The sequence below is a fragment of the Amaranthus tricolor genome, chromosome 17, assembly GCF_026212465.1.
Source record: "Amaranthus tricolor cultivar Red isolate AtriRed21 chromosome 17, ASM2621246v1, whole genome shotgun sequence".
NCBI classification, from domain to species: Eukaryota; Viridiplantae; Streptophyta; class Magnoliopsida; order Caryophyllales; family Amaranthaceae; genus Amaranthus; species Amaranthus tricolor.
The window spans coordinates 13,376,556-13,448,644 of NC_080063.1; the positions used below are offsets into that span (position 1 = coordinate 13,376,556).

Genomic DNA, 72,089 nt, shown 5'->3' on the forward strand with positions numbered 1-72,089 from the left:
AGTTAAGGCATCATATTTTCCAAAAAATGTTGTCACTAAAAGTTAGTGACTCACTTCCTCATGGTACATTCAAATGGATTGCTCAAAAATACGGTTATCATCATAGAACCATAAGAAATTTATGGAAACGAGCAGTTCAAACCAAAGAAGCAAACAAGCCATACGTTGTAGAATCGAAGTACAAAAACTGTGCAAGAAAAAGAGTGATGGTACCACCAAACATACTTGAGTCTAAACCAATGGGCGAACATACTTGCATTAGAGATGTGGCAACATGTTTAGACTTGGCACCGTCAATCGTTTGGAGGTTGATAAAAAGAGGCGAGATAAATGCACATTCAAATCCGTTACACCCCGCTTTAACCGATGCCAACAAAATAAGAAGGGTGGAGTGGATTTTGAGCCTTATCCAAGAAGACACCATTCAAAGACACCTAATATACAAAATCATGTACGATTGTATTCACGTCGACGAAAAGTGGTTTTATTTAACCAAGAAACTCAAAGGGTTTATTTAGCACACAAAGAAAAGGTTCTGTATAGGGTAGCGAAGTCATCAAAATTCATACCTTAGGCCATGTTCTTAAGGGCGGTAGCAAGGCCTAGATGGAATCGATATAGCCAATGTACGTTTGATGGGAAAACTAGAATTTTCCCTTTCATCAATATGGTGGCAGCACAAAGAGACTCAAAAAATCGACCAAGGGGGTCAATAGAGATTAAACCGACCGAGTCAGTTACTCAAAGGTTCTTCAATTATTTTTATTCAACAAGATTATGCAAGGGTTTATATCACAAATGATGATCCAATTTGGCAACAATACAATGGGCAAGGGGGTTTAACATTCATTCTCACACAACAACCTCCAAACAGTTCGGATTGTAACATTCTTGATTTGGGTTTTTTTAGAAGTATACAATCACTAATGCATAAAAAGATGCCCAAAAACATGACAGAATTAATAACAGTAGTTGAAGATGCATTCGGAGAGTTACATCCAAAGACCTTAACTAATGTGTGGATCTCATTACAACACCATTTAAATGAGATTCTAAAGGTTTAGGGGTGTAATGACTACATACAACCACACTTTGGGAAGAAATTACAAGAAAACAATGAAAGGTTAAGGATTCAAGTAAGAATTCCAATACAATTGGTTAGAGAAGCTTTTTCTTTTTTCAACCCAAACACAGATCAACAACAAACTCAAACAGAGAATGAGGATGCTGCCCAAAATTCACAAATCATTCATCAAGCATATGATGAAGCAATTGAAGAAACTCAAGGATGATAAAAACCACAGCCCCTCAGTTTAATTTTTGTTTTGACCATCATTAAAAATGTGACTTTAAAAACTTAGGAGCAACATAGTGTCAACCACAATCCATATCAATGATTAAAGTTCATGTTTTTGCTAAGTAACTTCATTATTTTACATTATTTCAGAAAAAAAGTCTCATGATTCATCATAGAGGTTATGAATCCTCTTAGATTGTAATTGTTCATCAACAAATAAAGCTACTAAATATGAATAGAAAATCAATTGATGTGTTTAGGTTTAACAAAATTGACATCACAAGGGCATATACGAACATAAACATTAAGAAATTTCAGAAAACATAAACTAGAAGAACAAAACATCAACGCATTTTAGAAAACATAAATAAAAGATCAACATAAACCAACAACAAACATGAACACAAAAACCAGCACCAAAATGTCAAGTGTAATTCTTAAAAAAAAACGAAAATCAAAACAACCTTACAAACATCAGATACGTTTTTTAGGGTTTGTTTTAGCCCTAGAAGCAATAACATCTTCAGGAGTGTCAGAGACAACCAAGTCGAGTTGATCTTCTTTAACATTTGGTGAACTTGAAGGATTTAATTTAGATGGAGAGTCAAACAACCATTCATCAATTGTTGGTGGTGGTTCCTTTTCAACATAAGGAGAAGAAGATAGAGATTCATAATAAGTTGATGTAGCATCATCTTCAAGGGACATGTGATATGCCTCAAGATCCTTTTTGGACCACCTTAAATTTCATTTGAGTATGAATGTGAAAGACCATGAAAGGAACAAGAACAAAATTTGCCATACTCACAAAGACCATCATAAAGAAATGAAGGAATTGAAGAATCACTCTTAGATTTGTTGTTTTCCATCTCAAAAAATTAAAGCTTCAAGAATAATACACCAAATTAACAATCTTCAAAGGAGGAGAAGAACTAGTCTCACAATACTGTGAACATGCGTCATCTTCAATGGACTTTTGATAGGCCTCAAGTTCTTTCTTAGACCACCTTAAACCCGAAAAAACAAGGAAGAAAGATCAAATAAACACAAAGCTTTGAAGAAACGTCAATGGCGATTGAAGAACAGGGGGCTGATTTTGGAGATTAGGGCCAAAAATTATGAAACTTACCTCAAAATGTAGAGAAAAAGCCGATTTTATTTTAGTTCAAGGGATGAACAAGGCGAAATGGTTTTAAGAAGCCATGAAAATGGCGAGTTTCAAGAGAGTGAGGAAAAGAGAGATCAGAGAGACACGACAATTGAGGAGGTAATAATGAAGGGGGCGGTTAATATGAGAGAAATAAGGGAGAAAGAGTGAATAGCGGATGTAATGAGAAAAATGGGAGGGGTTATGAGGTATAAATAGAAAGTATTCTAAAGAGGACAAACTTTTGAAACTAACTGTTATAGTAAGGTGGATAAACATAAAATAACGGGAGTAATTTTTTTAAAAATATGTTTTTTTTTCTTTTTTCTATTTTCCTTTTTGTTATTGTATTTTGATTTTCTATTTTTGTTTTGATTATTTTTTATGTTTTTTCCTTAATTTTATGCTATTAATAGTTATTATCTGTCTTAATTATTTGTGTTATGTTATTTTATGAAATTATCTTTACTTGTGTTATTTTATTTTTATGTTATTAACGGTTATTTCTCTTATTGATCCTCCCTGCTCAATTATTGATGATCGCATTATTCATGAACGCATAAGAGAAAGAATTACGCGTCAAGAAGAGCAAATAGAAGAGGTGATGTGTCATATTTATGTCGCGCCTGGCTAAGCACCCAACATCAACATTTAGAATTTTTAATGTTGTATTTTTATTAATTTATTCTTTGTAATTATATGTAACATTTAATATAATTTATAAATATATGTTTTTGGAATTTTTAATATCTTATTTTTATTGATACTTTTAATTGTTTCTATGATTTTAATATATATTATATCAAATTATATAATTATTATTTTATAATTATAAAAAATAAAATCTTATATTACTTTTAATATAAAAATTATATTAAAGATAATATACGATTTTATTTTTAATTATTTTTGGATGAACTAGCGACCACGCCTTGGTGGGGACGTAGTCGCCATTGGCGACACAACGGGGACTCAATATTCTAGTCGCCAATGGCTACCAAAATGTTCTAGTCGCTACAGGCGACCTATTAGTGACAAACAACCGGTTGGCGACCAATTTTAACACTACTTGAAGAGTTAGTCATTACTGGGTCGCCAACGTCAATTTACCTACTATTAGGCGATTCAAATATTGGTTGCCAACTTATTTGTTTTTTGTAGTGAGTTTTTTTGTGTACGAACGTCTATGTTCATTTTTTAAATGACAATATAAACTAATATGATATTTTTTTTAATAAAGTATTTATTTATTCAATTAATTTGATTAAAGAAAAAATACAACAAAATTGTAATAACACTACTTTTGATAGGAATAATAAAACTACTTAGTTACCTAAATTGAATAATTATCAATAAAAAATAAATCAAACCATACCTACTAGTTAGAAAAAATACATTATACTATTTTTTTTGTCCTTTAAAATAATGGAGCCCTGAGCCATCGTTCATGCCGCTCATGCAGTAGAGCCGACTCTGGTCGTAATAAGACGATCTCAAGGTTTATGTCCAACCCTACTCTTGCGTCAATGTTAAATGTGAACTAAAACTTTAAGAACAAAATAAATGCACTCTTAAGTTCCACGGTTCCTCCATTCTCATGGGATCACTAACTAAAAAAATCATAAACTTCGGTTCTCGTATCGATCATTATGAATCGTCTAAACCAACACAAATGAGGTTATATCTATATCAAAGGCCAGCTCTCGAACGATTCTTTAAAATCGAACATACTAACTCGAAAAGTAAGATCTAACATATTAACTCGAAAAATGTTAAATGAGACATGACAAATCTCTTAGTTTCAACGGACACATAACACAAAACTTTCTCTAAGAGTAAACCTCTATCATATCATATTAATAGGAATTGCTATGCCCCAACTCTAAACAACAAAAATTATTTATAGATAATATGGGAGATATTTTGTCTAGAAAAAGATGGTGTGACAAAGCATAAACTCTCATTAAAATGAGGTTATTCACCTCAAAATATTAAAAATCCGTTAAAATTTAAAGTTCGGCACAAAAACACTAATGCCGTAGTGACATGGGCAACATCTTGAAAGAACGTGTCTTCATGGAAAAAAAAATCAATAATCCAATGCTCGCCTATGTAGAATGGGCAGCATACTGGAGTGACAATACGATTTCTTTTTGATTTTTCCTTGATGGAATCTTAAAATCCTTTGTTGTACTTCGGGATTTGCCCACCCATTTTATATTTCATATTTTTACTTGGTTTTTTGTTGCTATGACATACTTAAAATATGTTCCAAGGTGATCTTTCATAAAAATAATTAATTAATTATTTTTCTGTTGACGTCAACTCAACAATAGAAGTATAAGAAATACAAAAAGTTGCTCATTAATTCTAGTAAAAGTATGTCAATTTCATTTTAATGTCTACATTACCCGATGAGCAATAACCATGTTAGTTATCAAACTTTCGCCGACATCAATGGCAAACTATGACCAATACTCCACCCCCCCCTTCTTTTTTATAAATCCCTCATATCATATTTATCTTCTTTTTTTTATTGACCTAGACATGTTAAAATGGTCGATCAGACGTTCTTTGATTCGAGTTATTTTTATGAGATTATTTTTGAGTCAATTAATTTCAAATCAGATTAATTTTAGATGAGTAATGTCTGATTCGTGGCAAGTATGCATCACCCAACAGGTCATTGCCTTTTAATTTTATTCCTTATCATTTAGAAGTAAATTATATATATGCTGACGTGGAATTAGAACGGGTCATCGATTTGGTTTGGATTTTGGTCGAGTTTAACCCTCTTTTTTTTGTGTTTTCAGGTTGGGTTATTTTCGATTACGGTTTGAAATTTTCGGGTAGTAACCCACTAAATTCCGGTTGAAATTCGAGTCATTTTGGGACGAATAAAAAATTGACAAATCTAATAATAACTTTTCTTCAACTCTAACACACTCATTTAATGTACCATTTTTAATCTCATTCACATATTTCTCCTGTATGTCTCCGTCATAGTTTGATGGGATGGAAATAATACAAATAAATCTGAAGCACATGACCACGTGCCAGCCCTGACATCATAATTCATCTAGTCACCTAACTTAATAAAGTCATGAAAATATTTGGGGTTTGGCGAATGGCCGATAGCCGATTACAGTAGCTGATTTGATCAGTTGATTTTATTAACTGGTTTGATCAATTGATTTTGAACCCACTGCTATAAGTAGCTTGTTCAAAAACAGCTTATTCGTATTAATAAGCTGTTTCAACTAGTTGATTTACAAAACACTAGTATTAGCTGGTTTGAGCACCCAACTCTCTGTTTATATCAAAATAAGCTAAAATTAATCGATAAGTTAACTTGACAAAGACAAAATAAGCTAATTTGCCAGAGGAATTAATTAATGGTTTACTTTAGTATGATACAACAACTTACATCCACCAAGTTGTCGATTTCTTCTGACAATAGTGTTGAAAAAGCAGTTATTCAAGTTAAGATGGGGCAAATTCTCAAATACTCGCCTGTTTCTCATTTATATGTGAATTTGACGTACAAAGCGTTTTTAGTAGAAGTAGTAAACGAAAGATATTTGTTTTATGCTGAGTAGAAAATTAATCTAAAACCTTTTCAATCTCATATGAAATGGCGAAAATTATAAACTAGAAAATAAATTAATTAGTAATACAAGCAAAATTCAATACAAAAATAACTTTTATATAAAATGTTATTATAGAAACATGAAATAAAAAATTCAAACAGAGTGGTGAAAATGTTTTTATAAAAGCAAATATAATAATATCATTGACATTCCAAAGTGAAACATGTAACAAATAGGAGTCTAGAAATGGCTTTTATATTGGCAACATTTCATTGTGTAGTATTATTTTTGGTTGTTTTTTAATGAGAAAACATGACAAAATCAATACACTTGAATGAAAAAAATGCATACATCATAAAACGAAAGTTTAATGAATTTGTAAATGAAATAAAGACAGAAATTGAAAATCCATGTCCACAAATACAAATACAACAAAAAATAACAATAATATATCTCACTGATTTTGCTCTATTTTTATTTTAAAATATGATCACATCACTTTCACTTTTTATTTTTCTCTTTTTAATTCTAAAAGAACCACCACTAAAATCTATTATATTCAACTCAGTAATCTCCATACTATTTGCAAATAAGGCAAAATGACTAGGACAGTCAAAATGATTCATCCCACATCGATAAATTAAAAATTAAAAGCACACTTTAAAAGTCATTGGAGTATTCCTCCTATGAGATGATATTTATATTATCATCTTAATTTATAAAATTTAAGCACCATCTTTAATTCATCGGTATGAAATAAATCATCCCAACATGGACAAAGAGAGTATGGTATTTCCCTTATTCTTGGCTCACTAACATGGGAGAACAACACCTTCATCAACACTATTTCATTTACAACTTTACAAGTTGCAATTAATTCACAATTATATGCAATGTAAAATATATTTATTTTTTATTTAAACTTAAACTTTTTCAACCATAAAAACACACTATATAAACAAACCCTCCACTTTGCATCAAAACCACATTAAAAATAACAAACTCATCAACTTCTCCTCTCAATTATCCTAATTCCAATGAAGATCCAAAAACCAATAATTGCATTTTTATTCTTAGGAACATTCATTTTACTTTCATTCCCAAAGCCATGTTTGACTTCACATAATAGAAGAATTCTTAACAAAACTCCTAACAACATAATTAACCAATACTTAATATCACATAACAAAGTTAGGGCCAAATTAGGCCTACCCTTACTCCAATGGAGCGAGCAACTAGCTAGCTATGCCCGGTGGTGGGCACACCAACGGCAGGGTGATTGTGAGATGATACATTCGGGCTCCGACTACGGCGAGAACCTTTTTTGGGGAAGCACCGGCCGGCAATGGGGGCCGGAAGACGCGGTGGCATTTTGGGCTAGTGAAAATAAATACTACAATTACTACACTAATTCTTGTGATCAAGGAAGGGAATGCTTGCATTACACCCAAATTATTTGGAAACATAGTTTGAGGGTTGGATGTGCAAAAGTTATTTGTACAAATGGGTTTACTTTCATTGGATGTAATTATGATCCCCATGGTAATATTCTAGGACAAAAGCCTTTCTAATATCTCTTATAGTCAAAAGTATAACAGGTATAACAGGTTTTGAATATGTACAAGATGTCTTATTGCACAAAATTTTCTATATCAAATGGTATTAGATTATAATTTGACTTTAATTTAAGTTACTAGTTTTTGGGCCTTAAAATTTCAAAATATTGAAATATGTAGGCCTAAAATATCATAGTTGATCATGGGTTAGCCTAAAAAATTGTAGTTGATCATAAAATTTCCTTTTTCTCTTAGCTGTAAGGGTTGTTTCATTAGTCCGGATCAAAAAAATATCTATAAAATTATACGTACTAATATAAGTCTGATAGGCTTGATAAATTTGTTTGAGACCTGAGTCATGATGAGCTTAGCCTTGTCAAAATATGGGCAAAAGCATATCATCAAAGTTGTTTGTCTAAGAAAACTAATTATTATTTTACATAAATTATATATGTAACATAATGGTTATAGTTAAATAATAAAATTGGTAATTATAGACCTTGTTGTTATTATTTATTTGATATGATAATGAGAAAAGAAATTACCAACTTTGAAGCAAATAAACTTTAATTCCACAATTTAGAAAGGTAAAAGGTGAATAAAGTTATTAATCATTACTTGATAATGAAAACAACTCATTAATTTCATTTCCTTTCTAAAAAATAATCTTACCAAAGTAACCCTCTTCTCTATAATACTCATGAGAAAGCAAAAGCTTACTCCACATGTTTTTATGTCTGTTGAAAATTCAAAGCTTGAAGTACTTTATGGCCCTTGATTATACAAAACCTAACGTGTTTGGTCTAGGCGTCTAGTGAATGATTATCCTACTGTTCCCTCTTTAGTATTCCATATGTTTTCATGAAATTATCATGTTTTTATGTTGCATAAAAATTAAAACAAAGAAGGATTAAATAAATTGTGTGAATGTATTAAAAACAAATTGTTTGGATAAAATTTAAGTAAGGCGGTAGAAAAGAAATTTTAGCAAAGTAAAACAGATTGACCAAGTAGAGTAACAATCACTTAGAAAAGGGAACATTTAAACTTAATAAGCAAAATATTATAAAAAAAGTCAAATAATAAGTAATGTTTTAAAATATTTTTCAAAGTGAGCGCTTTTTTTCCTAGACCTGAGGTTTGGGTTTAAAAAAGCCAGGTTCTTTATTCGCTGTTAGTAACAGCGAACAAAGACTGACCTTGATTGACCAGGTCTCCTTTGTTCGCAGTTACTACAAAGACCTAGTAAAAAAACATCAAAGTTATTATTTGCTGTTAGTAACAACAAACAAACCAATCCAACTTTCGAAAAATGTACTTACTGTGGGAAATATTTTAAAACATTGCTTATTTTTTGATTTTTTTTTTATAATTTTTCTTCTTAATTCATTCAAATTTTCTACAAAAGGAGCAGTTAACATGCAGATTAAATATTCCTCATGCTTGCACAATCTGAGGAAAAAAAAAATCTTAATAGGTGTTTTACTTATTGCTCTCTAGGTCCCAGTCTCCTGGTCATTTTACCTCGCTTACAAATTGCACGAAGATTAAGAAAATTAATTTAAATGCTTAAACTGGTAAAATTATTAAAAATAAGAATGATTATATTGAGAGTAATAGTAATAGTCATTCTAAAATAAAAATGAACAGACTATAATAGAAAATAAAATAAATTGAAATGAATAGGCTAGGCAAAAATTAAACACATAAACAATTACCTAAAAGTATTACTTTTTCTTCTCAATCGAGACAAAATCCAAATCTAGTTGTGATTTTAGAATTGCAGTTACAACGTTGTCAATATTTATTAGGGTAATGATACACATCACTTCTTATCTTCCTCATTGCCAATAAGAAATGGAAAAATTGATCCAAAACTTTATACGTGAAAAAACATCACACCCTTTTCCTAAATACACCGTGTCAATAATATCCATGTCTTTAACGAAAAGGCATGATAAACATTTGTAAAATAAAAGGTAAAAAAAAAAAAAGAAAAAATGTATCTGTTCAATTTATTATTATTTAGTGATGAAGTTATCACTCTCGTTGTGTTATTGTGTATACGAGCGTGACGCTTCATGATTTACCAAATGATATACACAATTCCTCGAATCTCGAAGTAGAAGTAAATACAAATTAAGGTCATAATCCTAGTTCAGCTAAATGGTATCATCACTGCAATACCTACATATGTACAAACAAATCAGACAAGTAAATTACTTAAATCTGGTGTATGAGCATAGGTACATCGAAAATGTAGTGGCTATCCATGAATTAAAATAAAAACAATGGTAACCATGAGCTTCAACAAAATGCAGCACTGATTACAACGTCACGGTAATGGTAGTTCCAACCACATTCACATTTATCAACGACGGTAACCTTTCTCCTCGTCCCTCGTAGAATTTTGCGTTGAAAGACCATGAAAGGGAGGCGTCGCAATAACTTACCATTAGTCTATGATGGTTAAACCTGAATCTATGTATTTCATGTACAAACTCGTCCGAAAAACAAGTGAGAAATCTGCTTTGATTAGATTATATTCCGAAAGTACTCTGTTGACTATGAAGCAGCTGGAGATAGCAACGCAACTGCATTATCTTCGAGCAAGAATTTAGCAGCAGGAACATTTGATAAGGATACTGGGAGTTTGACATCCATGGGATCTATAACAGGGATGGCTTTTGATATATCATCAGTAGAAAACGGTATGCTGCAGAGGAGATAAGATATAGACAGCTCATATCAGCAATCAGCGATGGAGTTAAATTAAAGTCTAGCATCGTGTCTGAACAACCCTTAGGTTCATATCAGATAAAACTGAATACCAGAATGGTATCTAATGGCAAATAATATTATATTGCCTTGTCTTTATATTTTAAAGTATTACATTGATGGGTCTACAAATGTAGCAAGCAAAGAAAGTTACGCTAAATGGAGAAAGCAACGAAAGCTATGACTATGAATATGCTCCGTCTTTCCATTTGAAGGTTAAACTATCATCTACAGAAAACAAGGTTATGCTAGGTCATCTCATCTGCTTTGTTTTGCAATTTTATCAGTTGTAGACTGTTATTCATAATTAAAAAATAAAAAAAAAAGGATTTGGAAGCAAATTCAAATCAGGACATGAAAGAATTTTAGAAAAAGAGAAGTTGATATGGAATCAAATTCAAATTCAAACCCCCCACTCTAACCCCTTAAAGCACAAATGCCTTTGGAAAGTTAAAACATGACGATGACGCAATAGACATAATTTGTCAGGCATTGACCATGACTTCATACAGCTAAATTTTTATTGCTGGCACATTTTCAGGGTTAAAATACAGCTAATCTGCTGTAAATTATTGTACAAGCCAAAACAAATGAAAACCTTTCCTTATTTCCTTGGGGGAGAAAACAGGGGGAGAGGGAAGGGGGCCAATTGGTCAAGAGGCTGAACATAAATCAATAATATAGACAGCACGAGATTTAAAAGGGAAATAACGTACCCAATGCTTCGATTCTGATAAAGTCAAGAGTGAAGTAAATTGCATCATACCTGAGATCATCATCCAACAAGAATGAGTTGGTCGCTAGATTTTGGTTATCTTTATTCAACATCTCCCTCATTTGAGCCACCACCTGACAACAAAAGACAATTTTGCAAATTGATTTAGTTCTTAATTATGATTATAGAAACCCAAAACTATTGTAAGATCTCAACTTTCAAAGCAGAAGGAATGGCAAAAGTACAAACTACAAAGCAACAACTAGATATGATTTACCATCATCATCAATTAGCATCTATCATTGGTAAATGAAGGTAAGGCCCATTTTAGCAAATAGAAAGAATTATAAACGCAACTAACCTCATTGGAGACACTTTGGGTGCCATATTTATCATCCCAGTACATAGTGCTTATTCTGTAGATTTGTCTTACAGTTAATGCCTGACAAAAAAAAAGATGAATATTATGTCAAAGCTCACTTATGAAAATGGCAAGCAAAGCTGCACAATCAAAATAAGAAAAAGAACATGATATTAAGAACAAAAATTTACAGAAGAAAAAAGGATCATACTGGGCATAAATCCTGCTTTATCTCTTCCAGAGACTTCTTTCTCTTCTGATGAATTACCTGAAAATTACAAAGGCCCGCAAGTGAAATAATACCGCATATGATATTCATAGAAACAATCACAACCCAACACACTAATACTACAAATAAACATACCAGAAAACCAACAGCTTGTCTGATATAGTTCAGCTCATGCCAGGCAGTCCCTGCAAACTACAATTTGGACAAAAATGATGCTACAATATAGCTAAGTCCCTTTATCTTGTACAAGTTCATAAATGAAAGAACCAGAATTGGGTCTTTACCTCTTCTGTCACACTTGCAAGCCATTTCTCAAGTTCTGCTAAACCAGATTTTACATATTCACCATTTGAAAAAGTGCAGCATTCACGTCGTAGCAGAAGGCTGTAAATTTATTTTTTTAGCATGGAGAGCAGAAGTTAAATCTACCATAATCAAAGATAAAACTATTGAATTACTTACCTATTAAACAGAGAGATGTTGATAAACGAGAAAACCTGGGTGATGAGCTTGCGGATAAAAAAAGACGGTACCTATTAAAATGAAATAATAATTACTTTCATCAAACAGATAAAGACATTCAAACAAAATTCAAGAAAAAAAGCTTTTCAACAGCTAAAAGCAACATATGTCATCAATTTTTTTAAATACAATATTCAAGTAATTCGATAAATATGGTTAAGACCTTTAAATTTAAGCAGCTTAGCATATCAAAATCTGCAATGCATACATCTATCACACAGTAATGTTGCACACACATTATATTCCTGATTACCGTAAAAACTCAAAAACATACCTTCATCCATTTAAGATTTTCAGATGTTACTGTGTCTTTTTTTCCTTTATTTTTGTGTTTTAGAGTGACAGCTGTTTAATTTCTATTGTTTGGGGATGAGGTGAAAGGAACCAAAACACGGAAAAAAATTTCTTTTAAATAGCAAATTTCCAATTTAGACAACCAAAGAACCTGAACTATATAGCAGACCTGATCAAGAAACTACACCAAATATATTAGCAAGGACGGTAAACAACATACATGATTATCACGTAAACGATTCATGAGAGAATCCAAGAACTTTACAATACTATCCCATTGATTAATTAATAGCTGCTGTGGCACACCACCAGGTGACCTGGATGACTTTCCACCGCGTGTAGCTTTTGGAGCCTACAAAAAAATTGATCCAGTCCATTAAACTTATCAGTTCAAAGAGTCTTGAAATAGTTGACTAACACTGGAGAAAGAAAAACCTAAAAACTAATCAGCTCCAAGCTTTACATATCAGATACACATACCTGTATGCAATGTGCTAAAATTGGAGATATTTCTTTCTTCAAATTATCACGAATCAACCCAAATATCTTTTCAACGGAAGCAGTTAACTGTTGCTTAAACAGAATAGCTGGATATCTTGCTTCAACATGTGATACACCATCGTCAAAGCCGATAAACTTCAAGGGAGTCTTTATACCCTAATACAAAAAATGATAATGATAGGTCGTGTGAGCTTACTGAACTATTCCGGTCTTCAAAAGCAATTCCTCAGCTCATATCCACTTATCTCAAACAACAAAGTGGCAATTAATACACAAAAGTTGAGACAAACAATATGAGAACAAGGAACCTTGATCAAATTTGATACAAAAAGATGACATTAGACAGTATGAAGGTGTGCGTTAAATAAGTTGACTGCAACGGTTTGTTAAATTATCATCTTCATGTGTTAGTGCACCTTAGCATAAGCTCCAATCATTTAAAATATAGATTTCGCCAGTTACAAGCAGGGCCCTATCACCAACAAATCCCTCTTCCAAATAAAATTGCAGGTTCACAACAATGTCAAATCCTTGATTACAAAACATGGGGACAGCTACATGAAACAAAACAAATGAGCGATTGAAGATAACAATACGCATTTTCGATTCAATCCTATCAACACTCGTTTATGTAGAAATGGCCTCATTTGAAATTCCCCGTCTATCAGATCAAAGTCATCACTAACCAAGACATGCCTACTCAGCATTAGCAGTAAAACACGACGATAATAAGCCCCCGCAACTAGTTCTATTGAGTTTCACAGAATTACTTCTTCATATCTCAGAATTTAATTACAATCAGTCAATAATGCAAGGGCTGTAAGTAGTGCAAGATTGTAAAGGCGGGAACTTGCAATACAAGGAAGTATTCCTCACTCAGACATATCTTGGGCCCAATTTGAATATATAAAAATCTAACTTATAAGAAATACATAAACTCAAACTGCAATTCAATCAACAATTAAATAACTAGCTTACATGATTCAGTTAAAAGAAAGTACAATAAAGCAACTTCAACTGAAAGCCATCTCTTGCCTTTTTTGAGGATTAAAAAGACAAGAATGCTAAAGTTTTAATCTCAACATATGGGACCAGCTACATAACGAGAGATTGACTGTAACAAAGAATATGCTTTTATTCGGCCCCATTTATTATCTAATACTTTTGTGTTTCATGTATTGACACTATCTAATGCAATCTTTTCACCTTTATTAAGTTTAATTGTGCACAATCTATCTATCTGTACATAATACTAAAGCAAAACACGCTTACATCAACAAAATTAAGAGTTGATGATGTGTCAGTTTCTAACTAAATATTTTCCTTCCAATTACTTATGATAATGTCACAGAATTTTAAACTACCAATTCACTTATGATTAAATTAAATGTTAGCTTTAAGTGTGAATTTCAAAAACCAAACTTTTTGAAAAATGTAGAAGACATTATCTATAATTGAAATTATTATGAAATGCATGCTTGGTAAAAGTAATAAAGAAATTGAAGCTTTAATGTGCAACATTTTTTTTTTAAATTTATGAAAAATTGGACATCCATGTCTTTATAAATAACTTTGACCTTTTTCAAAGTAGTTAATTAATAAGTACTTTTACCAAAATAGGATAATGAATATTCCTATAACCTTGTCCTACATTTATTTATAACCGTTTCCCAACTACTAATTGAACTTGACCTTTCAATAATGTACCTCATTACATTGTCTCTATATATAGAAGGTTTAGTTGAGAACAATTCAACTATTTTACCGTAGTCATATTTATATTAGTATAATTTAGATATTTGTTAAAATGTACCTTAATATATATTTATATTTTATTACAAACCTATGTCATTTCCTCTTATTTTTATAAAAATAACATATTGTATTATTATGGTATTAACCATTTGCTTATTTTTTATAATTTTTTTAAAATAATCCTTATATTTAATATTTTGTCAAAGTTAAAATAATTTGTAATTATCTATATCAAATGATGTACATTTTCACAATTTTATGCAATATGAATAAAATATTTTATAATGCATTCAAATTAAAAAGTGATATACAATATAATGATAATGTACAAATTTATTTTTTAAACTTCATATTAAATTAAATTTGCAAAAAAATTATTAGAAAGCCGTGCATCGCAGGGTGTTACCTAGTTAAATATTATAAAAATTTTATATTAAAAAATATGCATTAAGACAAACCAAACAAATTTCCACTTGATTATGTTCTTCCTTATACATAAACAAGATGTAAGACAACATGGTTTGCTATAGTAAACAAAGCCACTAAGAAAATCAATTCCGATTATTATCCACATATATTATCTACAATTATTGTCATATGCTCCTAAAAATTCCATTTTCTTTATACCATTTCCTTCTCAAAGTTCCTCACAAATCCAAGCTTCCACTTTTCTAGCTGATGCATATTTATGTTTTTTTTGCACATGACAAATAAACTTGACAAACTTTGACAATTTTTTCTTTTGTTGTCTTTAATATCTAGGACTTTAATACCCTTTCTACATTTTCATTTCGAAATATATCCTTTAGAGTATGTTTAATCATCCAACTTAACGTACACATCTTTTTACGCCTATTATTCTACCCAACATTCATTCAAACTCATAGTCGTATTGATCCATTAGAGTTGAATTTCCCATAAACCTAATAAAAGACAACTAATGAGCACCAAAGAGTTGTTAAAAATGATAATTATGTATTGTTAGTTGAATGACTTAAATAAAATATGCTTAGTCTTCTAGTTAAAAAGATCGTAATTTTTGGTCAGCTCTTTCACGAGAAGGGCAAACAAAGCCCTATATTCACAATGAACACATAAAGAAAACAGATAGCAAACAACCTGAACATATACGATGAAAACATGATTTGACAATATGCAAACACTAGGCACAATAAAAACAAATTAATTACTGTCGAAATATAAAGGGCAAAAGAGAGCAACTACAAATCCAATTTCCATATCACCTGCCAAAACCAAATCCTTGATTACAAACAAAGGAACTACTATCCAAAAATCCTCACATGCAAGGATGGGCTTATAGACTGAAGTCTTTAGTGTTCTTTTTCTAGAGACTATTATGTTCACCTCAAATTTGAGAAGTAATATTATTTCCTCTAGATACCTGTGATTTCCTTAACCTTGGTTATATCCCCATGTTCCAATTCGGAATAGCATTTGATGATAGAAACATTAACATAAAACCAAAAAAGAATAGCAGGTTAAGCAATATGCACTTACTTGAGCAAGCCTCCCACTTAGACCAGCAGATCCAGCAGCACGATTTGAAGCTGCATTCAAGAAACTATTTGACCTTAAACATCTCTGGAGGATGCATAAAAGTGCTGAAGCATTTGATAACCAATACGGTAATGTCTCATTCTCATCTCCAACCTGGAAGCATTGGGAGAAAGAATGATTAGGCACATCAACTGAACTCCAGAACAAGATTTAGAATATTATAAATTATATAATCTTACCTTCAAGGCATTGTTGATGCCCTCAATAATGTGGTCAAAGATGGTTGTCCTCTCTGACTCAAACGCACGCCAGTGAAGAAGACATTTATAAATAACACAAGCAGCCACAGGCTTATCATCTTGGAATCCCATATTATCCTTGATACATTTGGAGAGGAACTCGTAATTTTCCTACATGAATAAGAAAAAACATCAAGCACTAACAACAGAATGCCAGAAGAGTTATACCTGTATTGCAAAGATTGTATAATGATCCCACTTATGAAAAACAAAAACGATTCACTACTGACAAACCTGATGCTTTTCAACAGTCAACTTTGACCAACGTGAATCTGATAGTCCATGAGAAGCTGGGGTTTGTTTTGTTGGCGTGGGTGTCTCCTGTATAAATCAATCCTTTAGCTCAAAAAAGGGTATTTGTATCAGATAGCTTCAAATTGAATTAATCAGCTACAACTTACATAGATAGACTTCTTATCAAGGTATGTAAGACCCAGTGCATTCGAGTAAATCTGAGGAAATAATAAAATAATAAGCACCATGTAAGTTCGCAGTATGATGAAATGGCGATGGGAAAACCATTCAATAAGAGAGAATACCATACTTAAAGGTGAAGTGGTCAGAAGAAAACATTTGTACAAAATAATTGTTTAAGTTATAACTATCAAATATAGTTAAGCAAGCTTCTTAGATAGCCATTGCTGGAAAATTTGAAACAGTGGTTCTATCATTATGTCTGACTATATTTAATTTTACACATCAAGGCACAACAGTTTCCTGAAAGTTAGTTGCAAAGAAATTAGACAGGAACAGAAAGAGATACTTGGATGAAGTAGAGCATCCAAATAAATTTAGGTAATTAACATGGACCTCATAGGCCTTTTTTAGACCAGACGCCAACACTAGTTTTTGTTACTCGGACTCTTCATTTTATATCAAGTCCCAATGTCGGATCCTTGACGTTCGGATACAGTACAGCACTTGGGCACTTGCTTAAACAAAAATTTGAATTTTTCCGTAATTTAGTCGAGTTGTACACTCGGACACGTACGAATATGAGTTTCCGAGTCCAGCTAACAAAGGCCCTCGTAACACTACGTCGCCCCGGACTAGGGAGGGATTAGAGGGAGATGAATGCCTATGCAATTAGCACATGAGGATAACAACGAAATACTTACATCAGATAAGGGTTTTACAAAACCAGGACGGTTTCTCTTTGGTGACATGTTCAGTGCCTTTTGCCGTAATACAAGATTTTCATTCTCCAAATTTGACAGTTTATCCTCCATACTACAAAATAGAAACTTCATCAAAATCTATTACAAGTATATAGTATCAACGAGTAAGATTAGTTTTGGTGGGCGATTCAATGATATAACCACGTCACGTAAATCTTCAATTGAATAAATTGAGGAAATGACAGGAGGAATGACATAAATACAAAGAGAAGTATCTATCTTCTGAAGGCAAGTTTAGTAACAAAGCAAAAAATAGTGAGCAAAATAAGCTTTCTTAATAAAATTAAGATTTTCCAAAATGCTGTCAAATGTAAATACATCATATAACATTTTTCAAAATGCTCTCAACACAAAACTCATGAACATGGAAACAAACATCCAGACTCTCTAAAGCAATATATATTAAACACAAATTCGCTTTGTCAAGATAATTCATGCATTTTCCTCTCAACGGTTTCCCTTATTACCACAGCTATGAGATTGCAAAGAAAAATATAGTCAAGTGGGATCTTGTTTAATTCATTTTAATGCATAATTTCATTTATTTCAATGTTTAATAATCTTTTATTACGCATATTTAAAGATATTTAATGTTATTATATCAACGTTTAAGCAATGATATTTGATTATCCTCAGCATGTATACTCATTCGAAAAAACATATATCAAGAAGAGATCGCAACTGCTATTATATAAATACATCTCAATTGTAAGTTAAAAAAGGCAACACAAAAGCATAGTTATGCATTCACCTTCGCATGTTCTGCTGCAACTGTTCAAACTTTTGTTCGACACCACGCAACTTTTGCATAGTATGATTATTCTCTTTCAAGCTACTTGCCAACTGAGCCTCCAGAGAAACATTCTTATGCTCCAACTCTTCCAAAGAATTCTGAAATTTTACCATAAAAACATTAAACACACGAACCAACTTTGTTGAAGCCAAATAAAAATTTGATTTCTTTAGTTCTAAATACCATACAGTTTGTAACGCCCCCATAATTAGGTCCAATATTAGAAACACTTTTATATGATTTAAGTCTTAATCATGGAAGAGTTACCGCCACCTCTATTTCTAAGAAATAAATGTAAGGCTAAACATACCATAAAAGAACTTAGAAAAATTCAAACCCAAATTCAATTCTTATGAAACTTTGACACAACTAAATCTAAAATGTTTATTCTAAGAACTACTTTACAACTATAAATGATCCTTGGGTGAACCCAACTCCACGTTCCCAAATAATCATTAACCCGCAAAATAAGAATACACGAACAAAAGAAAACCTCTAAAAAATCATAAAATTGAGTAATTCCAACTCCATCCCATGAAATAATTAAATTTGAAATAATTTAAGAAAATAATATAATTGAGTAATGCACGAAACACATAAACACCAGTAAGTTGGGGCTTTATTTTTATACCTACTTTAACAAAGAGGTCGTCACCTCAAATTATCAAGGTCAACAGAGTAGTCACACGTAAACCTAATGTGAACACCCTTCCTATTTGGATCAAAACACATCCAAACCTAACACCGGTTAATCAGCCTTTCGAGTAATAATGGAGTAATAACGCGAATCGCAGCTGATACGGTGTGAATATTTGAAAAACAAATCACACAAGGGGTCTTTTAAACTCATAATAGCATTTTGTTGTTGAACAATAATTTTATGCAATAATATGACCATTGCTATTATAATTGCAATATATGAGGACTTTTTGTGTATAATTAACTTAATATTTTTTTTCAAAATTAATTAACTTATTAATTAATCATTTTGTTTAGCAGCTAAAATTATGAGTAAGAATATGTTAAGTGATCAGTAATAATTAAAGTTAAAGGGTATTAATAAAATTTTAAGACAAATAATGTTACGGTGAAAAATTGTTTTAAAGGTAATATAACGAGCAATACACGTTACATAATGATCAACGCAGCATTCTGATTGTGAAAACTCATGTACAGTTATATATAACGGGATTTAACGCCGCAACAACTCTCAAACAAGTTACAGAATAGACGTTACGTAACAAAATGGGGGAGATTTCAATCCATTCTATGAACATCTAATCATGTAATTAAGCATATGTTAGTCATTTCAATCACAAGTTTATATCTCAAAATATTCAATTGTACTCTTATTTGCCAAATTATCATAATTACGGTCACTATAGTAATTAATATCATAATCATTTCTCTCTCAATTTCAACCACATTTTATTTCATTAAATAAACTAGTATGAATCATAATCACTAGTAAAATAAAAATATTGAATATATTATTACTTAAATAAGTGCATACATTATATTATATGACTAAAATCATAATTTACACTCATACACTTTACTACTTGGCATGTAATACTAACAGGGTAACACTAATTAGATGGACATTGAAAATTACATCGCCTAAATTATCACACATGCTCTTATAACCGATCATTTACAAGAAATAATGGTTCTTAAAAGAAACATGTTCATGAGAACCAAAATGAAAACAAAGAAGGGAAGAAGAATAGAGTGGAGAATGAAAATGGTGCAAATAAAAGACAACAGTTCCAATTTATTATAAGAAAATAAAATGAGAAGTTGGGAATGGTTAAGAGGAGTTAAGAAGGATCTTTGGAGTAAAGATAGAAAATGGTTGAGGGAAGTTAAAAAGGATGTAGTGGGTGGTTTTTATTAAATAAAGTATTTTTACAATCAGATTTTCTAACATTTAATAATTAATTAGTAAATTAACTTTATTTCAGAAATTTTGAAAGATTACACATTTGCTCATCAATCACAAGCGTGCACAAATACTACATGAACTTGTACTGTCCTGATCTTCCTAAGAGGAAATGGCAAAGAACCCAGCACAATGTCTACATATCTAGCAAAAGTGAAATCATGTCTGCTCATAGTCTTTTTCTACCATTATTTAGCGTTCAAAAGACATTGCCCAACCGCCAACACACACAAAAGGAAAAAATGGACAGCAAAGAAAATGTAAGCAAAAAAGTTCCTAAGAGTGAGTGACAAAAATCGATACGACAATCTACAACAGGTAACACACGTCTGAGTTTTTGTTGGTGTCGTTGTGGGATGTTGGCTGTCTTAAATTGAGAAATGCTTTAATAATTCCATACAGTTTTTAGAAACAATTTTCAAAGTACAGTTAGGAATTGTTTTGGGGGTTAGGGGGAAAAATTTTGAGGAGCTATAAGAGTTGCAAATAGAAAAAAGTATCCTGCCATGCAACATCGCCAAGTCTTTCTGCTTAGCATTCTCTGGCCTAAATATAATAAAAGGAGCATGGCACTGTGCCCAGTCATAAAGACAGTTATCAGGGATCCTTTAAAGATCACTAAAATTGTGAAGTTTTAAATACCCGTTGTACACCTTTTCCCAGAAAGATAATGTCTTCTTAGCAGAAAGGGAAAAACCCCTACAGACTAAGTCGGTGACTCTGTGTCCCTGCTAAAATTACGCACCAAGGAACAAGCTTAGGTTTTTAGGGGAAGGGGGGAGGGGGGAATCTGCTTGGATAAGCAATGAAATCAAGGTCTAGACACTACACCTAGAAAAAGCAAAGCATGTTCTAGAAGCTGATCCCAGGTGTACTTCAAAAAATATAATGTTGTCATTGTTTAATCAAACCAATCCTTTATCAGTCCTCACTCTTAAGACATAAGCAAAAATGATACTGACCCTCAAGATTGCATTTTCCTTCTTGAAATCTTCCATGTTCTCAAGTTGCTTTTGGAGCTCATATTTTTCTTTCATGGACAATTCTAATTCACTTTGATGCTGTGTATTTTTAGTGCCCTGTTTAATAGTCTGCAACTTGGCTTCTTCTAACTCAAAATTGAGAGCTTCTATAATCCTCTGTTGTTTCGTTATTTCAGCTACTTTTGCCTCTTCAACTGAGACCTGCAATTTAGAAAATTTCTGGTAAAGAGGTATTAAACACAAAAAAAGTTTTCTCCCAACAAATTACTTTACATATGTGCCTAACTACACAAACATGAATATAGAGTGAAGGGGAGACTTTCTGCAAACCTTATGCCAGAGCAGATGGCAAAAAAAAGTTAACAAATTACACTGATTTTCATGTTAAGTTGATGCTAAAACAGACTGCATCCATTGTCTTAAGTGAAGAGAGACAGTATAAGTTGATACCCGTAATCTCTTCTCCAAGTGCAACCTTAGTGTGAGATCTTCAAGCTGCTTTTCGAGTTTAGTCTTTGCCATGCGTAAGGCGCCAGCTTCATTAGCCTCCTGAAAAATGAACAGGTAAATATGAAATATATAAGTAAGAACCAACTAATAACATCTATGATTTGTCGAATACTCTTATGATACAAGTACAACCAGAGGTTTTTGCAGACCTATTAAATTTTTCTCCTATACTAAAAACCAATTACAGGAAACTTTTTAAAAATAAAGGAGAGAAGCCATAGGTCCAAACAAAAAAAAAAACAGATAGTCAAGTCTCCAAACATACACTACATTAGAAAACCAGGAAGCCACTCAAAATACAGACATAATTCCACAGCAACAAAATTTGAATACCAGTAAATTACCCTCGCCACAAAAAAGTGTGTACCCATTAGCCGTCAACCCTGCAATACTGAACCTCATGCTTAAATTTTTCAAAGGAGTGAGGCGCACCGAGGTGCCAAAGGGTCCTAGAGTCCAAGTGCAATGCACAAGGTAAGACGAAAGCACAAAATTTTCGTAGGTGAGGTGTATTTTTTCCTCAAAAGTTTATAGAACAATTTTATAGCGAATTTGATGACTAGTTCAAGATGATATTCCTTGTACTGATGCATAAAAGATCTAAAAGATTTGATACTAACATTTCTGCCACATCTCAATGTCAGTACCGAATTTACAAGGATGGAGACAGTAAAGGATTCAGATGAGTCATAAGAGCATCAAGGAGCTCCTAGGAAATTCCATAGTTAAAAAATTTACAACCTTTTTTGATGGATAAGAAAACATGATTCCCAAAGATACAAATAATCCCTATGTGCTCAATATAACAGCAAAGTTACAGCCCTCAAAAGAAAACATGTATTACAATTTACGACTTTACTTCTACTCGCTTTTTAAAAAGAAACTTTTCTTTCCATCAAATAAGATTAAGATTACTTTAAGGTTCAAAATAATTCAGCATATTTCGCACCTCGAGTTCATGCACAAGCACAAACAAGCTAAGTATATATGATCTATGAAAATATAAATATCTAACAAACATCATCAAAAGTTGATGAGCATGAGGTTAACTTCACAGGGAAACCACAACTATTGGCGGGCTTGAGGGAAAAACAGTTAAACATACTTTCTTGAGCCTTCTAAGCAATTGTCTTGCCATCTTACACCTCCAAAGACTTTGTACAGCAATAATTGCTTTTTTATGTTGACAAAAAGCTGAACGGACCTTGAACATCCACCAATGAGACTGCAAGACATGTAGAAAGAGTACAAGTGTTAGTAGTATACAAATTTTATAAGAGTAAAATTGCTAAAACCCGATACATCTATATCAATTTCAAGGCATTAATAAGCTTTCTGATGCCTCAATCCACTACTAATATCACCCATGTTTTAATGCTCAATGCAACACTATGAAATTCTACAGTATTACCAAAAACTAAGCGAGTAATGCCATCTCTATCTTTACTAGACGCCTTCAAAAGTCTTATAATGTTGAAGGTTTGTGAAATAAAGCAAAAAATGTAGTCCTTTTTGGTTTAATGTTTCATTGGTGTATTAGACAACATCTCACAATCCTCAAGCATTAGTATCTAATCTCAAGCATCCTCAAAATCACTTGATCCTCTTTGCTCCTAACCCTATCATTTACCATACACCCTACAGCCAATTAATTGTTTGGAAGTACAAATTCTACATGTGAGCTTCTCACCTTTGTAAAGTAGGGATCAAATGTTTCATCATAAGTATCATGGGTCCTATCTAAATTTTAGACAAATTTAAACCATTCATGAGCCTATAAAGATATTGGTGAGGCCAGATCTCCATTTGCGGAGGCATGACACTTGACACAATATTTCTTAAGTCCGTCCAAAAATATTATCCTGAGGAAGCTATTGTCAACTTTTGACATCACAAATTGAACAAATTTGTGTCATCATTATTATCCTAAAAATGAAGAGTAAACAAAGAACGATTCATATATAGAACTCAATAACAATATCCTGTGTGCATATTAATAACAGCTAGGTTTAGAACAACCTAAACTAAGGCCTTTTTTCAATGTATTATTAATTTCTATAAATGAGTAGAATGTTACAAAGAAAAGAGCTTAAACTAGGGAGTAGGAAACTTTGTGGCTCGTCATCAGCAGCAGCATCATCCATGGTGTAAAATAATGGACAATATGGAATGAAACGGTTGTTTCGTAACGGTTTGCAAGACCACCATTCTGATCTAAACATTGTCGGCGAGAATCATTACTAGAGACATGCAAGAGGAGAGGAGAAGAAGAGAAGATGCGTGAGATTGTGAGAGATATGAACAATCATCAAATTTTCTTAGACTACAACGAGAAACATGGAAGTGAAGAAGAGAAGTTGCTGGAGTTAGATGAACCATCATGATATTTTCTTTGGCTACTACTAGTTGTAGTACAACTAGGCACTAGCTAACAGATGTACTACTATTAGCTTTACCCATACTTCCTTCAAAAAATAATAAATGTCTTTTTAGTGTTTTATTTATAACTTTTTAAATTAGTTAATATTAACTGATTTTTTATGTCCTTAATGAATTATTGTACAACTATGACCATTTGAGGAGTAAAATATTTGTAACAGTAGTATTTTACAGACTACTCAATTTATTTAATTTTTAATATATCTATATTAAATACTTGAATTTAACATGCATTTTATAACTCTACTTTTGTAAATTAATTTATAGTAATAAAATCATTTTATAAAAAATTAACATGAACAATCCTTCAAAATTATAATCACGATCCGTTTCGCGACAACTGTATTTTTTCTGATACCGCGATATAACACACTCATAAAAGCTATGATCAAGTCAATAGAGATATGGAAGACAACGGACCATACTCTTATCAAAAGAGATAAAGAGGTTGAGGCCAGCGGCTCAACATTGAGGCTTTATAAATTTAACAATGTTTTCATATATAGAGCAAATTAATAAACAACCAAACAAACAATTTTTAAGTCAACATTAAGAACTTGAAATCAAAATATTTTTGCACACACTTTAATGAAGGTATGAACCAAACACTTTAAACATACATCTAGTAAGTTCAACATTCAAGAAACTACTCATCACCGAAGGAAGAAAATTAAACAATACATTCTATCTATTCCACCCCCACCAATAATATTCAATACCCTTCAAGAGAATTATATGCACAGAAGTCCAGAATCAGATTGAAATGTGAAGTGCAGGAAAAGAGACGATAACTATATTTCAAAAGCCTCACAATAAGATCCAAAACATTTATTTCAACTGCTATTTCCCATCTTTCTGAGAGATACTCACAGCCCAGCAAGAAATGGCACATATAATTCGACACTTGTCAGGACAACAAAAGTAAATTTGAAAATCCACATACAAATCAAATTCATCTACATCAAAAGATCCATGAACTGAAGAAGCACACCTGAATGAAGGTCGCAGCTCTATGCTCCTTGCCAAATAAAAATCTTTGTCGGGCTGAGAACCCACATATGCATGATTGAAGTACAATAGCTGCTCTGTACAGCCGTAAATAGGCCATTCTTGATAGCCACCCACGAACATATTTCTGCAAAATAGTAGCAGCACGTTCATCTCTTCTTTTTGTGTACATGCTTCGAGCAAGGCAACCTACAGATACATTCAAAGAGAAAATCATAGTCAAACAAGATGTCTTAAGCTACACCCCCAAACACCACTAAAAAAAACAAAACAATTCTTGGATGCAGATATGATATGTACATATATGCTTGCATAAACACCCGAAACAAGGATTGAATATGGACAAAGCATAAAACAGAGTAAATTTTCAACATAAAATTCAGAGATTGTGCGCAACAAAGATAATTTAAAATCTTTTAACATACAAAGAAAGAAGACTACTTAAACTACCAATCGGACTAAATGTCATACATCACCAGAGAGATTCTACACCAAAAGCAAGAGTGCCACAAAGAAAAACATTACTTGTACACCAAATCTTTAATAGGACCGTCCTAAAATCAAAACGCGTTCCGGATAACTCCCTCATTTCCCTATTTCATATGTGATCACTTTTAGAGCTTATGCGATCACTTTTTTGTAAGGCTTATGTGATCACTTTTGAGGCCTATGTGATAACTTTGAAAGGCCAATGTGATCATTTTTATTTTAATATGTGATCACTTTTAAAGCTTATGTGATCACTTTTAAAGCATATATGATCACTTTTAATGCTTATGTGATCACTTTTAAAGCTTATGGAGATTGTATTATGTGGTGCTAGTGGTGGTGGTGGACTTGAAAATTTAAAGTGATCACATAGGCTTTAAAAGTAATCACATAGGTCTTAAAAGTGATCAAATAGGCTTTAGAAGTAATCACTTATACTAGTCAAAGTGATCACACATGCTTTAAAAGTGATCACATATGCCTTAAAAGTGATCACATATGCTTTAAAAGTAACCACATAAGCTTTAAAAGTGATCACACAGTAAATAAAAATTGATCACATAGGCCTTAAAAGTGATCACATTGATCTTAAAAGTAATCACATATACCTTAAAAATGATCACATAGGCTTTAAAAGTAATCACCTACAAAAGTGAAAAGTGATCACATATGCTTTAAAAGTGATCACATAAGCCTTAAAAAGTGATCACATATGCTTTAAAAGTGATCACATAAGCCTTAAAAAGTGATCACATAAATGTGATCATATAAGCCTTAAAATTGATCACATATCTATGTGAGATAGTCCTAATTTTAGGACCGCCGAATACAAGAATTCATGCATTCCCGCAAATTTAAAACTGATATGTTCAAGAAAGCAAGATGCCGATGAGAACCGATTTTTTCTCATTGCCAGTAAGAACGAATGAGGTCACATTTAAAGAGATGGTCATGCATGTAGGAGCCCGCTAATTGATTTTACCTCTGCAATATGTTTGAACAAATAATGCTGCAGCTCGTGTGGATATAAAATCTCTGTGTGCTATGTACGTTTTGAATCGTCCCTGTACATGCCTAGCTGCAGAATCCAGAACCTCAGTCCTTCGAGCATCTAGTACACCAATTTGACCAGCACGAAGAAAAACTTTTGATCTTCCTAACTGTCAGCAAAAAAGTGAATGCAAGGAAATTCAGAAAATTATAAATCCTAAATTTTAAACCTGCAAGTAAAAATTAAGATCGGCGATAAAGGTGATTGAACAGGATAAAGATCAAAGATTGCATTATTACTCAAAATCAATCAAATTCCAAAGCTCATCAATAAATTTTTCTGGAAATTTGAAGCTACTTAATCTCATAAACTAATTTTTTTTCTAAAAAAAATTTTTAAATACAAAAAGAGCAGAAAAAGATAAAAAGAAATTTTCTTGAACCTTGTCAAATTAAAGTAATTTCAAAATTTCCCCAAGAGTTCAATTATCTATAACTAACCTAGAGCTAAGCATTGGAACACTCATAGACTTGTCATTTTAAGATATTGCAATATCATTTATAATGCTATATTGCAAAGCAATGTGCTAACTCAACAACTTACTATTTACCAGGTAAGTAACCATCAAACATTTAGGGAAAGGCGAAAAAATTGATTGGAAACATGCGATAGACAGTACGGGGAAAAAGCATCTTGATAAGAAATTTGAGATAACTTTAAGGAAGAACAAACTTTTTTGGATATTTAAAATAGATTGTCAAGCTACATGTATAATTGTATTAAGAAAAAATATTCCAGAATAATCCCACCTTTCATCAATTTGCTCACAATAATTCCACCTTTCCACTAACCTTGAGTAATCCAAACTTCAGGAAGATTTTCCTACAGTGCACTTGGATAACCAATAACCTTTAAAACTATTCAATTTTTTAAAAAGGATAATTGAACTAGTAATACCACCATACCCCCTACACCTCTCTTCCTCCCCAGCTTCCCTTCTCTCAAAAGACCCATCAACGACTACTTTACAGACAACGAAAAACATGGGTTTTAGACAACCAATCATCTTGGACTATTTATCATCTACAAGCTAGCTAGCAGGTAGGAATTACAATTTTTATTACTCTTATCTATTACAAAACGTCTTTAGCATCATTATAATCTAAATCTTACTAAAATATGAAGGGAGCTGTTAATAAGGAAAACCCAAGAGTCGTGGCATATAAATCAGAGGTGAGGGAGGTATGTAATTACAATAATGGTTATTGGGAGCGAAAAACCCAAGTTAAGAAAGGTTAGTAAAATGGCTACTCGGAGTAACTGGATTTACTTGCATTAAGTTCATAATCTTTTCTCATATGGGTGTTTGTAACTTACGATTATTTTTGTTCTTAAGCAAATTTTGATTTAGTTCCAATATTTTTGTTAAAAAAGTTTGATGCAACTTGGTTTTCTTGCATTTAGTTCATGTACATGTCTCAACTCCCTATCATATAGGGGTTCTTCTTAATCTTTACTGATATGACAATTTAACTTTCTCATGTGTTTTATATTAAATCTGTGGGTATTTCAATTTTTTTTTTTTTAAAACTTAAGTTTAGTAGAGTTGTGTTTAAACTGATTTTGCTTGGACCTTTCCCGTTAAAGAAATCGTTGTTGTTCATCTACGAAAAGCATTGTACAAGCAAAAGTTTGCTTCCCCATTTTACTAGTTCATCATTGTATCAATGAGTGGTAATATGTACGAACAAGGAAAGGGGAAGGGGTGACGAAAAAGTATATCCCATTTAAAGAAGACGACTAACTTAAGAAGTGCATAGGGGGAGGGGTAAAAGAGTTTTTAAAATTTTTCTTTTCTTTTTTTGATCTTTAATTATCCTTTATTTAATTTTATTTAACAAAAATTACCTGTTGTAGCATGTAAATTTCATCAAGAGATTTTCTAGGAAAACATCCCTAAAGTTGAGATTATTTAGGGTTAATCAAACGGTGGGATTGTTATAAAAAAAGTTGGTGAAAGGTGGGATTATTCTAGGTTACTTTTCCATGTATTACTTTTAATATAAATAAATAAATACTTGTAGATACACTCACACAGAAAAAAACTTACTTGAAAGTTTTCAAGCTTCAACTTCTGTAGGATTTTAAGGGTAATGGTCTTTTCATCATAACTGAGCAAATAAAAAAATAAACATCAGTGTAAGCAATTGGGCAAAGTATAAATCATTGATTTATCTCTACATAATGAATTATTAGATTCGAGAAAAAAGGATATTCGTAAACAAAATCATTGATTTATCTCTACAAGTAAATGCACTCTCATATTTTAATCCACACTCACCTACGTTCTTGTTTTATATTCTCTCTTCCCTCCAAAGTTACCATCAGCTCTACCTGACCACCCCACACACCCAAAATACAACATTCAAAAGAATCTTATATATCTTAAACATTAGAAAGTATCCCCAGATAATAGATTCCACATCCCTGTCAATCATGCTGTACTTCATATTCTTGGTAGGCAAATGAATATCAATCATACCCAAAGAAACCCAGAATGCTAACAAAAAGCCTCAATACATTATCATATTACTGTCCAAACACACCTAAAAGTTGGCAAGGCAAAGAATACTACTAAGTGAATATCCATAAGGCCATAATACGAGCAGCAATCATATTCATATTCTTTGCTACTAATTGATAGGAAAAAGTGAAATTCTTCATCCTATAATGACCATTGTCAAAAAGAATCCAATATAGCAACAAACAATTTCATTTTGGCAGAAAGTTGGGTAAACGAATCAAAGTTTTGACAAAACCTTCCATCCATGGCCTCTGGCACTAGAAGTCCAAAGCGATCCACAAATTCAGCATAAGTTCTTCTGGTGGGATAACCAGCGAGACTTATTCGCACTGCTTCCAAGACACCCTGCATAGAGAAAAAAACATCAACCACTTTAAATATGATATATAAGAACAAAAAACAAGTCATGAATACAAAGACTAGGAGAAAATGCAATTAAAAAAGAGAGTAGCTATTAAAATTCCCACATCAAATGAAAAGATATCAAAAGTAAAGTAACGGAAAAAAAACTGCATAACCTCAAGCGGAAATAACCTCAAAAGTGTAACAATAAACCACATTAAAAAGATACAAATAAAAGCTCTCGCTATAGTAGAACCACAATGTGTTTTATTTTGCATAATGCAACAAACCAATGTATAACATTCAGACTAAAAGTTATTTGTTAACAAATGTGTGAAAAAACAATGTGGGAACAACTAGGTAGTACTAGTCGTAGCTACAAAAGCAATTAAAAAGAGATATTTGGACCTATCAAGATGTCCTCACAAGAGGAAAAGAATCTCAAAGTTTATCCTATAGGATATAATTTTCTAAAGAACTAGAGCTTTTACAAAACTATTTTTTTCCCTGATTTAGCTATATAGTAGGTTCATAGGTTTTATGATTTAAAAAAGTCTAAAATAAACTTAGTTTACTATAATTTATTGTACACCTACTAGCGAGTCACTTCACTTCCATTTGCATCACGTTAAATTAGCCAAATAATCAACCTTCTTCTCCATTTGTAAATTTTGCTCGCCTTTTTCTTCCTTCCTTATTCTTCTTCCTCAACAAACCTCATTTTTTCTTTCTCGTCTGCAAATTTCAAAGTTCAATCCTGGACATCTGTAGAATATCAAGTTCTATATGTCGGTTTTTAGTAACCCTAGCTCGAAATTTAGGTCAGTTTTTGTTATTGATTTTGATGTGGGTTTTGTATAATTTGATAGTATGATTTGTTTTTGGTGTACGCATCATCCGGTTTTTCGTCATGAATTACCTGGTTTAAGTTGTGTAAATATCATGTTGACTGCAATAGCAGAACTAGAAATTTCAAGTACCAACTTAAGGGAGAAAGGAAGCAGTGATTAAAGTACAAGCAAAGAAGTCCATTATCTTTCCCACGACCTTTTTTGTCATCGAACAATAGCAACAACAGCAAGTATATAGATATCTACTATCTTTCTAAAGGATATGGATAATCTACCACTAACCTTTATCCTTTTGATTTTGTCCTTCTTTTACTTCAACAACAATTCATTTCTTAATTATCAAAAAACGTGCACAACTAGAATTAGTTAATTATGGAATTAAGATAGACAAATCTGATAATTACCAAAGTATTCTCAATTATATTGAATTTAAGTAATAAACAGAATTGGCAAAGCCTATACGCTCAATTGGTAGAGCACTATGCTTTTGCATAGAAGATGTGTTCAACTCCTACGAAGGCTAATTTAGTGTTTTCTTGTTTGCTATTTGTTCTGCTTGAGTGAATGCTGGTTACTGTTCAACTCCAGTGTTCCAGCACGCCACCGTTCCGCGTTTGGGTACGGTCGTCCCCGATCGGAAAACGCCCTAGTGTCCCGCGTTCCGGGTAACTTGCTCACATTGTTTAAAAAAACATTAAGCAGTAGTAACCTATATATTCAGTTGTATTTACCCTTAAGATTACATAGCAGTAGCAGTATAGCACCATCAACAATAATTAGCTTCCCCAAACACAATTTCACAAATGATGTGAGCTCACCATCATTCTTTTTCAATTATCAATTACCTTAAAATTGAGGAGTTGAAGTGGTTTAATTTCCTCAAAATGTGCTTTCTTTAGAAGCCAAATGAAAATCGATCGAAATTTAAAGTAAAGCAAAAGAAAACAATAAAATTAATTACCTTTATCTAAATCAAATTCTTCAATTGCTATATTTAAGTCTAACATATTTACCTTATATTCAATCAAAATCTTCATTTGATTTCGATTGAATAGTGATGAATGAAGAATGTAGAATGAAGAGAAAGAACCAGAGCAAAGTGTAAATTGAAAACGAGAAGTAGAGAAAAAGAATAGGTTGAATGTCAAAACCTTTTCTTTGAAAGGAATAAATCTCACATGACTTGTACAAGTCTAGTCACAATGGTTGCACAATATAATATTGTGGACCTTGTCCACCAAAGATTTCTTATGATTTTGGTTGTTTGTTAGTGGGAAGATCAACAACATTCCATTACCCCAATGCCATTAAGTGGCTCCCACCTAGGGTGGGATTTGGGAGTGTCGAGTGTACGCAACCTTACCCTTATTAATGATAAAACTAACAAAGAGGTTGTTTATTTACCCATGGTAGCAAACGTTATGTGCAACACACTTGTATTACTTAAATAAGAGTTAAGAAACATAAACAAAGTAAAAATGTCATGTGTAACGTCGTGTGAACTATAGAAAGTCAAGGTGCATAAAAACTAAGAAACACACTTTACTAGTACTAATAGAATCATAAACATAGTATAAACTAGCTGGCAAGCAATATTACTTAAATAAGTTTCCTGCTTCTTATGAAAACAACAGGATTAATCAAAAACATCGCATCTAAAAGCATTTCAAGCAGACAATAACATTTTGATACTAACCCCACAGCGCAGTTGATGTAAGATGCTCCGGTTCTCAAAAATATGAGGTCGATTTAATGAGTTTGGCTTGATACAACGAATATAGTGAGGTTCCGTACAGCTAAGGGTCTCCATCAACGCTTGAAGTTGTTGCTATACAGAAAAGATAAACAAAAGACCATTGGCAAACTTAGTTGTATGGTCGTAGTAGTCAATCATGAAAGGCGCAAAATCACAAATAATTTTATAAAACTAATTAAAATCAAGGAAATCAGTAGGGCTCATGTTTAGTTCACCTAGCAACCCAACATTCCATTACCCTAATGCCACTAAGTTTAGTATAGTTTACATATCAATTAGAGTTGTTCATAGGCGGGCTAACCGCTTGGCTCGACCCACCTGGCTCGAAAAACAGGTGGTCTTGGACACCGTTTTTTTTAAAAAAAAATAAAATTTGGACGGGTAATACCCGCCTAACAATATTACCGACTATGCGAGTAAAAAGAAAATTGCTCAGACCAATTGCAAAAACTGCAAGAGTTGCCTAACTTCTTTAACATGCTCTATAAACAGCATACCTTAAACCTTAAGGATACAGAAGAAAACTTATATGATGATTGAGATGTCTCCTCAGACATTGAAGGAAAAAGACCGGCAATCAAGGGGCACTTAGAGGAGGATAAAACGTGACAATGTTCCACAACAACATAATCACGGTTTTTATCGAGAAATGTCTCAGTTTGATAAGTAACCTGCAGTAAACCCGAGACTAGGTTATATAACACTAATATAAGCAAAGCAAAACTGAAAAGAGCCCTAAAGAATTAAAAGAAAAATCGAAGCAAACATTGTCATACTAAACATACCTTGCCAGCATAATGAGAGACAGTGAAATCTGTACGTGAGAATTTTTCCTTCTCCAGCCTAGGGTGAGACGGAAAATTTTGAAATAGCTTGGTAGTAAATGTCTCATGAGTCGACTTTGGAAACATACTGCATTTATAAAGCAACACACAACGGGTGAAAAATGAAAGAGAAATTACGTAACACAGTAAACACCCATAGATAACAAGAATTATATGATATACCAAGCTTCATCCAGAAGAGCAATAATCCCAATTGGCTTCTGCAAAATACATAAAAAGCAGTGTTTAAGAAGAATAGAGTAGTGATCACAACGCATATCAAAACATCATAAAGAATGCAATATATAGACAGAAAGAAGTTACAAGCACCAAAGTGACCACCCAAAACCTGTGCCCTCAGGCCTGTATAATTTATGCTCCTATGTATTTCAAACTTGTAAGAAACCACACAGAAAAACAGAAATGTACCAAACTACTTCTGATTGCCTTCTCAGGTTTTAGAAAAGATAATAACATCAACGAAAAAGTAGGAACAAAACATACCTTTATGAAGTAAAAGGGAAAAAAGAGCCATTTAGAAAAATGAAATTTTCATTAAGGGGCATAATAAGAAGCCAAAACAAAACACATTGGGAAGTAGCACCTTTTCAATCAAGTCAAGAACATCCTGATTATCAACAAACTCAATATAGCTCCAATTGATCTCTTCTCTATTATACTCTTCCTGCTCCATCTTAAAAACATGCTGCAAAAGAGAAATAAATTACATACTTAAGTGTGAAAATCACTTCTATACCAGTTGAAAGATTTAGTGCAACACCATGACAGACCTCATTAAAGTGTTGTTGGAGCTTTTCGTTGGCAAAATTGATACAGAATTGCTCAAAACTGTAATCACAGCATTAATCATCTAAGCATGTGCAAAGAAAGATAAAACATCATTCCAAATATTAAAATTGGGAAGCATCACAATAAAGGCGTAGTATTATCAAATATCGCGGTTGTTGTGGCAAAGAATTTGATAGGCAAACTGAATAAGAATTTGATAATATGATTGGACAGGAATATGATAACTCTTTAACTTATTCACATATCTCATACAATATAGTACATGATCTTAAAATGCAACTAAATATCTTTCATTAAACAAAAAGTTGTCTTATATACTACCTATAACCCGTCATAAATGAATTTTTATTTCATGTAGTTTGTTCAATTTATGCAAAGTAACATAAGCATCTTTGCACAATTTGTAAAACATAGGGTTATGAATTTCAACCACATTGCATGATTTGAAATTTACCTTATTTCTATAAAACGGTTGTTCGAGTCTTGTGTTAAACTCTTCCACTATTGAGTATTGCAGGCATAAAAAAAACTCATAAAATTTACTGCACATTCATGAATAATCAAACATTCATATTTTACTCTACACTTATATTGATTTAGACATTAATAAAGGGTGAGAAGAGAAAACCATGTTAAGAGTGAAGGCAAAAGACAAATTTTGTAACTTCAACGCAAATAAGAAAAATGGTCAATATGAGCAGCTTATAACACTCGCCTTGTATGGTACACTTTTTTTATTTAAGAAAAATATTATTAATGAAGAAACATTAGTACAATACAAGGATGAGAGATCTCTCGAAATTTCAGCTATCTAACTACATTAGTATATAGCACTCTCTTATGCGAAGCTCATTTAAGTATCAAATATCAATATTTAAACTTCAAAGAGACCATTGGCTTTAGCCCATAACAAGGCTAAAAACTTTGCCTCGGCTAAAATAATTTCTAAGGGCAAGAATCGATCATGGTTTTTATTGACTTGTAAAAAGCATACGAGAATTATTTTGGTATGGCAATGACAAAGAGATGAATTTTCAAGAAATACATTAATATAGTACAAGATATGTATCTAGAAGTAAAACCGAATATTAAGAAGTGTGAAATGGCAACAGAGGATTTTCAAATCACGATTGGCCTTCATCATGGCTCGGCCCCAAGCCCCATTCTTTTCACAATGGTCCTAGATGAGATGACTCAATTGATACAAGGAGAAGTGCCTTGGTACAGGTTGTATCCTGATGACATTGTTTTAGAAGATGAGACAAGGGAGTGGGTGAATGCTAAGCTCGAACGATGGAAACAAGAGTTGGAGTTATTAAGTCGGAGCAAGACAGAGTACATAAAGGGTAATAGCACCAACGAGTTAACGAGAGGCAATATAAAGTAGTATAGAAAGAAATCGCTTCCAATACCCTGGGTCTGAAAAGCATTGACTTTGAAATGCTTTGGAAATATTGAAAACCTTTTGACTTAAGTCAAGTATGACCTTTCAGTTACAAGTTTAAAAGTATCTTATAAAGGCTTTTACATTTTAAAATGAATTTTTACAAACCAAGGTTTTATTAACTTGTTTACATAGACTAGTTTGATTTTACTGAGCAGATACTATGTTTTTGCGTATTCCTATTCAATTGTTTTGTTTTTAGAGTAAACACGCATGCTACATCGAAGGAATGCTGGAGGAGGATCTAGGATTAAACCTAAGATGGAGTAGGACATCACAATTGTTAATTAATGCTTTTAATTAGAGATACTTTTATTTATTGAAGTTGTCATTTGAACTTTTGGGTTGTAAAATATGGTGTAATTTTCTTTATTTTGGACAGTTAAGACTAGTGTTTCAATTATGTACCTTGTGATCCATTTGATTGGTTTAGTCCAGGTGTTTACTTGGGCGTTGGTTTACTTTAGTAGCCCCTATAATTGTTATGGCAACGTTGAACTTTCGCTTGATTAATACTGAATTCAAATTAATCTTAAACCACATAATTTATGTGATAGAGGTGTACCCTTAAAGTTTAAGGATAAGTTTTATCGAACGGCCATTAGCTCGACACTACTACATTGATCAGACACTACTACATGGATTAGAATGTAGTGCTTTTAGAGAAGACCATAGTAGAAAGATAAGAGTAGCAAAAATGTAGCTTCGATGGATGAGTAGGAGAACTTGAGGAATAGAATTCAAAACAAAGACATAAGAAAGGGTTTAGGAGTTGCAAATATTAAGGAAAGTATGAAAGAGAATTGTTTAATATGGCTTGGGCATGTGGAAAGATGGGATATTAGCGTACCGGTAAGAAAGATAAAAAAAACTATAGCTCAGGAGACTTAAAGTGTGGGCCTGGAAGATTGAAGATGAGTTAGAGGACAAGAGTAGAAAAAATTATAAATCACCTAGACTTATAAATTCCAATGGTAAAAATGAAAATGGATGGAGAAGAAGAATTTGTGTGCACAACCATTGGAACAGATTTATTGGTTCATTTGGCCGAACCAAATCTTTCGAAATTAAGGCTCTGACATTGTTTCTGTTGTATCAAATATAAAAAAAAGAATTCTTATTTCAATACCACCCTCTTTTACTCTCTTAACTTCCATAAATTAATTTTAAAACCACCACTACACCCTTCTTAACCTCCCTTAACTATACCAGACCCTTCTTAACCTCCCTCAACTATACTACACCCTGCTTAATAACTTTCCTCAACTATTTCTTCTACCACTACTCTATTACTCACCTTATATATACGTAGTTTCAATTTCATTTCTCATAAGATTTTATTTTCCTATCATTCCTTATTCATTCTTTCTTTTTCTCAATCTCTTAATTAAATTCTTTACAATCATAGTCAATCAAAAAAATTACAAGAAATAATACTATGATCATTTCTGGAATATGATCAATGAGTAAAAACTGATGGTACAAAGATGACATTGGCAAATGAGTCTACTTATTAAGTACGTTACGATTTGATCTCATAGATTGGGAAATAATTTTATTTCATTCTTTGAAAAATGTACAATGTATCCTTGTTTTACTTATTTTTAATATTAAAACATATTAATTAATTAAAGTGAAACATGAGGAAAATGAAGGTCTTCCACTTGTTGTAATTAGAGTGTTGGTTGGTATTGTTGTCGACAGATTTTACTAATACTTTGTACAAATAATGTTTGGTCTTCCTTCTATTTGTTGTAATTCAAGTAAGAGGGTGTGCATACTAGGTGCGCACCCAAGACTACTCTTTTAATCATGATTGTTTTAGGTGTTGACCTTCTTGATGAAGTAAACATAGGGGTAAAGCCTCAATCTAACGACGTTCTCGCTCCCAAAGAAATTAATAATTGAAAAATGTGATGCTCATAATAAATCTCATATTAGACAAATTGACATATGTGACATTATCATAGAGGTAAAAAATGGTAACTCATCTCAAATATACTATTTTTTAAAAATTATTTTCAAACTTAATTATTTTATGAAATGAAGTAGGAACTCAATTTTCTGATTTTGGTAATTTTCTCCCTTGCTTTCTAGCATTCTATTTGCAGGTAAATGACAATTTGGAAACGCGCAATGACGTTTACTTAGAAATCAGTTATAAAAGTAAATTAATTTTAGTATAAATATTTCAATTTTAGTGGTGCTAAAGTTTAATAACGATTAAAATTGGGTTAGAAACTACTCTAAGGTGTGAGACTTGTTTAGTTTGGTTTAAATTATTAAGTTATGTTTTAAGTTTGTTTAGCCTTACATTTATTTCTTAGAAATTGATATGGTGGTAACTCTTTCAGAACGAGGAATTGGTTCATGTTTTTCTCTTTAAAAGTATTCTTAAAACTTGGACCTAATTATAGGGGTGTTACATTCACATTACTAAATTAGCAATAACCCCATGTCATTGAAAAAACTATTGAATTATAAATGAAAAGGGGTGTTTATGTGACAATAGTATAATTAAAACACTCTAGAAAGATAAAAGAAACAAATAAGGGATATATTAGTTGAAAAAGAAAAGGGCGAATAGCAAGAGTTCAAGGAAAAGGTCAAAAACAAGGATAAAGGCGGCGATTCCAATATGCACATTCCAAAACCTTTCGCTTTCTCTTGTGTAATCTTCTTTGAGGAGATGTCTTCTTTTTTTGTTCTTCGTTTCTTCTCCTTTTCATTTCTATATTTCTTAAAAATTATAATCTAGGGCGTGAGCTAGGGTTCAATTAATTCGGAAATTTAACAAACATGAGTCACTAGCAGATTGGAAATGCATTTGAACAAATTGAATCAGAAAACGCATCAGGGAGGACCAAATGAGGTAACACTAGAAAAAAAAACTCACAATAGAGTCTCAATTCGAGAAAGAGGCAAAACGCACAACTATGCCACATCGCATAAAAAACCGCTCAGTTTTATATAACCAACTTCTAATCCCTTAATTTATTTATAAATTTTGATTTGGTTAATATAAATATAAAACTAATATTGAAAAGAATCACAACACATCTTACTCAACTATGTTTTGATTATAGTTAAGAATAAAGTGAAAATCAAAGTTGATTGAAAGAAGTATGAAATGAGAAACAAAATAGGATAAATATAGATAACTGAAGGGAAAAAATATAGAAACACAATTTAAATAAAAAAAAAAAAGAAAGGCTTACCTGTTGTGCTTAAAGCACTCAAAGCCATATATATCCAAAAGTCCAATTTGTACACGACATTTTGGATCTTGCCCAATAGACTTATTAATCTTCTCAACAAGCCTGCAAAATTCCATCAACATCCAAGCTCTATTCAATTCCCCTGATCACAACTTGCTAATACTACATTAGAATGTAAGGCATACCAATCAAACAAACGAGAATAAACAGTCTTAGCCAAAGCATCACGGCTAGCAAAAGCAGCATTACAATCCAAAGCTTTGACAATGGTGCCCTCACGAGTTTGAATTGATCTTGTACAAAGCGACGAAAGCAAAAGATTGACATCACATCTGTACAGCATAGTAGCTCATAAGCTAAGAATGGTAATGCACACAGAATAACCACATATAACAAATTTTGTTTCATTATATGATAGTTTTTTTAATTATGGAAATGACTTACTTGAAAAGATCGGCAGCCATCTGAAGATGGAAACTAGATGTCTGGTCCTTTATTTTTGAGGAGTCATGCTCTTTTCCGGGAGAAAATTCAACGTTACCCAAATGCAAAATAGCAGCCAACGCACGAAATATTGCTTCCTGTAGAGAATTCATTAATTGAAACAATGTGAAATAAACAAAACTGTGAAAGCAAACAAACCATCTTTAACCTGTTCGTCCTCGCTTATGCCAACAATGGTCATTGCCCTTCGTGTTTTCATGTATTCTTCTTGATTGCTGACCCCCTCTAGTTCATATATCTTACTCTGGTTTAAATAATGGAATTGGCTTGCATGTTTAAGCTTGTACCTCTCTGAATCCTGTATACAAGTCGAAAACAGATGTTTTTACTCATCACTAGAAGAAGAAAAATGCCACTAAATAATGCATATTTAGTATATGCAGATACTTACTAACGGCAAGGGGAGCATAGTAATCAGATATTTAGATCATGAGATTCAATCGAGTTCCACCCAACAAAAGTGAACATACATGTTACAAATGAAATTACAGCAATAATGACAGACACGTGTCAATTAAATATGTCACACCATCATACCACTGTACATTTTCAGATGATAACTATCACAAGCAGAGCAGAGTTCCAAAAAAAACATTAGTGTGATAGCAACCCACACAATGCAAATTATATCCGCAAATTTCAATCTAAAAAATGATGCTTTTGCATATTCCAATTTAACCAACCACAGTAAGGTAAAAACAAACATATTTAGTTCCAACAAATAAAGCCGCTCAGAATTTTCTGGATACAGTAGCTATCCATCCTAGCTTCGTGCCGTTCAAACTAATAAAGAAACCACTTGGTACAGTTTGACAATTCTATTTGGTGTAGCATTACATACATTACATTACCCTGTTTGCACTTGACCCTTGCTAGCAAACACCATTTGCAACTTCATTAAATAATGAGTGCACATGATTTAATGAATCATTTCAATCTTCATATGGTACCCTTTTACTCAAAGATTTCGCCAAAATTCCATGTAGTTTAGTTAAAAGCGTAGGTGTCATTGATGTGATTGAGTGACCCATTAAGATTGAAGAAAATGGTTACTATAGAGGTCGATTTTAGACCTCACCATTGAGGAACTCGAAGGTTATTGACCTCAATGTTCATTAAATATCCTGATTAGTTAATCCAGTAAGATCAAGTCATTAGATTGAGTGTTTACTTATCTTTTTCTTTACTTCAAAAAAAACTTAAAACTGGAATTGTTTAGTGCCGAAGTAGGCGTCCAAAGAAAGAGTTTCTTTTCTTTTTGGCTATAAAGTCATGAATGAAAAGTTGTGGTAATATCGGTCTAGATACTATGAATTGTAACTTCCTATTTTAGGGTTTTAAATTTTTGACGTGGTGGAAAAGGATAGGGCGTGAAAAAATTAAGCCAAGATCAAAAGCGCGGCATTATTAAGATTGAAGAGTCATAAGCCCAAAACTCAACGCAAGCACAAGGGTCAAGGGATCTAAACGAAGAGCACTACTAGGCCTTATAGCGAGTATTTGACTATTACTCACATCTAGACCATGTCGGATTCCTATTCAAAATTCAAATAATCAAGCCCATTATTTTTTAAGTCCGAATCATGATGAATTCAAGTTCAACAAAACTTAGGCCAAGATGGATCAAGATCAAAGTCAAGAAGCCAAAGGTGGTGTGATCAGCAAGCTAGAAGCACCTAAAAAAAATATTAATAAATCTGGATTTCAATCACAAAAAGTTAAGTACAAGTGAATACAAAGTGGAAAGGTGCGATAACAGTGTGATCGCAATAACAGCACAGTGATGCAAAAATGAGAGTAATGAGGTTATCGTAACACCAAATAAGGGCAAAAATACATGAAATATCCCTCGGAAGTTGGAACAGAAAACACTGGTTTTTTACACCTTTATAACGCGAAAAATATTGGTTTATTTATTTGAACATCTTTAAAATATGGCCAATGCAATATGAACCATGGATGACTACAACTAGGATATGAGAATGTAATTTGATCTTGCAGTGTGGAAAATAGAATAATTAGAGGATGAAGTTTAATGTAAATAGTCGTCTGTTGGACATGTGAAGAGAAAAATTTACTTTGATGAATTGGTAAAAAAAAGATAAGATTTTGAACAAGCCCTTGAAAAAGCTTCGAGTCAGATGTGTAGAAGGTTGGACAAATAAAGTAACCCAAGCTTGGTCTCAAGTATTTGGCCATCATGAAAAAACCCTAGCTAGAATTTTTATCTTTTCAAGCTTGTTAGACTCGGTCAAAAATAGATTTATATCTTAGAAACTAGGTCATGACTTCAGTTCATATGAACGGAATAACACACAAGTTGATGATCAAAACACCTTAAGAGCTTCACATCTTGTTTCACTTCTATTAGTCTTGGGAGAAAATTTTCATGCCATTATAGCCTTAAGCAAATTGAATGTGTTCTAGGAAACCTTAGTTCAAGTTTGTGGTGAACATGTATGGGATTTTGACCTATGTCTTGCTATTCTTTAATTCGGCAACCATCATCTGACTCTTGAATTTTCATCATCCATCAACCATTATCCACCATAAAACAAACCATAGCCTTTAATTAAACACTGACATCCACTAAGAAACCTAACCCTTTTAGTTAACCCTACAATACCAAAACACTAAATCAATTAAAACCTGACCTTCCTTTTGAAATTCCCTAAACCCTGGGTACAACTTATCCATCATAATTCTTAAATCACAAAATTGTTTCAAACTTTCCCAAAACATAAGCTTAAACCGTCGAAATAAAACCATCCTTAGCGAACCCTAACCTGAGAAACTCAAATTTCATAAAACGTGTATCACCCGCTAACTACGTCCGGTGCTACATCATGATGCCACAAAAACGTTATATGGGAAGACTAAAAGCCCCTCCTCTGTACGCTCTCGCACTACATACTACGGCAGCCACATTTCCTTGAACCCATCAGCCCATCCCACCCAATAGGAACAAGAGAAATTTAAGGCCTGCTTTGGCAAATTACGAGTTGTTATAGTTAATTACACAAAACTGCCAGTCCTCCCCCCCTCCCCCTCCATCCCTTCAGCACTAGTTTCACCCAAATTCTTTTCAACATACCCTAATCCTCTTCCACGGCAGGACAACTTTCTTTAAGATATCTAACAAAGGTGGGAGCTCATTATTTTGTCTTATCTTAGCATAATAAAACAAGACAAAAATAGTAAGACAAGACAAAAATAATAAGACAAGACAAAGTACATAAGTTCAAATGCAGAAAACATATGCTAATAATCTGAAATCTTGAGAAAGACAGAAAAACAACAACAAAATGCAATTCTTATTGGTCAAGATTTTATGTGCCAAATTCAGTCAATCACATTGATGCACAAGACAAATGATCCACAAATACATTCTAGTTCTGTTCTTAACGGCCCATAATCCATGTATGCACGTTAATTTTCCTCCAGCTTCAATAGCCTTGTCGGACATACAACGCCAGTGCCATGGCTTCACATTCATGTTAATCATTTTTTAAAAACATAAAACTAATAAACTCAATAATAGACTGCTAAGAAAATGAGTAATGTTGGTCCAGGAGAAGCAATATTCAACACTTAAATGAGAGGAACACCAATAAAACAAGCTTGAAATTTCAAAGCAAATGAAGAGTTATTCATAGAATTGAGATTTACAAACCAAAACTCAGCTAACCCGTCACAAAATATCCTAAACACGTATTCCAACAAGCCACACTGACTTGAACATCCAAAAGCAAAGTCAAACAAAGATCTAGAAAGCCAAACCAGACAACAGTACAAAAAACCAAACTTGTAAGCTTTTACTTTTGTAACCCAAAACACCATTTGAGCTACCTAATGTAGATAAAGTCGAACCCAACCAGCACTTTTGCGAAAATAATTAGTATTAATAGTACTCACTACCCATTGCCAAGATGACCAAACAACTTAAGACGAATCCCAATCTTACAAATGAAGACTTCTTCAAGGGAGCATTTGAATTAAGTACCAAAAAAAAAAGAAGGGCCCATGATTGAAAGCTTACGTACCTCAAGCATACAACAACGCTCCTCCAATTCTTTGTACATGTAATATTAAATCAGAAGCCAAAGCCCAACACCAGCACAAAAGTCAAATGAAAAAACCTAGAATACATATACATACTCCAACAATCACCCAAAAATAAATGCATAGGGCACCCCTTATCTTGAATATTATCTAACAAGATGAAAAATTAAACGCAATTTCAAAGAATAAATACAGCCTTGAGTATCACACACTTGTAGAAAGTTGACACAATTCATGCTTCAGCTCATGTATCATAAGCTTTGACTATATCTACCCAAGAAACCACCCAATCATACGCCTTCTCAATTTAGCAACAAAACAACCCCATAAATTGCCTTGATGGACTAATCATTCCTAGGATAAGGTGTCGTGAATAAAAGGTTGGGTTCTTTAGTAATAAAAGAATCATAGCACTCAACAAGAAAATGTGTCATCTTCCTAGAATGATGTATAAAGCCATCACAAATAAAACTAGCCCACCGACTTATCCTTGTCCATAGAAAACACAATACTCAACATCCTTCTCCCCAAAAGGTCTCTCGCCGACACCCAACCATACACCCAACGCAGAAAGTATATGGTTCCAATATAAAGCTTTAATCCTAGGCTTGTCCTAACACCTAAAGAAAAACGCAATCTCACAACAAGGGGCATTATCTAATGAGCTTTTCATCAAATCAATAGTAACAATGCTAATTCGTCACTCTACAATATATGTCTATCCATGAATAAACAATACATATCTTTAACTGTATAATATATTGGGAATTAAAAGAACAAGGAAGAATCCAATAATGCGAAAGGCCTAAATGAACCAAAGCACAATATAGGAAAAAAATATTCAATTAAGGCAAGAAATATAAAATAACCTTCCATACACATTTCTAATCAACTAAATTGAATAACCTAAACCTTTTGTTATTATCCAAATAAGGGTAACCATGGTCTAGATAGACTTTCTATCATACAAACAAAACATCAAACCTCGAGGACTCCCATTAACGGAAGTAGAGTGGACCATGGAAAGCAAACCACAAGACACTACTCAATTACTAGTACTCCATTTAAGAATTAAGAATTATTCATGTCAAATAACTCAACTTCCATAACATAAAATAAAGCCAAGCCTTGACTAAACCAAATCACTAAACACAAAACACATAAGCTTAAACATAATAAAGCAACCTTTAGGTGAAGGGTGAAACGAATTTTGCATGTGAAAGCTTAAATTTATACGACATGGCAAAAATATGCACTGTAAACTACATACAAAGGGATGAGGCAACATAATAAAAGGAAACAAGAAGCAATGGTAGTAGAGGGGAGATGTGAAGGTGGAAGAGCACAAAAAGTTATGAAGCAAAGTACAGGGTGTTCGCCCCAAAACTAAAAAAGGCACAAAATTGAAGTATCAAATTTTATTTAGATCTTTGTAAATGGAAGGACCACAGTTAATAGGAGCTTCCAAATGGCAATGTCAAAAATATATGAATCCACAAGATATTACATTATCACGTGTCCATATAACTGAACTTGAAAAAATATCCAAAAGTCCTAAAAGACCACACAAAAAAATGTCTCACAATTACCTCTCTGGATGCACACAGTTGGTAAAAGCAGTGATAATTTCGTTCAGGGTTTGTAATTTGAACAACACGAGATCTCTCCAAAAGGTAGGTCCTAATGGCAGCACCAGATATTCTACCATTCACATCAAACTGAATCTCAACAAACTTGCCAAAGCGACTGCAAAAGTGGAAGAAAACAAACAAACTCAGGTGAAGCAAGAAAAACAAAGTATATGGTATTAAACTCAAAAACATATAACACAACTTATGTAAGTCTTACAATTACTATTCAAACAAGCAATTCAATTATTAAACTATACAAAAATACAATTCCGGTCATGCCTATGGATAAAGTTAACACATTCCATAAAGGTCAAAATTGAAACCTTTACCAAACCACTATGTATTATGCATATTAAATGTAATCCAATATTACCATAACAATGCAAAGTTTACTCATAAGCTAAGACTAATCATGTATCCATCCATTCATCATGGAAATCATAGTCATGGCTGAGACAAGACAAAATAATGAGCTCCCAACTTTCTAGTCCCCTATCCAAACAAGTATATACCAAGAAAAATATTTTCACAACGCATAAGAAAAAAATTCTTAACATATTAGATTAAATACAACGGAAATCAGTAAGATTCAAATTGACAAAGACAAAAGCAATGATGGAGCCCCACAGAATTTCTCTAAAAACCCCTATGATCTTTGGCACCTTATGACTCTCCAATTATCTCCCTCTTCTCATGAAGGGTTATCAAGATTACTTTTAAAAAGCATGTCATGGGCAATAAGCTAGGCGCTTTGAAAAGGAAACACGAGCGAATTTGTTATGTGAGTGCCTCAGGGTACCTTATAGTGCTTCTAGTGCAGAGCACGTTTGATCTTAGTCTCAGAAGAAAGCCTATTTGATGTGAGCAATGAAACTTTATTGGGCGGGTCAAGGCACCGCCCCCGTAAAGTTCAGAGAATCAATATATATTAGACTAAATATTGACGCATAAAAAAAGGCAGCAAATTTGATTTAAGGCAAACTTATAAATTGAGTTGTTTAGAGTATTTTGTGGGTTAAAATCCCCTCATAAACTTTTATTCTTAAAATATTTTTACATCAAATATACTAAGGTAACTCAAATATAACCAAACTAAAAGCTTTTATTCCCCAAACAAATGGTTTTGTTGTGCGCTTGACAATTTAATGGACTCTAAATGATATATTTGACACTTTTTTCAACTTTTCATTACTTCCTTTAATTCAGTTAAAATATCCCATTTAGGATTTTTGCACTAATCATTAATCACTCTTAGTTTAAATTTTATTTCTTAATCTAAAAGTTAAAATATAGTCAATTAGGATCTTTTTTACTTTGTCTCAATGTAAATTTTATTGATATCAACTTTTTGTAATTTTCAATTACCCAAAATTCGAGACATTAAGGATCAAATAAGTGAATATGGGTGAGTATAATTTTTACAAGGTAGAAAATGTTTGGGAGTTTGAATCTTCCTACAAAAACTTTTTAATAAAAACTAAATTATTTCATAGAGCACATGATCAATTGAATGCACTCTAAACTATTATACTTACAATTTTATAATTTCTTAAATAATTTATGTAATGCAAAAAAAATCTTGTATGATTAAAGAACGATTCGTTACTCAATTAAGAAACAACTCGCCTTCTAAAACGGTCAACTTTTGCCAATGGATGTGACCACCCTTCAAGTATGTTATCTCTTCTGTTTATTTCTCATATTTTTTAGTCTCTTCTAGGTTTTTTAATGTTCCATTTTTTCTAGGTTTTAAGGCGCCTCATACATGAAGACTAGTGCCTTCACCAGGGGCCTAGAGTGCCCTTAGAATCTTAAGGCCATCGCGCCTTTAAAACTCAGTTAAAACTTTGGGAATTGATAATAGAATAATAGTCTTTAAATGTGAGTTAAGTTTAGAATCTAGATACATAGGGTTGGGTCGTTTGGGTAACGTTTAATACAAAGTATCAAAATCGAGAGAAAAGGGCTAACCAACACTATAATAGCGTCAAATCTAATTCAATTCATTCTATTCCAACTGGTTCAAACAAACAACCACTAACAAGCTCAAGCAAATAAGTATAAAATCAATAATATCTTTCTTTTCTTACACCAATAAAGAATATCAAACTTTACAAAACAAAACAAGAAAAAATACTATAACAGATGAAAATGAACAAGCAAGCAAAGGAAGAGTCTAGAATTTAATGCATGTACAACATACTTTTATAGTCAAACAAAAACAACCTCCTACCTTAAACCATGACAATTAAAATGTTATACAGTAACAATAATGATTATGTATATTGTATCATATAGTGTAAGAGATACCAAACAAATGAATTTACATACTCAAAACTATTAGATCAATAAGCACCTTGTATAAAGAGTCATAAGGATGCTAAAAATCAACGTTATCATATTTTTGCCTTTTAAAAAGGAAAATGTTATTAGTCATGAAATAAGAATGATACATGACACCAAGTGAAGTTAATAGTAACCAGCAAAGTCAACACAAAGATACCAAGGCAAAATGTGAACACATACCTTGAGTTGTCATTTCTCACTGTCCTCGCATTACCAAATGCTTCCAATAGTGGATTTGACTAAACGTCATAAAAGAACACATATTAGCAAAATGATGATAATAAGTGGAATTAGTAAGTAGAGACTAAATAGAGAAAAATATTCATAAAAAGCAATGGAAGCCTGGAATACACGGACACGCCATTGAACCTGCGTGTCGCGTGTCGGACACGCGAAAATCCGTGTCCGACACGCCAAATGAAGTGTCCAATATTTTAATATTTTTCTGGACACGCGGACACGGCAAGGACACGGCAAGGAGTCAATGACACGTTTTAAAAATAAAATAAAATAAAATAAAATAATTGAAATCACAAGCAACAGGCAGCAACACTCAAATTCCCTGATTTCCCTCTCAATTCCCTCTCTTGCTCTCACTCCTCTCAACTCTCTTTCACACTAACCCTAAAAACTCTACAAAACTCTTCCTCCACCTCCACTGTCGCTGCCGCACACCCGCACCACACCACCGCCGGCTCCTCCATCACACACGAACACTGTTGCTGCCCTGTGGGTTGTTCGAAACTTCGAATCGAACACTGCTCTGCTGGTGCTGCTCCTAAAAATCGAAATTTTTGATTTTGTTTAAGGTATTTTCACTCTTTATCCTAAATCCTAATATTAATCTTGTTCTAATCTTTAATCTTAGTGTTAATCTTAAATTCTTAATCTTGAAAAGTTTGTAATTTGAATTTTGAAAAGTTGAAATGTTGTTCTTGATTTTTTTGTATATCCTCTTTGAATATTCGTTAATTGTTATTTGTTAATGTTAAATTGTTAATGTGTTATTTGTTAATCTTAAATTCTTAATCTTAGTGTTTGTAATTTGAATTTTGAAAAGTTGAAATGCTGTTCTTGATTTTTTTGTATATCCTCTTTGAATATTTGTTAATTGTTATTTGTTAATGTTAAATTGTTAATGTGTTTGTAATTTGAATTTTGAAAAGTTGAAATGTTGTTTTTGATTTTTTTGTATATCCTCTTTGAATATTTGTTAATTGTTATTTGTTAATGTTAAATGGTTAATGTGTTTGTAATTTGAATTTTGAAAAGTTGAAATGTTGTTCTTTATTTTTTTTTGTATATCCTCTTTGAATATTTGTTAATTGTTATTTGTTAATGTTAAATTGTTAATGTGTTATTTGTTAATCTTCATTTTTAAATCTTTAATTGTGGTTGTTTGAATTTGAAGAGTTCAATCATGTCTAGTAGTGGGGCTAGTGGCTCTGATTCATGCAATGTTAGTGGTGATGCTACAAATGAAGAGGGTGATTTCGGTTCTTATCCTTTGTGGAAATATGTTGTTAAAGGGGACAAAATGAGTGGGGGTGGGGGTAATTATACTTGGCAATGCAACTTTTGCAAACAAATAAAGAGTGGTTCGTATACTAGAGTTAGAGCACATTTGATGGGTCTTGCAAAAGGTGGAATTAGTCAATGTCCTAATGTAACAAATGAGGATAGAATGCAAATGAGAAACTTAGAAAGACAAGTTGAGCAATATAAAGAATCTAGAAAACCAAAAAGACCACCACTTCCTAGTCAATCCTTGTCTTCTGAAACTTCTCTTTCACCAACTTCATATGGCAAGAAAAGAAAATCTGACAACCCAATCACCAAAGCTTTTGATATACAAGCTCGAAACAATTTGGATGCTGAGATAGCAAGGATGTTTTTTACTGGAGGATTGCCTTTCAACCTTTGTCGAAACCCTTACTATATTAGTTCATACAACTATGCTGCCAAAAATAATATTCCTGGTTACAAGCCTCCTCTTACAATAAAATGAGAACCACTTTGTTCTCGGAGGGAAAAAGGGGTAAGTATAGTGAGTGATGGGTGGAGTGATCCACAAAGGAGACCTTTAATTAACCTCATGGTGGCTTGTGAAGTTGGTCCTCTGTTCTTAAAGGTTGTTGATTGCTCAGGAGAGGTAAAGGATCAAGACTTTATTGCTAGTTTGTTGAATGATGCCATTAAAGAAGTTGGAGATGACAAATTTGTTGTACAAATTCTCACTGATAATGGAAGCAATTGCAAGGCCGCTGGAGAACTTATAGAGGGTAGATATCCACATATATTTTGGACACCATGCATTGTTTACACTCTTAACCTTGCTCTTAAAAACATTTGTAATGCTAAAAATGTTTCAAACAATGAAGAGGTTCATGATGAGTGTCATTGGATAACCGAAATTCATGGAGATGCTTTATTTGTCAAAAACTACATAATGAACCATTCAATGAGGTTAGCTATATTTTAATAAGTTCTCTCAATTAAAGCTTCTTTCTGTTGGTGATACTCGCTTCGCTTCAGTAGTTGTCATGCTAAAGAGGATGAAACTTCTTAAAACTACTCTTTAATCCATGGTTGTTAGTGAGGCTTGGTCCACATATCGTGATGATCATCGTGGAGAAGCTACACTTGTGAGGGAAAAGATTCTAAATGACGATTGGTGGGACAAGGTAGATTACATCCTTGATTTTACTCGTCCCATTTATGACATGATAAGAGCATGTGACACCGACAAAGCATCACTTCATCTAGTATATGCAAAATGGGATTCAATGATTTCAAAGGTGAAGGAGATCATATATAACCATGAGCATATGCAAAGGCATGAGTATTCTTCTTTCTTTAGTGTGGTCGAAACAATACTTCTTAGCCGTTGGAAGAAAAGCAACACTCCACTTCATTGTTTGGCACATTCTTTGAATCCAAGGTATTATATATTTTTGTATGTTTAAATGTTTAAAGCATTAGATTATGCATTAACTAAATTTTCTTCTTTTTTATGTATTTAAAAGGTATTATAGTGACACGTGGCTTAAAGAGGTCCCCAGTAGAGTTGCTCCACATGTTGACAATGAAATTTCCACACAAAGATTCAATTGCTTTAGAAGATTGTTTCAAGACTTGGAAGATAGAAGAAAGGTTAATATGGAGTATGCTATTTTCTCGACAAGAGATGGTGGTGTATTTACCGAACCGGAATGCTTGAATGATATGTACTTGATGGCTCCAAAGCATTGGTGGGCAACTTATGGCTCACAAGTTCCGATGCTTCAAGCATTAGCATTCAAGTTGTTAGGACAACCATCATCTTCCTCTTGTTGTGAGAGGAATTGGAGCACATATAAATTCATTCATTCATGTACTAGAAACAAACTTGCACCAAAACGTGCTCAAGATTTGGTGTACATCCATAACAATCTTCGTTTGCTTTCAAGGAGAGGTGAGGCTTATAACAAGGGAAGAACAAGGTTGTGGGATGTTGGAGGAGATGACTTTGGAAATTTAGAAGATTCTATTTGTCTTGGCATGGCGGATCTTTCTCTCGATGAGCCCGAGTTGGAAACTACTTTTGTAGCGGAGGATGATGATGGATGTCATATGGATGATGTGTGATGATCAAACTTATATTTACCTATTTATTTGGTTTATTTTGATTTGGTTTGTATGACTATTTTTAAATACTCATGTTGTTTATTTGGTACTTATTTTCATTTTATGTGAGTTTTATGTTTTTAAAGTGTTTATTTACATATATCAAATGAAAGATTGTAAAATTATCTTTAATTTGATATATTTATTATATTACCATTTTCGTGTCCCCGTGTCCGCCATTTTTAAGTTGGCGTTATCCCGTATCCGTGTCGTGTCCGTGTCCGTGTCCGTTTTAGTGCAACCTAGATGGAAGCCCCTTAATCTGGGTGGTACATAAAAAAATTGTAACTAACACCAATTTACATCCATTCACTTAAACTAATTAATTATTGACTAAAATTCAAAATTAATGATTAATGCAAATAAAAAAGTTGGAATACTATCCAATATTACACGAAACGAGATTCAAATAAAACGAGAAACAAAAACATAAACAAGAAATGATAATAAAGAGTTTCAGACACTACGAAATTTCGGTGCAATTTTTTAACTCTAGAGGGAGATGGTGAAGTTAGGGTAAATTGCACCATATTTACCTAAATTAAAGAAAATAAAATAAGGGAAAAAAGAGATGAGAAAAATAAAATTGAAGGAAAAGGGAAAGGGAAAGAAAAGGGAAAAAGAAACGAAAAAGACAAAGAAAAGGAGTAGTAAAAAGAAAGAAAAAAAATTAAGAAAAGGAAAAGAATATAAAAAAATAGTACGTTAGTTAGAGTACTTAAAAATGGACCTAGTCCACTTATCACATGATGCAGGGTTTTAAAAAAAATTTGCATAGTCAAAGTAAAAAGAAATAGAAGGTTATGACCAAACACTTAAAAAAGAAAAACTCTAGAGATTGGCACTAAACATCTAGAGCATCTAAGCCTCCATGTAAGTTCTTTCTCCACTTAACCATGTTTTTTGTCCTTCTCTCTTCTCCTCTTCAAATTTATTTTCTTTTCTCTTCATGTCCAAATTTTAGAGTTTGACAAAGCCACTACCTGAATAAATTGGTATATTCTTGCCGGCGATCTGAATTGCAATTTGGGTTCGTTCTAGTATGAATAGGTTGAAACGAAAATCGATGCAATATTCCACGTTTCGCGCAACAATGTTGTCTATTAGCTTAAGTTTCAATATCTTTTAAGTTACAATATCTTTTAAAAAGCACTCGAAAAAAATGACGAAGCTTAAAACCCAAACCATTGTTAAGCCTGTGATTCATTTTGATGCTTTGCAATAGCAACACAAGAAAAGAAATGTGCACTATTTTCAAAGAAAAAAAAAATCGAAAACTTCATTTCCAAAGCCTACAAATTGCATCTAAAGCAACTCCAAAACATAATTATAAAAAGAAAACAAACTCACAAAGAACTTCCTCTAAAAATATGAAAGATAGGCAACCAAGGTGCAAATAGATAGAGTCGCATCGGTAGCATTGTAAAGATTTTCAAAACAAACGAACCTATATTTATGCGGTAAAGGTGTAAAACATTCTCCATGTTATCTCAATAATCATTAAGGTTGAGTTCATTGAACAACTAATTAATAACTTGCCAAGTAATACAGAATTCTACTACAAAGATGAGTTCATCAAGCAACTATTAAAACATTCTTAAGGCATTTAATTGACAACCCATAAGGTACTAACATCTATATACAATTCTAACCATCAAAGTTTCTCCACTAAATCTGATGGATTGTCTTTAAATGAAAACTGAGAAATCCCATGCCCTCCACCAATGAACAGCATAGAAAAATGCCTACAATTCTATGATAAATTGATGATGATTGACTACAGATACCAAGCCACTTTTGGGTGTGCCTGAAAGATTGGCCCCATTTCCCTATTAGGAAGGTTGGGACCACTTGGACAGATAGCTAATTAGAATGCCCAAGTGGAACATCACACCCAACCACCGTTGCATTTTCCACCCAAAAACTTTCCCGAGGTGAGGTGGTCCCCTGACTTAATTAATAATTCACTTTCCATTCACTCTCATTAAGCAACTTAACACATGAGAACCAGACAAAACTAATCCCACCCAATCATTGGCTAGCATAAAAAGGCAACTTAAAGGGTTTGGAGCAAACTCCTAGAGATGGTAGGAGTACTAGACCGATGGTGAAAACATTAAATCTATTGTAAAAATATAACACCAATAGAAAACAAAAAACGATAATCAAACGATTAAATCCATACTTCCAACACTTGTTGCTCTACTGATCTATCACCACCAGAAGTACGACCACCCATATAAGCAAGATACTGCATGATTAGTTTTGTTGTCTCTGTTTTTCCTGCTCCACTTTCACCACTGACCAATATTGACTGACTTCTCTGCTCGCTCATCATTGCTCTGCATCAAGAACGCCAGGTTCAAAACCAAGCACGTCATTCTCTAAAGTTAAACTTAAAAGGTACTTCTGTCTGTGATGCAAATTCAAACTAATGCTAACCATGTCATTCTCAAAGGTAAGTAATTAGTAGTCTATACAATATACAAAACAAATTGTGCTTAATTAAAAGATACCTATATGATGCATCAGCTACTGCAAAAACATGAGGATCCAGCTCCCCAAATGGTGCTCCCTTATATTGCTCCATCATATGCACATTATAGAGATGTGGTAGTTTGGTGAAAGGATTTACAGCAATCAAAATGCTTCCAGTGTAAGTCTTAACCAAACACAATACAAAAGAAACTTCCATCAACAAAGACCGAAAGGGAAATATAAATAAGAATAACCACAAGCAGTACATTCATTAAACCTATGGACACCAAAATCCAAAATATAGTATATACACAATAATACATTCCACAACATGATCTTATCAAATTCAATATCAGTGGGGAAACTTTAAGCATGTATACTCAAACACAGTCTCCTAACTTTTACAGCCAACAATTAGCAGTGTCAAGAAAAAGGATATTGCTAATGATGCCCAATTTCTAATTACATGTGCCTTATCCAATAAAAGATTCGTGGAAGTCAATTTAGCACTCGTCTTGATTAATGACATAAAAAATTGAGTGTAAAAGAAAGAAAATAAAAATTTATATTTGATTGTAGTATTCGTGGAAGATTTATGGAAGTCAAAGTATTCAAACTAGAATTGGAATCTCTTATCTGAAGCCATTTCAAATTTCAAATCAATGAAATTTAATCCCACGACAATATCACCTAGAAAAAATAAAACCACCACAACAATAAAAAAAAAAAAAAAAACAAAAACCATTCAGACATTTGATTAGCTAAAAGCAAATACTCCCCTCGTTTGATCGTTCCAGTCATTTTGCCTCATTTGCTAATGGAATGAAGATTAATGAGTTGGGTATCGAAAGTCAAACCGGTAAGGGTCATTTACAAATAAGAGAGAATATAGTAAGTAATAATGGTCGGTCATGTCCCAAAATAAAATGAGGAAAAATCATTTGAACAGACTAAAATAGTGTGATACCCTGAATTGAGCTTTAAAAATGATTGATAGACTACAATGTTTATAATTCAGGAGAGATCCTCTTAAATTGTTCTAGTCATTTTACCTCATTTGCTAATGGAATGAAGATTAATGAGTTGTCTAATTTATAATTTTTCACTTTTCGAGTGAGAAATTTAAACAATGTTTATGATGGATATAATGAAAATAAATAAATTCAGGAGAGATCCTCTTAGATTCTTCTTAATGCATAGTTTTCAATCATACAATTTGTATAATTTTTATGATGCATAGCTAGAAATATTAAGGTTCAAAATTTGCTTTGAAAAACGGGCTAAGAGTAAAGTGGACAAAGAAAAAGAAAAAAAAAGAGCATAAAAACAAGTATTTAGAAATAAAAACTTTCAATCATCTAACTCGCAGTCGCAAGTTATCACTCAATCTTGCCCTATCTTATAGCCCAAATAGGGAAATTTATCATTTATTATGATTCTTATTTAATCAGCCTGACTATGTGCTATAATTATATTTTCCATTTCAAAAATTTTACATTGTTGTCACACTATTTTACGAGATGGAGCAAGAAACTTACTTTTTCTAACTTTGAGAGTCTTCCTCCACTTGTTTCTTTCTTACTTTTTTTTCAAGTGAGTAACACATCTTGTGAAAAACGATGAATCATATCACTACTCAGAATAGTATTTGAATTTTTGTTATGAGGATTTTAGAGATTTGGATATTTGATCATTAAAGTACTTATATATTGGATATTTTTAAAGCTTTTTATGGTAATAAAGTAGTATTTTTTTTTTAGTCTTACATATATTTCCTTAATAAAAACATAGCGGTAGCACTCTTGGAGGTTGAACCCGAAAATTCCAACATGTTTTCTAAGATATGTTTTCCAAAATTAAAAAGGATTCAACTTAGAAGATGTTACAGTTACTTCACTATAATGACTATAACTCCAATCGCAACAAAATAGATATCACATTGTTGCACCATGGCTTCACATTCTGTACTTGTATAGATATTGGATTTTCGATTTCCCTGCTTCATATTGTTATTTTCAATATTCTAATCATCATAAACATGCATATAATGCCAAGAAGCATAATTGTATTAGTGAAATAAACATATGAGCCCTAACATAACAATTCTTTGCATCATTGGCATTAAGTGGCTCCCATCTGGGGTGGGATTTGGGAGGACAGATGTACACAACCTTACCGACTTACCTTTGTTATACACTTGTTATTGATAAGTAAGAGGTTGCTTTTGATTGCATTTGGTAATAAATATAATATGCATCTTCACATAGATAAGAAGTGCATAAAATTTAATGAGTCAATTTACAATAGTCAATATAATCAAAAACCAAAGAACTTTAAATCTTTGGCCTATCAAAATAAAGGAGGTATGAACCCTAACATACTTTGAAGAAAAATGGAGGAAAAGGATATCACAAATTCTTGTTTTGGACTATCCAAAAATTAACACACTATTTCAAATGTGATCACTTTAAAAGCTTATGTGATTACTTTTTTTAAGGTTTAAGTGATAACTTTTAAGGCCTATATGGTCACTTTTAAGGCCTATATGATCACTTTAAAAGGCCTATGTGCTCATTGTTATTTTACTATGTGATCACTTCTAAAACTTATGTGATCACTTTTAATGCATATGTAATCACTTTTAAGGCTTTTGTGATCAGTTTTAAAGCTTATGAAGATTGTGTTTTGTGGTGCTAGTGGTGATGGTGGACTTGAAAATTGAATATGATCACATAAGCCATAAAAGTGATCATATAGGCCTTAAAAGTAATCACATAAGTCATAAAAGTTATCATATATGCTTTAGAAGTAATCACTTATATAATAGTCAATCTGATCACACATACTTTAGAATTGATCACATAAGCCTTAAAAAGAGATCACATATGTTTTAAAAGTAATCACATAAGTTTTAAAAGTGATCACACAGTAAATTAAAAAATAATCACATACGCCTTAAAAGTAATCGCATAGGTCTTAAAAGTAATCACATATACCTTAAAAATGATCACATAGGCTTTAAAAGTAACACTTACAATAGTAAAAAGTGATCACATAAGCCTTAAAAATGATCACATAAACCTTAAAAGTGATCACATATGCGTGATCACATAAGCCTTAAAACTGATCACATATGTGTGTGGGCTGGTCCTAAATTTATGACTGCTGCAAATGAGATTGTGACAAAGGTTATAAAGAACTAGAATTGTGGCTTGTCTCCAAAGTAAATGATCTTTTTAAGAAAGAATACCTAAAATATTTGAAACATCAAGTGCCATTGGCAACTTAAGTTTTATTGTTATAAATATAAATATTTGCATCGTAATGCATAATTTAGATTTCAAAAAGTAACCTAGCATATAAAAATATGATCCATAAATAAAAACAACCAATAATCCATAGCCATGATAACAACACTACGTACAGTTAATTTTTCAAGTCAAATTTGAGAATCATTAACGCGACAATTGCATGCCAAAAAACATTTTTCTTTACAATTCTACACAATACCGAAAATAAAATGCTCATACAACACAAAGTCTTTTAACAAAACAATCACTAATTATCTTAATCTCCTTTACCACGTATTAGTAAATGAAAGAGTAGTGATGTGTGTGTAAACCATAGATTGTTGATAATTTGCATGTAGAAATTAGTAACATTCAACATATAAATTTCTATGAATATCTCACTTAAAAATGGAATTTTATATACAATAAAAACGCAAAAGCTTAACTCCATAAGGTAGAAGTTTCACTAGACGGTAGTTATGTCTTTACAACAATATGAGCATAAAAGAACAGCAAAAATGCAATTCACTTACACAAATACAATTCACTTACATAAATGCTATCCAACGCATATCTTCTCTCTAGATTATACAAAACTCCTGGCTCATTCAAATACGCCAATTTGGTCATGTCATCAACTCCACCGAGGTCTGCATCTGGATCCCTCAAGAGCAACCTTTCTGGAGATGATAGAACCTGATAAAACAAAATTGCCAAATATGAAGAATGCAATACTAAAATATGTCCATTATGGAATTTCATAGTGAAAGATATAAATTGTTCAATAATGAAAAGTAATTGATTTTCGATATCTTTTTTATTAAGAAAGCGAATTGAAAATGAATGAAAGAGGCTCCATAATAATCAATGTACTATTACTAAACTTTCAAAATGTTAATTGTCAAGCAAGGCACTTTTAGTGAACACTGCATAAGCATGAACCACAAGAGAGTTTGAAAATGTTACTTCCCTCCATAATACATATATGTCGATATCCAATTCTATGTGTTCCAAACATATTGTCAAATGACAACCAAATGACTTATCACCTTTAAAATTTCGAGAACTCACATTACAAACCTATGACAGCTGTAAAGTTGTAGCAATGGACAAACCCAATCTAGAGGTAAAACTTAAATGAACTTCCATAAGCCAATAACCCAACAACACATGCTAACCATCTCCCTATTAACAGCAAGCTGATCACATTCAATTAGTTTCTAATTCCCATCTACTTTACAATAAAACCTAGAATGACATATCAAAGTATCCTTCTCATACAAATACATACCAATTGCATCAATTAGAAAGTCACTGTTAAGATTGGTTATTTTTTGGCTTCTTCCAACAATCTTTCAGAAATCAAATTCCACTAGATCATGTAACTAGGACAACATCTTTGCCATGAATGTAAAACTAAGATTTCCAGTTCAGCAATATAAGCTTCATGTTCCCAGTCTTCAAAAACACATTATCTAACACATAATTAGTCCAACATGAAAAAGATCATCGTAATATGTAGTTTTCTCCCTAATATGGACAGGCAATAATATCTATCTCACTTTTAATTGACCATACTCTCTTATAATATATCCGTATGTAAAAAGTGGTATAGCTTATTTAAATCAATTCATTCAAGATAAACCATGTTCCAAAAACTTAACTCACCTAGTGCACTGCACTAACTAACCAATAACCAGATCAACTTCAAATTGTCACTCGTGACAAGCAAACACATCTAAAGATAGTCATACCTAATGGTATACCGTATACTCATAAACATAAGAATTGCAAGAGCAAATCGTTTCTGTGTAACTATTTTGCTTATATCCACTATAGTATCACTCTAAACTACAAATTTACATACGAGTAGAAGCAATCCTACCATATGCCAATCAAGCAATACATGCTTCCAGCCACATCCAAAGCACATACATTTTCCCGAGCTTCATGATCCACTATAACAAACAACTTTTGCCAACAATATTTCAAATCAAAATTCAATATCTTCACAACATTTGTCACTAGTCCTAAAAATGTGGTTCATTTGATTTATTATAACCAACTTTCAGGTTCTTCAAGCAAATACGCCTGTCCCAAGAAAAACTCACTGTGCACAATACAAAATAACAAAATAACCAAATCATAATAAATTTTACGTTTACAAAATGTCAAAATCAGCTCTTCATTTCCGTCTAGACGAAAACTTTACTCAAATAATCGATCACACTCCAAAATACAAAAAAAAAATATAACTACATTAGACTAGTTATGCGTAATTAAGTTCATAAATTGAACTAAACTGACAAATTCCAAACAAAAAAGAATGAGGCATTGACCTTCTTTCCAGATGAAGTAACAACTTGAACTTGCTTGCCAACAAAATCAACAACTTCAGCTGGAATCCAAGCCAACTCTTTATCTTCAACCCAAACATTAGCGCCCTTACGAAAACCATTCATTTTTAAAATTTTAAAGAGAGGATTGCTTTCAGACTGCCTTCACAACTAATAGCTTGAAAAATGAAATTAAAACCCTAGAATTTTCATCATTTTCATTAGAAATGAGAGTTCAATTGGTGGAATTCGAGTTGGAAAACCCTAAAAAAGAGAGAAAGTGCAAGAGCGAAAGGAGTTGGGTGGATGATTTGGGGGCAAGTGAAGTTCCCGCCCTCAAAAACAAAACAAGAGTCGGAGAGGCGACGAAGAAAGAGAATGAGACACAGAGAAAGAGAAGCGTACATGTAATTAATAAATTCTTCGTATGCGACACGTAAACTTTCAAATTTTTGAAATTTTCTCCCCATCTTATTTATATTTTTCAAAAGAATATTTATAATTTACTCCCTATCTTCTTTTATATTCTCAAAGAATATTTATAATTTTTTCAAATCATATAATTTTGAAAATACAGTTTCCATCTTTATCTTTATTTTTTTCAATAAGTATCATCAGAAATAAAAAAAAAGAAAGTATTATAGTCAAGTTGTCATATTTTGGTGTCATTGATCACTCTTTACATTGATTGTACTAGTGTTAATATAATCCTAGAAAAGGTAGGAGATCCATGCAAGTTATGAACGAATTGTTGATTTGGGAAAAATTTGTAGATATGCTCCCTGGTAACGTGAGTTTGCGTATAGATGACCGTAAGTACAAGATTTTTGAGCTCTCCTTGTGAAATGCTTGAAAAATGTTAGAAAAAATAGTAAAACTTTGACAAAGATAAATTAAATTAAATTAAGAGCTATGTGAAATTCAAAATACCCTAACTTCTCTCATTATAAAGTCTTTAAGTACAAAGTTAGATTATATAAGTTTTGTATAACAGATGTTAAAAGCTTATTACACTTTAGTCTATTAGTAGAGAAACAAACACTTCCAAAAAAAAATCTTTTCAAAGCTAACAATTAAAAAGCAAAAAAATTGATGAGGTTGTGCTCCATCCAAAAAAGAAAAAAAATGACAAATTACATGGAAATAGTTTGGATAAGAAAGGGGAATCAGGCACGATCGTGCCTAAGCTTGCGGCAATGCTGCGTTACGGTCAATTGGCACTTCTCGCTCGAATAACTGGAAGAAACATAAAAAACTTTAGTTTTTTACAAAAATTTGCTCGACCAGTTTACAAAAAAAAAAATAAAAATAAAAAAAAAAATTCCTTGCCCACTATTATATCTTATTATAGTGTCAACACTAATCTGCGAAGAACGGTCCGAGCATTGAGTTCCAAATTGTTTCAACCGCAAAGCATTAAGTTGCTAATGGTATGTTTGAGGGAATAAGAAAGAGCTGCTTATTAGTGTTGATTAGGTTACTACGATGGTGAAAATGTTGTTGTTTGGTAGGTCGTTTCGGCTCCCTTGTTGATGGTCCACTTTTTAGACCTTGGAAACAACCTTAAAATGTTGTTTTAATTAGTTAGTTGTTTGATGCTACAACATGCTGAGTTCTAAGCTTGGTTTGTGATCTTCTAGGCAGTGTTTCAATTCTTTTCCCTAAATAATGCCAAAATAAAAAATATTTCCCGATGTACATCAAAGAGGAAAATATTTCCCTCAATACTGTCCACGTAGGATTGTTGTGAAAAAATTCTTTTTCCCTTTTTTTTATAAAACCGCTACCTCAAAGAGCGGTTTGCTTAGGAATTCTAACAAAACCGTTAGATGAAATAGCGTTTTGTAGTACACGGAATTGTTTAAAAAAAATAAAAATAAAAATAAAATTAAGGTAAAACCGCCATCTCAAGTGGCGGTTTTAGTCCTGTACAAAACTGCCTACTGCCTTCATTTTATCACTTTAGTCTATTTGTTCCTCCTGCTTGCTGCCGGTTATCTAAAAAAATATATTTCTACACTCCTCATTTACTTCATATTCACAATTCCTCTCATTCAACTAAATCAATCAACTACATTGCCACCTTCTCCTTCATTACTTGTTCATTATCATCCTCATTTAAGACATGAACATAATTCTAAATTTTTTCAATATGCAAATTGATTTTTTTGTTCATAATTGTTGTCATTTGAACTTATAACAGATTGATTGTTTGTAACATTGTCTTGATTTCATGATTTAAGCTAACATTTTACACATTTGTAGTTGAATTTATGACTTGTTTTGTATGCATATAAAGTGTTCGATGAAATGCTACAACGAAAGTTTACTACTTTGTAGGCTTAGTTTAATGGAGTTAGTATATATTCATGGTACTGTTAGTTTTATATTTGAATTGACCCTTCTAATAAGTGTTGTAATACTTTAATATTACACATTCTTGTATACACATTTATACTTTCCTTACTTACAATGAACAATAAAGTGTATTCACATGAAAAACATGTTTGTGTGTGCAGAATAAAGATCATTATCCCGTTATAGTGTATTGGGGTGGGGAAGTTATTTATACGAGACCCGATGTTGTGTATAATGGAGGATTGAATGTAGTGATGTTTATCCATCGTCAAAATACTACTTTTGAGGTGTTTCATAGCAAAGTCTATGATGTAATTGGTTGTGATCGCAACTCTTTTATATGGAAAATGGGGATGAAATGTCCGGTGACTGAGAAAACTGTGTTAGTCTCGGTTAATAATGATGAAAGCATAAGTGCTCTTGCTTATGGGGCATCACAAGCCCCTGGAACGGCAATGGAGGTTTATGTCGAAATGGTTACGAATTTGGGTAATGCGAGGGAAGTCATGACTAGCATAACACTCCCAAAATTAGGTCCTAGTGTACGCCATGATACATTCACAAATATCTTAACAAACCCAAATTACGTTAATGAGCACTTAGATGAGTGTAATTCTCCAACTCATTCACGTGTCATTGGTTGTGATGCAATGAACACGTTCTCCACGACTCACTTAGAGAAGCCCTAGATGCAGCGATTAGAGATGTGCTCCATCTCAAGACTGGCTTAGAATTGATGAGGTTGATCAAAGATTGATTGATGCATGGATGACCTGGAATAATGACAACTCCATGACTGAAAATGGTGACTTTAGGATAGGGCAAGAGTTTAACTCGTTAGACCACCTTAAGAAGAATGTTAAAGCATGGGTAATATCTAACAATAGAAACTTCCGTGTAATTGAGTCAAAGTCTTCAAAGTATCTTATCCAATGTACTAATGTGGAAGAGAAAGGTTGTGAATGGAGGATGCGAGCTATCATGATTGCCACTGGTTCATTTAAGACTGTGCGATATAAGAGTCATAATCAAGATTGCTCAGCACATTACAGTGATGACCATCCCCTCCTTACTTCTGATTTTGTTGCTGATCTTATCATGGATATGATAAGAGTTGATCCAGCTTTCAAGGTGAAGTCAATTGTTAATTTTGTTAACTACAAATACGGATTCGTTATAACATACACGAGAGCTTGGTTGGCCAAAAATAAGGCTATAACCAAAGTCTTTGGGGATTGGATTGTCTTTTGAGGAGCTTTCAAGGTACCTACAGGCGTTAATGCAATCTAACGGAGGAACAGTGGTGCATTGGGAAGTCCAACCAACAATGGATCCTACCAGAGTTATTTTTCAGAGAATTTTCTAGGCTTTCGAACCATCAATTAAGGGTTTTCCCTACTGTCAACCCCTTATCTCTATAGATGACACATTTGTACGGAAAGTACAAAGGCACATTAATGATTGCTATGGCGATAGATGTAAATTCTCAGTTGTTCCCACTTGCCTTTGCCATTGTTGAGGGAGAAAGCAACGACACATGAAGTTGGTGTTTGGATTGTATAAGGCAGTATGTCACTAAAAGGGATGGCTTATGTGTCATATCTGATCGTCACAATGGAATTTTGCATGCAATGAACAGAGTTGAAACGGGTGGGAAGATCCATAAACGTGCCATTGGTTTTGTAAACTACATCCTGCTTCGAATGTGCATAAGAAGTTCAAGAACATAGCAGTTAAAAACTTATTTTGGAAAAGCTTCTGAACAGGCCAAGATTCGGAAATATAATTTCTATATGAATCGCCTTAAAGAGTATGATAAGGACGAGTATAAGTACTTGGTCGATGGTTCTATTCCTGAGCACCAATGGACTTTGATTCATGATGGTGGCCATCAATATGGAGTGAAAACTACAAACATGTCTGAAGCGTTTAATGGCGTAATGAAGGGAACCAGATGTCTCCCAATCACGTCATTGGTTAGGATGGAATTCTACCGGGTTAATGAATACTTTACAAAAATGAGGGATTTATGGAGAAAGAGATTAGAAAATGGACACGTGTATGCCAAGAAACCAACTGATACGATTGATAAGAATATTAAAAAAGCTCGCTTTCATGATGTTAGGATATATGACACAGTGCGTGGGATATTTGAGGTCACCACTGGCCGTGGCAACAGAATAGTAGGAAAAGGTGGAAAGTGTTACATGGTTGACCTTACAGCTACATCATGCTCTTGTCAGAAACCAACCATGTTCAAGTTACCATGCTCACATGTTCTTGTAGTATGTCGAACTCGTAACATTTCATATGATCCTTTTGTGCACCCTTCGTTTTGCACTACAGAATACGTAGCGACATATAAGAAACCTTTATGCCTGTTCCAGACATGTTCACATGTGCTCCTTGGAATGGTCCGACAGTTGTTCCAGATCCATCAACTAAGCGTGAAAAGGGACGTCCACGATCAACTCGCATAAGGAACAAAATGGATGCATCGGTGATGCGTCCTCGGAACACATGTGGCATTTGTGAATTTAGTGGTCATAATAAGGAAACATGTCCTCGTAGGGATAGTCAAAGGTCAACTAGGTATGTGATTATGTTGAGTATAATAAAAATGTATATATGTAATAGGAATAATGACGATTTCGGGCCCTACAGATCCATCAGTACTTACACTTCAGGCGACCCATCGGAGCGTATGTGCATGGGAGAGGTTAACTTCCCAGTTGGTGACTCGTCAGCATTACCAGGCGAGCACGAGGGATTGGCAGGTTGATGAAAGAGTGTTAGAGTTAGTTGATATAGCTGGTTTTATTTATATACATCGTTTGTTGGGTGGAAGTTTGGAGCTCGATCGAGGTCTAATCAGTGCATTAGTTGAGAGATGGAGACAAGAGACTCACACCTTTCATCTTACTATTGAGGAGGCGAGTATTACTTTACAGGACACTGCAGTTATACTTGGACTGCCCATTCATAGACATGCAGTAATTGGTCATGGAGAGGGAGAGTGGACAGCCTTGGTTTGGGAGTTGTTAGGGGTATGGCCGAAAAACCCCCAAGACCCTACAGAAACGAAGATCATCATTGGATCTTCCTTGAAGCTGACTTGCCTTCGAGATCGCTTTCGTGTGCTAAGGCCAGATGCAGATGAGGCTACTATTGAGAGGCATGCCCGCGCATACATTTTGTATTTGTTTGGTTGCATCTTGTTCCCAGACAAAAGCAGGGACTCCGCATAGTTGATCTACCTTCCTTTATTGCGAGACTTATGACGCGTAGCAAAGTACAGTTGGGGGAGCGCGATCCTCGCATACTTGTATCGTAACCTATGTAGGGCATCCCGCAAGGGTGCCAAGGACATAACGGGATTCCTGTTACTCTTACAGATATGGTCATGGGAGCATATACATTTAGGGAGGCCAGTAATTCGGATGGTTCGACCCCAATTTGATGAGGTAGACGATCCCAATGTAGAACCGGTCTTAGGTTCACAGCATCAATGTGGTAGGGATCTTTTAAGCAGTGAGGTAATAATCTTCATGTCTGTTTAATTAAAATTGGATAATTTCAAGCTTCGTTCTCATAGAATCCATTTGTTCACAGCTGGCTTCGAGTACATTTATCCCGGTCACACTTTCCACATACTCTATTCTACTACTGGGACTCCCTCGATCGACAAAGGGACGATCAGCTAATATGGCGTAATTAATAATTTTGTTAGTTTTGAATCATTTGTGTAAAATTACTAAGCTTATTGATTTCTTTGACAGATGACATGGCAGTCATACACAGTGTAGTGACGCAACACAAGATGCCTCTGCGTTGCCTGTTGATGCGGGGTATTGCCTATATACTCAGACCTTGGGCTCCATCAACACGTCGTTGACGGAGGCCTTAAGTCTGACGGGGTATGATTACCTAATTCCCACTCGTCCCACTACCATTGATGATGACACGTTGCAGACTCCTTCCACTTCAGGTTCTCGTCACAGAGGTAGTTTTTCACGAGGTTCTAGTAGAGGTTCATCAAGAGGATTCGACCGTTCATCTAGTCGAGGTCGATCCTCGGAATGTCCATCAACATCTACAGGTGTTATGTCGTCATTTGTTCCCCAAGGGCTTGTGTCCACTCCTCCACATCCATCGCCTCCTAACCAGATCTTGACATATCAACATGCTAGTCGGTGACAAGCGCCTACCCTTGAAGTCATCACAGAGGCTGAGGAGTCCACATCGACCTCTACGACCGATGTACGCACCAAATGCGGTCAGGGAGTCCATATTAGTTGACTTGGGATGTTTATTGTACATATTCAACTTACGTATTATATTGGATGGTCGTTATGTAATATATATGCGCTATTTTCATTAGTCATGAGTACTAGAGGAGCTTGTTGGTTTAATTGTTATGTAATATGGAGTATTAAATTATTTTAATGCAGGGTATGAAACGTTTAATGTTCAAGAGTTTGACGAAAACTTAGAAAAAAGGCTGCAGACAAAATCGCCACCTTAAATGGCGGTTTACATGAAAAATGTTGCATACCAAACCGCCATTTAAGTGGTTGTTTAATTAATTTCAAAAATAAAAAAATACTGAACCGCCACTTTAAATGGCGGTTTAGGTGAAAATGTTGCATTATAAATCGTTATTTAAGGTGGCGGTTTTAGTATTTTCAAAAATTAAAAAAAAAATTAAGTGAACCACTGTGTGGAATGGCGGTTTAGGTTGTGATGGAAACCGCCATTTAGAGTGGTGGTTTTATATCTGTGCATAAAAAAAATTTAGCTGTCCTATGTGGACTGTATTGAGGGAAATAATTTTCCCTTTAATGCAAAGTGGGAAATTCTTTTTAAATGGGAAGTACTTAAGGAAAAGATTCCAGTCTTTCTTGTCGAGGTAATGGCCGATATGATGGCTTCTACCATGATATAGGGATAGTCTGTCGTTTGAGGCTCAGGTTCAATTAGATCCAGTTAGAGTATCCTCCCTCCAATTCAGCACTAATGTCCCGTTTACTTTTTGGATATTATTCATCTCTTACTCTTAATTTGTATTTTATTATTAATTTATAAGTTAAAACATAATCAAGTGAGATCTTGTTTGATTCACCTCAATGCAAGGATTATTCTTATCAACTTTCTATAATTTTTAATTATACACAATGAGAGATATTAAAAATTGAATAAGTGCATTGGATAGAGTGCATAAAGTAAATGGGATATTAGTAGTGAATTGGAGGGAGTATAGCATATCTTGGGGGCTTAACTATCAGCTTAAACTTTTGGTTGAATTGGTTGCCTGACATGATATTAAAAGCCAACGTGACAAGAGATTACAGGTTTGAATCTCAACCACACCTCATTTACGTGGAATATTTAGCACTAGGGATGAGGAGAGTCTGTGCTGCATCCACACTACACTTCTAGCCCAAATGGCTCTTATGTGAGGGGGCGTGTTAGAGTTTATAACATATCCTAGGGCCTCAACCATCAGCTTAAGTTTTTGGTTGAATTGGTTCCTTGAGAAATCCAGATCTATTTAATTTTTTAGGGGTTTATTTTCGATCTCGAATTCTTAGAGTCTGATAATTTGAAACTCGGACCCTGACTCGTCGAATTTGACAGGTTTAGGGTCCTAAGCATGTTTTAAATGAGTCGTTGTTTAATTATTTAAATTTAATCTTATTTACATTTTAAAGGTTTCATTATATTAAAATGGGTCTATAAGAAATATAGAAGGTTAAATCGAGTCCAAATAATACAAAAATAGATTTAGAATGAATTTCAAATTGATTTTAAATTGTATAATGGGTCAGGTCTAGAGCACGTTTGGGACTGATCTTACATGTTTGCGTCTAAAATAGGTCCAATCAAAGGGTTCAGATTGGATTTGGGTAAGAAGAACCTAGACCCTAGTCACAGTCTCATACCCATTTATTTTTTTTGGATCCAAACTGAATTCAGATCTATTGGGTCTCAAAAAGTTAAACTTGAACCCTCAAAATAGAGGCGAATGAATATAGAAGGGATCCAATAGGATCTTAGTCATGATCATCCCTACTGTGATGTGTGAAGGATTTTGGCGACTTATAATCGCGTTGGGCCATTATCCATATCAACGTTGCTAAAGTTGCTATTGCGATGTCAATAAAGGTATGACGATGTTTGGTGTTGTGATCGACTTATTACTTGATGAGTCTAATGCATGTTCGGCATCAACTCGTTTTAATTGACTCTAACACTCTTCTACTCGACACTTACAAAAGTCATTACATGGAATAATATATTTCACATAAAAACTAAAAGAACCTAAAAATATTAAATATTAACAAATAACCTAAATTAATTCTAAAATCTATAAAATATAAATTATAATTAACTTAATCAAATATGGTATTACCAGGTTACATCATTAGGAAAAAGGGACATAAATCAATACAATAATGGCAATTAACTTAATAAAATATGAAAGTTATGGTATTTCCAAATTACATGATTAGGAAAAAGGGACATAAATCAATGCAATAATAAAAAGAAAAACAAAACAAGTATCATAAAACAGACGCATTAGTATAGCATGATATTGGCATCTAAGCTACTACACTCCTCGTGCACAAGGTAATAGTACAATCCTACACAATCACAAGATCGAAAATGTCTAAGGGTTTGGGGTAAAGGTGGATAGTAATGTAATACCCCAGATTTAGCTTGAAAAAGGATTGATAGACTATTCATATCAACAAGGTGCATCTTCTTTTCTAGGGAGTCCATTTGCTAAGAACTCTAAGTTAAGCGTGCTTGGTGGAGAGTAATCTTAGGATGGGTGACCTCCTGGGAAGTTTTCCCGGGTGTGTACGAGTGAGGCCAAAGTGCGCTGGAAAGACTTGTGTTGGTTTGTGGGGCTAGTCTACAGTCTCCAAGAATAGTCACCAGCGGTCCGAGGGGCCGGGGTGTTACAAGAAAGATACCTTATGAGGTTAGTGTTTCAAGTGGTGATTGGCATCTAGGCTACTATACAACTCGTGTTCAGAGTGAAATTGGATAATTCTGCACAATCATAATAAGATGAAAATTTTTTGAATTAGGGTCTAAATTAAAGGTAGGCAGATACATAAATAGGAGTGACTAATAAGGTTTCCAAGTTAACATATAAGATAACCACCATTCAATCAATTAATATCCATGATTAAGCTTAGAGAAAGGGGCCAATGCACACGCCACACACCATTTAATCCGACTTCTATGCAAGTTGATTTCAAGGATATTATTGCACTTTTCAAATTAATTTTCAAGAACCATAAAAATAGAATAATAAGGATGAATAACCCATAATTACCTCCACATTATTCTAATTTTTAGCTTAGTTAATTGCTCAATTAGTTTTTAGCGATGATTAGTTAAGCTCTCATTAACTATGCTTCACATAATTTCATTATGTATGAGTAGTTAATTTCAACTGTGAAGGGAATTTAACATGATTAATTTGGTTATTATTATGGTTTATTAATGTTTGTGCGTGATTTATAGAAAATGATTAGGTTTTCACACTCTTGGGTCTAGAAGCTTGGTTTAAATAAAATAGAAACATAGCTCTTGAGAATACGGGTATGGTTTATTTTCTATCTCTTCCTTGTCGGACCTTATGGTTTAAATAAAATAGAAACATAGTTCTTGAGAATACGGGTATGGTTTATTTTCTATCTCTTCCTTGTCGGACCCTATCTTTGTGCGAGATGTTGTACTAATGACCATGATCATGATCAGAAACATAGCACTGTAAGGTGTGCCTAACCACTCTCACTAGCCATCCACGGTTAATTTTGCTTTATATGTTGATGCGTACTTGATTTCGTGGCCATAATTAGTGGTTAAACAACTAAGATGCTTGAAAACGATTAGGAACCCTTTGTAATTCACAAAAGAACCATTGGGCAATGGTTTGCACACATCTCCATTGTGTAGAGATGGTCAAAAGGAGGAATAAATTCATCATAAAGTTTTCAGGCAAAAGAGGAGTTAGGTAACAACTTTGCTGAAATGGTTACTTGTTGTATTGCTTAGTTAGATACCAAAGAAATTTCATAGCAACAATAGGATCAACATTCCAAATAAGTTCACATCTAAAACTTGTCATTATGGTCAAAGTGAACTAAAAAATAACTTGAAATTATAAAATATGTTACATGTTTATGATTTCAAATTTAATTTTTTGTCAGTAAGTAAACCTGTATTGATAATCAGTGTAGAATGTTAACTTTACGCCTTAAGTCTTTCATTTTGATTTACATCATATCGTTTTTTATAGTATACTGAAAAATGTTGAAATCATCGTCATTATTGTCAAGGTCGTTCTTGAGGGTAGTTTTAAGGTGTAACCGCGTAGGGCCTAGCTTATAAAGGGGCCTAAATTGAGTTAATCCTTATTATTAAAAATTAGTTTGTGCATAAGTATTTTATCAATATATGATCTTACGTTTGTATATTTATTTGACATTAATGTGATGGAAAAAAAGGGAAACTATATGTTGCAAGTTGGAGAAAAAAAAACCGAAACTTTACTTATACAAGGGCCCTTTTTTATGTTTCGCCTAGAGCCCAAAAATTGTCAGGAACGACATTGATTATTGTACCTTGTTTATCCCGCTCATAGAAGCTATGCTCAGCTTATTGAAAGGGATGGAAGACGACAACTCATACTCATAAAAGAGCATGCGGCCAAAAAGTCTCTAGGCTCGAGACGGACGTCTAGATAACAAGATTCTTATAACGAGAGAGAATCATTGAAACAAAACCCGCAGGTTTGCATCTTACAAGACAAGTTGGACCATTAGCTTAAAAATAATAACAATATAAAAAATTATACATTCCATTAATTTTATTGTATAATAGCAAAAAACAATTTGATTGTGAGCATGTCATTTGTCTTTTTTTCATTGGACAATATTAATGAAATTTGACTAATTTGCATTTTTTTAATTACCATATTTACGCGTTTGTATTTTTGGAAAATTTATACATTAATGGATGCAATAAACCACAATTATTCCAAATACACTGTTATGTATAAATGTACAGTTTAGAAAATTATACCGGGAAATAGATAAAATACTAAATTTACATTAGTAGAAAATTATACTGCAAAATAAATTACATTCATTCTAATTATACTGCAATTTATTAAATTACTAGAAGTACATAATTGCCCTTTTTTCCAATAATAGTTGTTAAAAACTGCATGACATAAAATTCATTTAATTGATAACTAAAATCAGTCATTTACATTGTTAAACTTAAACTATCATAATTACAATTTTAAATTTTAGGAAAAATGTCAAAAATATTAAACCAGATGACAATTATGGAAACAAATACATTAATGTAAAAAAAACCAACCAACTTCAATCAGTATATAAGCAATCAGACTACCTTAACTACCAAATATAATGCAAAAAACATCAATCAACTAAAATACTATTTGATTTTCAGTAATGTAATTATTTCTTCATAATAATAAAAATGTATAAACACTTTCATGGTAAAAATTACAATATAAATGGCCCCATATGGCCATTTCAATTATTTGCTCATATTATTTCTCTTTTCTGAACCATTAGTGTTGTTTAATAATATTTTCTAGAAGAACCATGAGTTTAAATTACATTCAAGAAATCCAGAGTGACAGGGGAACACGGAAAATTAATGACTATTAATAAAAGTCAAGGACAAACAGAATCCAATGTTGGTCTGTTTCTATCTAAACCTGTTTTTAGTCAAGGATAATTTTACGTAGCCATTTCTTAAGTGACTAGCAGGAAAGGACTAAGAATTCTCATATGCGACAAGGACGGTGAAACATGCCATTGTATTTAGAATGTATTATATAAAGAGGTATTTCAAAACCTATAAATTCTTTATTAACAACCTATTTTGGTTTTCTTTATATTTAATTATTTTTAATTATAATATACATATGTAAATACTTATTACCCACCTTCATTTAATATTTTTATTAGTCTAATATTTCATTAAAATATTAACATATTTAAAAATTAATGCATTGCACGAGTTTCTATATTAGTATATAAATAAATGAGTACATAAATAAATAAATGACACATGGAGAAAATAACTAATTAACTTTTTAGAGTATGTATATAAAAGATTAGTAATAAACTAATAATGAATTAATTATTTAATATTCACCATTGACTAAAAGTATAAAACATTATTAGTCATTATTATGAGCCTTTATGATGTATAAAAGTATTTTGAAACAATTACACTTAAATTGCAAACTCAACTACATCAAACCATGTGATCGAGGCCAAGTACTAATATGGTTTGATCTAACTAAAACAATAAATAATATTGTATTTTGCAATTAGATTTAGTTGAACCATGAATATTCTTCAAGTACTATACTCTCCTTCACTCTCATATAAGAGAGTTGCCCATTTTATTTTGCATTATTTATTATAAATTTTGTTTACTATTTTCTTTATTTAATATCAGTTTTATATTTTAACTCTATTTTAATATTATTTACACAGTTTATTAACCCTTTTTATTTATTAATTATTATTAAATATCAATTTATTTTCTTTTTGCTACTATCCTAAAGGAACCAAAGAGTGCATCTATTGTAAAGTTGGATGATTAAAAGTGGGCCAATATTACCAAAT

At 32.9% G+C, this 72,089-nt stretch overlaps 2 protein-coding genes across 2 annotated transcripts; one reads left to right on the forward strand and one right to left on the reverse strand.

The window, feature by feature from the left end:
- Positions 1-7,032: 7,032 nt before the first annotated feature.
- LOC130804178 (pathogenesis-related protein PRB1-3-like) lies at positions 7,033-8,098 on the forward strand. Its single transcript, XM_057668533.1, has one exon. The coding sequence runs from the start codon at positions 7,072-7,074 to the stop codon at positions 7,603-7,605; it is 534 nt and encodes a 177-aa protein (XP_057524516.1). The 5' UTR covers positions 7,033-7,071; the 3' UTR covers positions 7,606-8,098.
- A 969-nt stretch (positions 8,099-9,067) lies between these two features.
- On the reverse strand, positions 9,068-59,466 carry LOC130804447 (myosin-15). Its single transcript, XM_057668879.1, has 38 exons — positions 59,041-59,466; positions 57,254-57,397; positions 53,450-53,595; positions 53,119-53,275; positions 47,448-47,506; positions 44,880-45,036; positions 39,377-39,526; positions 39,169-39,305; positions 38,910-39,056; positions 38,725-38,826; positions 34,044-34,101; positions 33,857-33,958; positions 33,436-33,473; positions 33,214-33,340; positions 32,926-33,099; positions 32,369-32,500; positions 29,715-29,824; positions 29,006-29,066; positions 26,887-27,064; positions 25,399-25,604; positions 23,074-23,193; positions 21,909-22,007; positions 21,438-21,659; positions 18,492-18,631; positions 17,681-17,792; positions 16,964-17,014; positions 16,797-16,883; positions 16,503-16,673; positions 16,264-16,416; positions 12,970-13,146; positions 12,710-12,841; positions 12,136-12,206; positions 11,958-12,057; positions 11,809-11,865; positions 11,656-11,712; positions 11,445-11,525; positions 11,135-11,217; positions 9,068-10,306 (listed from the first exon to the last, which is right to left on the reverse strand). Exons 1-38 carry the CDS (start codon positions 59,161-59,163, stop codon positions 10,156-10,158), a joined length of 4,572 nt encoding a protein of 1,523 aa, XP_057524862.1. The 5' UTR covers positions 59,164-59,466; the 3' UTR covers positions 9,068-10,155.
- Between the last annotated feature and the right edge of the window lie 12,623 nt (positions 59,467-72,089).

Coding starts and splice junctions, on each gene's coding strand:
- LOC130804178 (XM_057668533.1), top strand. CDS start 7,072: ATGAAGATCCAAAAACCAATAATTGCATTTTTATTCTTAGGAACATTC.
- LOC130804447 (XM_057668879.1), bottom strand. CDS start 59,163: ATGAATGGTTTTCGTAAGGGCGCTAATGTTTGGGTTGAAGATAAAGAG. Junction 38,827..38,909: donor TATTCTCGTTTGTTTGATTG/GTATGCCTTACA, acceptor GGAATTTTGCAG/GCTTGTTGAGAAGATTAATA. Junction 33,959..34,043: donor TCCAACAACACTTTAATGAG/GTCTGTCATGGT, acceptor TCTCTTTTGCAG/CATGTTTTTAAGATGGAGCA.